At 46.8% G+C, this 71,008-nt stretch overlaps 5 protein-coding genes across 5 annotated transcripts; 3 read left to right on the forward strand and 2 right to left on the reverse strand.

The window, feature by feature from the left end:
* Positions 1-19,321: 19,321 nt before the first annotated feature.
* On the forward strand, positions 19,322-19,879 carry LOC100285797 (chaperonin). Its single transcript, NM_001372023.1, has one exon. The coding sequence runs from the start codon at positions 19,414-19,416 to the stop codon at positions 19,708-19,710; it is 297 nt and encodes a 98-aa protein (NP_001358952.1). The 5' UTR covers positions 19,322-19,413; the 3' UTR covers positions 19,711-19,879.
* A 523-nt stretch (positions 19,880-20,402) lies between these two features.
* Positions 20,403-21,554, forward strand: LOC103630477 (probable protein NAP1). Its single transcript, XM_008651524.3, has 2 exons — positions 20,403-20,697; positions 20,828-21,554. Exons 1-2 carry the CDS (start codon positions 20,618-20,620, stop codon positions 21,336-21,338), a joined length of 591 nt encoding a protein of 196 aa, XP_008649746.1. The 5' UTR covers positions 20,403-20,617; the 3' UTR covers positions 21,339-21,554.
* Positions 21,555-33,590: 12,036 nt separating this feature from the next.
* Positions 33,591-35,247, reverse strand: LOC103630478 (putative nuclease HARBI1). Its single transcript, XM_008651526.2, has 3 exons — positions 34,969-35,247; positions 34,374-34,861; positions 33,591-34,298 (listed from the first exon to the last, which is right to left on the reverse strand). The coding sequence occupies exons 1-3, from the start codon at positions 35,054-35,056 to the stop codon at positions 33,597-33,599; spliced, it is 1,278 nt and encodes a 425-aa protein (XP_008649748.1). The 5' UTR covers positions 35,057-35,247; the 3' UTR covers positions 33,591-33,596.
* A 133-nt stretch (positions 35,248-35,380) lies between these two features.
* On the forward strand, positions 35,381-37,902 carry LOC103630481 (TOM1-like protein 6). The gene is made up of 4 exons (XM_020539590.3): positions 35,381-35,685; positions 36,650-36,728; positions 36,850-36,948; positions 37,753-37,902. Exons 1-4 carry the CDS (start codon positions 35,546-35,548, stop codon positions 37,900-37,902), a joined length of 468 nt encoding a protein of 155 aa, XP_020395179.2. The 5' UTR covers positions 35,381-35,545.
* A 10,039-nt stretch (positions 37,903-47,941) lies between these two features.
* LOC100384690 (uncharacterized) lies at positions 47,942-52,441 on the reverse strand. Its single transcript, NM_001177167.2, has 9 exons — positions 52,291-52,441; positions 50,213-50,443; positions 49,934-50,104; positions 49,700-49,843; positions 49,427-49,606; positions 49,064-49,295; positions 48,868-48,981; positions 48,635-48,721; positions 47,942-48,539 (listed from the first exon to the last, which is right to left on the reverse strand). The coding sequence occupies exons 1-9, from the start codon at positions 52,399-52,401 to the stop codon at positions 48,496-48,498; spliced, it is 1,314 nt and encodes a 437-aa protein (NP_001170638.1). The 5' UTR covers positions 52,402-52,441; the 3' UTR covers positions 47,942-48,495.
* Between the last annotated feature and the right edge of the window lie 18,567 nt (positions 52,442-71,008).

Raw genomic sequence — 71,008 nt, forward strand, 5'->3', positions numbered from 1 at the left:
CCTGATTATCCCACTCACAAGGTGATAAGGGTGAAAACCCTTCATCATACACATTTTGAAAAGCATTTTCTTTTGAAAAGTCACACCTTTTCTCAAATCATTTGGAACATATATATCAGGGATTGATTGCGGCAAGCGGTTGGGTGGCCATAATAACTTGTCTCAAAATCATATCATGCATAAAATAACAGGCTGAGGGTTGTGGTTGAAAAATCATAGGTAATTTATGCATCAAAGGGATCCAGTGAGCTTGCCGTGCTTATTCGGCGAAGGGGGAAGGGGAGCTCGCGGAACTGGCTTCTAGCTCCACTGCCTGGCGTAGACTTGCAGATCTGGCCTCCACGAGACGACACGAATGCTCCGATAACTATGCAACATGAACAAGCAAACATACAAACCAGCAAGTATACCAACAAATATTTAGTATAATGGTCAGAATAGCGATATATGGATGGGTAGAGTCTTGAGTAGAATATGTGTCATGTGGTGTTGAGATACTACTAGTGGTGGAGCGGAGGTGCTCACTAGGAGGGTGGACTGAAGGCGAAGCCACACTACGCGTGTAGTCGGCAGAGCGGAGTAACTGAGTGGGTGAGAGTTTTCCTTGGCTGAGGGTGTGGAGTGTGTGTGGAGAGGGAGAGGGTAGCTGGGTGTATTTATAGCTGGGTGTATGTGGTGTAGCACAGTGAAGTTCACTGTTGGTGAGAATAGTGACGAATGAATCGTTTGACTTAGTATGAATAGGAGAGTTATAGGCAGAATATGGGACGAGAGTATTTTGGGAGTCTTCTGGAACATGAACCATGCTTAAGGGATGACATGGTTGGATAGGGAATAATTTGATAGGAATTTAGAAACAAGAATTATTGAAATCTGAGTTTGGAAGCCTGGTTCAAAGGAATCTCAAAGTTAAGCATGCTCAACTTGGAGAAACCTAGGATGGGTGACCAGATGGGAAGTTCCCTACTGGAAGGAAAATCACAGTCACCGGAGTCCGTATGACTGGAATATGGGTCTGGCCGGTCTTAAGTGGACTGGACAGCATGATGGATGAATAGTTGAAATTTGGGGCGATCAGATGATCGATGAATAGTAACGATGATTAGTAACGATGAATAGTGGCGATGGAAAAGTAATTATAGATATCATCGATGAATAGTAATGATAAATAGTAACAATGATGAATAGTGTATGTGAATAGTAACGATGAATAGTAATGGTGAATAGTGCCAGTGAATAGTCGTATGAACGAACGATGAACGATGAATAGGAACTATGAACGAACGTACGAACGATCGAATGATCGGACGAACGAACGATCGGAATTTCGGCAGCATAACGGCAGGAAAAAGATTATTTGGACGAACGATCGAATGATCGGACGAACGAACGATTGGAATTTTGGCAGCATAACGGCAGAACAAAGATTATCTGGAAGAACGATGAATAGGGACTATGAACGAACGATGAACGATGAATAGGGACTATGAACGAACGATGAACGATCGAATGATCGAATGAACGAACGATCGGAATTTCGGCAGCATAACGGTAGGAAAAAGATTATTTGGACAAACGAACGGACGAACGATCGAACGATCGGACGAACGGACGAACGAACCATGAACGATCGGACGAACGATCGAACGATCGGACGAACGGACGAACAAACTAAGAACAGGGGACGAACGATCGAACGATCCTTGTGCTAGTGTGTGCTTGTGTGGAACATGGAGTGGGTGTGTGGGGGGAAGAGAGTTGCCATGAAATGGCTTGGGGTGGGATGAGAGGAGGCCCTTGCCCCTCTATTTATAGCCATGGTGGGGGGATTAGGGGGAGGGATGAGAGGATTAGTGGGAGGATGAGAGGATTAGTGGGAGATTAGCATGTATTTGTCTTGTATAAGTGAGATTAGCTTGTAGAGCTCACCGTATGACACTGGAGGCATACGTATACGTATGAGCATGAGGAAAGTTATGAAGAAAATATTTGTAGGGACTTCAAAAATGATTCTGAAGGTATTTCTCAAGAGGAAAATACTTGGAGATATATTGGTGGAATATTTGGACTGTATTTCTGGAAAGAAATTGAGGGGGGTTACTGGGGAAATATCTGGGCAGTATTTCTGGAAAGAATTTGAGGGTGATCACTGGGGAAATATTGTAGGATATTTTGAGGAGGATTTTTGGAGAGAATATAGACCACTATACTTTATTTGTTGATATCAACTCGCAAACAAACATTTTGAAATGAAATTTGAAATTCATTTTGAATTTAGAGCGAGTTTGAGAAAATTGCAGGATTTGAATTTTTGGGATGCTACAAATCTACCCCACTTAAAAGGAATCTCGTCCTCGAGATTCGGCTTAGAAGGGTTATGGGTATAGCTTTACTTCAGCTACATATCTTCACTTTGCAACTCTTCGAGGAGATGGAACTTCAACAAGATCTGGCCTGGCAGAGCATCTGGTTGCTGATTGCAAACGCTGATTCTGGCTACTCAAAGATCATCTTCAGGCTTCTGGCTTTTGCTTGGCAGCTAGCTTATTGAGGAAGCATTGATGCCAACACGCAAACCTTTCTCTTGCGAACTCCCACATGGATTCCTTTCTTGATTGGTCTTTTGGTGCTTCATCAACAAAACTTGGGTGACCACTTCTCATCCAGAAACTTATATGCTTTGATGATCTGGTCCTTCACAAGCTTGCTACAGGCCTTCTTTTTCTCCATAGCAGGAACCTTACTGGAACACTACCCCACTTAAAAGGAATGAGGGTAGATCTCTTGAATCTTGGGGATTTGAACTCCTTGAAGTACCACATAACAAGGGTGTTACGGGTCCTTCTTCTGCTGTTGCTGCTTGAGCTGGCTGCGGAGGGATGACTGGCACATGGTTGATTCTGGGACAACCTTCTTCTTATCTTCTATTCACTATCTTCTTTTCTCTTCTCACTTCTCACTTTTCACTGCATCTTTCTTTCTCTTTGCTCTTCCCACTCGAGGATTCTATCAAAGAGTATTACTATCATACACTGGAGGAAACCAAAGACTATGAACCATGTGCAACAGTCTTCAACCCAAGAATCACCAAGCATTGTGATCTTAGGGGTGAGGGAGTGGAAAATGGAGTTGCTTGCGATTTGGCAGAGGGGATTTTATCAGGTGGGTGTGTGCTTTGCTTTGAGCTGGATGGGAGTTAAGGGAGCTGGTGGGGGGTTTTATAGGCGAGCGGGGGTGCTCGGGGGGTGTGGAGTGGTAGTGATGGAGCAGGTGACACGAGGCAGCAGGTGCGACAAGGGGAAGGGGGGACTGTTGCCGGTGACGATGGCGGTGGGTGCGCTGCAAAAGGGGGCGTGGGGCGGTAGTGCGCTGCAAAGGGGGCGTGGGGCGGTGGTAGTGCGCATGGATGTGGGCACGCGTGCGAGGGGCACGAGGTGAGTGGTGGGGTCAATGACCCTGATGTTTGTGGTCTCTGGTTCCAAGAATCTTTGCCTCTCTGTATGGTAATAACTCCTTCTATCCTCTTCTCATGTTTACTTTGACTCAGGGGCAGTGCTTTGATTCTCACGGTCGGTCCTTTTGACTGAGCGACTGGATAGGTTCCTCTGTAGCTTATTCCAGGCTTCAAGGGTAAGCTTCCCGGTATCTTCTTGGGTAAGGTGCTTTTCTCTTGAGATGGGTTAAGATGAGAATGGAAGCATAAGGTGAGGATTGGATCTAATTTGTGATCTATGTTTTTAGAGAAAACCTTTCTTAAAAAGAAAGAGAACACACAAGCTCAGCAATGATAAGCACAAACAAATCAAATGTTTTGAATAAGGGAAGAATAGAGTTTTTCCAAAGCATGGACTACTCAGATTCGGGGGCTAAGCATAACTACTATTGCTTGGCTCCTGAATTGAGAACTATGCTAAATTTAACTTATGAGCACTAACGTTAAAGCATCACATATGCACTCAAAAGGGAAGAAAACATCAAGCGAAATTCATTTTGAAATGCCCTAGGGGGCCACACCATTAGAATTTTGCAAAACACGAGTCTACACGATTACCTCTCATACATGCAGGGCTCTAACCAAAGTGAAGAAAAACTTCACTACCCAATGCATGCAGAGGACTGGGCATAACTAACTCCAGACCAGGCAACTTCTCTTCTGGCAAGGCTAGCACGCAACTTCAATCTGAGACATCTCCTGGATGGGTCAAGAGGGAGCTGATGTTGATGACTTCTTCTGGCGGCGACTGAGATGGTAGCATGGGGTCGAACTCTTCTTCAAGCGAAACTGGCTCTTGTAGCTCCTCTGAGGGCAGCGGTGCTGGCGGGTTGCTTGCAGCTTCTTCCTTGACCTCAAGGGACGGTGCTGGAATCTTCTTCATGGTGAGGGGCTCACACAACTCCGGCGGGGGATCTTGGGAGGATTCAGGGTGCTCTTGCTTATCCATAGCCTTAGGGGAGACTGGAATTCCTTCCAAGACTATGGCTCCTTTTGGTAGTTCCCAAGCCTTCTTTTCTCCTCTGGTAGAGACTGGGTGACCTTCAAGAATCTTGGGGTCTTCAGCTCTGATGGGTTGAACAGGGTTGGATGAAGCGGGCTCTTGGATCCGCAGGGCTCTACGTTGGTTATGGGTGACCAAGTAGGCCTCCATCAACTTCTGGACGTGCTCATCCTTGGCTTGCTTCAGGGCTTCCACAGCAATGACTTCACGACCTTCCAAGGCAGCTATATGGGCTTGAGCTGTGGTGAGATCCACATGGAGTTGACGGTTGCGCTTCTCTGCATCTTCTGCTCGGGCAATCATCTGACGGTGGTGCCGAGCCAAGAAATCATACTGTGTATCAAGGGTGAGCAGGTATGCAGTGAGGTACACGACTGAGGGGTCGTCCTCAATCAACTGCTGACCTTCCAATGCACGCATCCTGGCCATCCAAACTGGAGGGTTTCTCTGAAAGGGCGGAAAGAATCTGAGCGGGGTGTCGGCCACTTCTTCTTCATAGATCTTACACAGGGCCCTCAATGCCTTGCGAGCGACGACTTGGCAGGTGTCTCTGAATCTGTGCCCAGCAGCAGTGACACTTCATTCCACATGGCGCGGACTGGATCCAATGTATACAGTCACGACACACTTCTGTGTGCCATGCTCGACGAATTCACGACCATCATACTCTGGCTGGCTCCTGATTCCGAGGCGAACTGTACATGCTCTCAGCAACTTGGGGAAACCATCTTCATTCTGGCAAAAGTTGGTTTGGCAACGAACCTCCATCTGACTTCTGAGAGAAGGAAAGGGGAAAACATTTTTGAAATGAAGGGATAAGAGCAAGATTTTTTTTAAGAAAATAGTTTTGACTCAAAAACTTTTGGATCAAGCTAAGGGTTACGTCCTGCGGCCAACCTAACAGCTCTGATACCACCTGAAGCGTCCCCAATCCTCTGGGACTCAAATGTGATACAATTACTAGTCCCAGGAGGCTAGTAAACACATTTATACAACAGATGATTTCAGATCTTCTTAAACGAGACAAACCTATAAAGGTGGCGATCAACTTTAAGAGTTGGTCCACAACTCGGGACATATCATCAGAGTGGGGCTGAAGAAGCCCGATATACGCAGCGAAGCAAATCAGCGGTCCAACAGCCACATGCAAGGTTGGGAACAGTCGTAACTCTTACCCGATCTCCTTTTTCTGAAAAACAACAAATAAGCAAGGGTGAGTACAAACGTACTCAGCAGCCCACCTTCACCCGCGGAATGGGGAAATCAGATATAATGCATGGAATATGTAGAGCTCAGGATATTTGCAGAAACAACAATATTTTATGCAGGGTTGTTTTGAAAAACATTTTGTATTTTGCAAAGCGCATCCTCTCCAAAAGGAGTAGGAAGTTTTTCAATATTAGAACAAAATCCCCTGGACTAAACCATCCAGGTATCTCAGCAGTTTCCCACTCGTTTTTCCTTTTTCAAAAACAACTACTGGACTTCCCGTCCACCATAGCTCACGGCTCAACCGCCGAACCTTTTAAAAACCACTTTTCTCAAACGCCCTTTTTTTGGAAAACAAAACACTAGTTGCCATACCACACCAGACTCGTCCATTCTTGTGGACACAGACTATTCGAATAGGTTTGAACTCTGCGCAGAGGGGTACACTTTACCCACTAGTCCGGCTCTGCGATCTCATGATCAATGAGATCCGAATCCGAATCTCTTTCTTTCCTCGCACGTCCTAACCTTAACAGTTATACCGGAAGGAGTCAGGCCACCGCCATGTCCAAACCGGACAAAACATTCCCCCTCCTTATCCTCCCGGTGCTCCCCAGCCTTCATAACCCTGGGGTTGGACCGTACGAGTTCAGATTGAGTGACTGCCCACACAGTCTCGAGTGGTTGTACTATTAAAGAGTACAGGTAGTGAAGATGACAAACCGGTCCTTATATGAGGGGACAATCCTTCTGCTCACGCCTAAACCAGCTGAGCCAACACCTTAGGCCCTCCCCTAAACCAGGGAGTCCCTGATTATCCCACTCACAAGGTGATAAGGGTGAAAACCCTTCATCATACACATTTTGAAAAGCATTTTCTTTTGAAAACTCACACCTTTTCTCAAATCATTTGGAACATATATATCAGGGATTGATTGCGGCAAGCGGTTGGGTGGCCATAATAACTTGTCTCAAAATCATATCATGCATAAAATAACAGGCTGAGGGTTGTGGTTGAAAAATCATAGGTAATTTATGCATCAAAGGGATCCAGTGAGCTTGCCGTGCTTATTCGGCGAAGGGGGAAGGGGAGCTCGCGGAACTGGTTTCTAGCTCCACTGCCTGGCGTAGACTTGCAGATCTAGCCTCCACGAGACGACACGAATGCTCCGATAACTATGCAACATGAACAAGCAAACATACAAACCAGCAAGTATACCAACAAATATTTAGTATAATGGTCAGAATAGCGATATATGGATGGGTAGAGAATTGAGTAGAATCTGTGTCATGTGGTGTTGAGATACTACTAGTGGTGGAGCGGAGGTGCTTACCAGGAGGGTGGACAGAAGGCGAAGCGACACTACGCGTGTAGTCGGCAGAGCGGAGTAATTGAGTGGGTGAGAGTTTTCCTTGGCTGAGGGTGTGGAGTGTGTGTGGAGAGGGAGAGGGTAGCTGGGTGTATTTATAGCTGGGTGTATGTGGTGTAGCACAGTGAAGTTTACTGTTGGTGAGAATAGTGACGAATGAATCGTCTGACTTAGTATGAATAGGAGAGTTATAGGCAGAATATGGGACAAGAGTATTTTGGGAGTCTTCTGGAACATGAACCATGCTTAAGGGATGACATGGTTGGATAGGGAATAATTTGATAGGAATTTAGAAACAAGAATTATTGGAATCTGAGTTTGGAAGCCTGGTTCAAAGGAATCTCAAAGTTAAGCATGCTCAACTTGGAGAAACCTAGGATGGGTGACCAGATGCGAAGTTCCCTACTGGAAGGAAAATCACAGTCACCGGAGTCCGTATGACTGGAATATGGGTCTGGCTGGTCTTAAGTGGACTGGACAGCATGATGGATGAATAGTTGAAATTTGGGGCGATCAGATGATCGATGAATAGTAACGATGATTAGTAACGATGAATAGTGGCGATGGAAAAGTAATTATAGATATCATCGATGAATAGTAATGATAAATAGTAACGATGATGAATAGTGTATGTGAATAGTAACGATGAATAGTAAAGGTGAATAGTAATGGTGAATAGTGCCAGTGAATAGTCGTATGAACGAACGATGACGATGAATAGGAACTATGAACGAGCGTACGAACGATCGAATGATCGGACGAATGAACGATCGGAATTTCGGCAGCATAACGGCAGGAAAAAGATTATTTGGACGAATGATCGAATGATAGGACAGAACGAACGATCGGAATTTTGGCAGCATAACGGCAGGACAAAGATTATCTGGAAGAACGATGAATAGGGACTATGAACGAACGATGAACGATGAATAGGGACTATGAACGAACGATGAACGATCGAATGATCGAATGAACGAACGATCGGAATTTTGGCAGCATAACGGTAGGAAAAAGATTATTTGGACGAACGAACGGACGAACGATCGAACGATCGGACGAACGGACGAACGAACCATGAACGATCGGACGAACGATCGAACGATCGGACGAACGAACGAACAAACTAAGAACAGGGGACGAACGATCGAAGAACGATCGAACGATCCTTGTGCTAGTGTGTGCTTGTGTGGAACATGGAGTGGGTGTGTGGGGGGGAAGAGAGTTGCCATGAAATGGCTTGGGGTGGGATGAGAGGAGGCCCTTGCCCCTCTATTTATAGCCATGGTGGGGGGATTAGGGGGAGGGATGAGAGGATTAGTGGGAGGATGAGAGGATTAGTGGGAGATTAGCATGTATTTGTCTTGTATAAGTGAGATTAGCTTGTAGAGCTCACCGTATGACACTGGAGGCATACGTATACGTATGAGCATGAGGAAAGTTATGAAGAAAATATTTGTAGGGACTTCAAAAATGATTCTGAAGGTATTTCTCAAGAGGAAAATACTTGGAGATATATTGGTGGAATATTTGGACTGTATTTCTGGAAAGAAATTGAGGGGGGTTACTGGGGAAATATCTGGGCAGTATTTCTGGAAAGAATTTGAGGGTGATCACTGGGGAAATATTGTAGGATATTTTGAGGAGGATTTTTGGAGAGAATATAGACCACTATACTTTATTTGTTGATATCAACTCGCAAACAAACATTTTGAAATGAAATTTGAAATTCATTTTGAATTTAGAGCGAGTTTGAGAAAATTTCAGGATTTGAATTTTTGGGATGCTACACGTGCTCTCGTGTGTTCATCCACCAATCTCGTAACAAGCAAAATGCTTAGGCCCCTCCTTTTCTTAGGATTTAGGGCGGGTGCAATCCGCCACCCGGCCAGAGAGATTTCCTCTCCGACATTTGGCGCGCCAGGTAGGGGCGCTAGGCTTCAAGTTTTTGCTTGCTTTCTCGATCAGCATGATGGTGCGGACCATCGAGCACCGCGCTGAAACTTCGAAGGATTTCGCGATGGAGCAAGAGGTTGCATCCTCCGTGCCACGAGTGCCCGACCGCCCTGACTCAGGGACTGCTGCCGTACACGCTGTGCAGCAGCACACGCCAGCGCAGGCATCCCGGACTCCATCGAGGGCAGCGCCTACAGCGCTGTCTTGCGGCCAGGGAGTTGCTACTAGGGGTGGGCATTTTAAAACCGAAAACCGAACCCGAACCCGAACCGAACCCGAATAGACCGAATTATTGGTCTATTCGGGTTTTCGGGTTCGGGTTCGGTTCCTATATGTGCTATATTTCGGGTTATGGGTTCGGGTTCGGTTCCTAACCTATAAAACCCGAATAGACCTAATAACCCGAAATATAAAAAAGCTCTTAATATGTGATGGTATTATTATATGATTTATGAACTTATTAGCTAGAAATAATGATATCATCTAAACGATAGTATATATATCTTTGTATGCTAATTTTTATAGTCACTTGTTGTAGTAATAGTACTTTCAATTAATTATTCATTGTCTATATTTTAACAAAATATACTAGTCTCTCTACAATTCGGGTCGATTCGGTGGACCGAATAGACCGAACCAAAATTGTGAGTCTATTCGGGTTCGGTTCCTAAAATATTTTTAGAAATTTCGGTTCTCATTTTTCAGAACCCGAAATTTCACAAACCCGAATAGACCGAACCGAATTACCCTAATAGACCGAATGCCCAGCCCTAGTTGCTACGCCACCCTCTAGCTCCATGGCTTCACCGGGGGCCATGAAGCAGTGGCGTGACGACATTGACCGGTTGCTCGGCATGGCACATTTTACTTTGACCAGGTCGAGACCTCAGTCATCCCGGCGCCAACGTGAGGCGACGGCGTCTGTGCGCTCGCTCTCCGTAAGGGGTGCGCAGACTGACGACATCCGGGCAGAGCTCAACCGCAGGCGTACGGGAGAGGACGCCCGGATCTCTTTGGAAAGGGCGCGTGAGCACCGACAGAACATCGAGGGTCGCAACCTCGATCGAGATTTCGCTGCGGAAGCACCGCAGACACCGATGGGCGCCCGGTCCCAAATGGGTGTCCCTTTGGCCGGCGTGGGCTGCGCCGCCCTCGCAGACCATCTTCGCACGGCCTCGTGGCCGCCCAAGTTCCGGCCGCACCTGCCGGAAAAATACGATGGGACATCGAACCCATCGGAGTTCCTGCAGGTGTACGTCACCACCATCACGGCAGCAGGTGGAAACACTGTTGTGATGGCAACATATTTTCATGTCGCCCTATCTGGACCTGCCCGGACTTGGCTCATGAACCTCGCCCCAAGATCAATCTACACATGGGAAGAGCTCTGTGCACGATTCATTGTGAACTTCACCAGCGCTTACCAACAGCATGGTGTGGAGGCCCACCTTCATGTTGTAAGGCAGGAACCCGGGGAGACCCTCCGGACATTTATTTCCCGCTTCACCAAGGTACGAGGTACTATACCTCGTATTTCCGATGCCTCCATCATCACGGCCTTCCGACAGGGGGTACGTGATAATAAAATGTTGGAGAAGTTGGCCACACATGACGTGGAGACTGTCCCCACGCTCTTCACCCTGGCAGACAAGTGCGCCAGAGCCACCGAAGGCCGGGCATGGCACTCGGCCCCACAAACTGGGACCACCCAGACGGGTGGTTCGGGTGCCATCCCCCGGGACGGTAAAAAGAAAAAGAAGGGCCGCGGCTACGAGAGACCGCAGTCTACCGCGCTGGTCGTCGCAGCTGCGACCGGAGGCCGGGGCGACCGCAACAAACGCCCACGACCACAAAGGGGTAACAGCGGCTCATGCCCTGTACACCCCAACGGTCGCCACAGCGCCGTGGAGTGTCACGAGATCATTGATCTCGTGAAACGCGTCAGCGAGCGACGTGAGCAGTCTTCCAAGGATGGCTCCCCACCTCGCCGTGGTCCTGGCAAGGAAAAGGTCGACGACGGTGAGGTGGCTGCGGCTGAACAAGACCTCGGATATCAGTCACCCGAAGGGGACCTAAAGGACATCTTCACAAAAGACTCCCACTCCGATGGCGACGACTAGACGGACCGCCGGTGGGACCCCATGTCCCCCGGCCTACGGAGCTGAAGCCCGCCTTCCTCTGGAAACCCATCTGGATTCCCCACGGGTCCAGGCTTCTGACAGGTTCATCCAGGAATGACCACAGCCAAAGGCAGAGCCTCCTTCGTCAAACGCATATGGAAGCCCAGGGTCGGGACCTAATCTTACGGGAGTTCCAAACCAAATTAGGGCTCCGCAACACTCCCCCAGCTGGGAAGGACCCTTCAAGGTAGTGGGAATACCCCGACCTGAGGGCAACTGTCTAGCTATGATTGAAGGAGTGCCTCCCCCGGTGCCGAAATATCTCTGTAAGTTTTGTCTATAGGGCAAGTCTGGGGGGTCGGAGTTTTTCCCTTTTGTAACTAGGTAGCGCATACGTGTACGCCAACCCGGTGGGGCCTGTCCCCATAAACCCGGTCTGTTGGTCCACACCCATGCATGATTAGCTATAAAGGAAAACTACCCTCTCAGATGTGCCCCTATGATAGCAATATCCTACTGTTCCATGGTCTTACCCAGCAGTTCCGGATTGTGTTTTATCTAACCCACCCGACCAGCTCCCGTTCTATCAGGCATAATGACATCTGGATTGAACAGCCAGGCTTGCAGTTTAGGACCTCTATGCGAAAGCAGGAGGGCCCGACAACCTGGGGGCCGGCTCTGAAGAATGAGTGCTCGTTCCATGGGGTGGTCCGGAGCCTGTGCGGCCGGTTAGCCTGGTTCCGTACCCAAAATCCTGCACACTCCACCACTCCGTGACGAGTGCCCTAGTACTTGGAGCTATAAGTTCTGTGGGTCCGACAACCTGGGGTCCGGAACTAGAGAATAGACGCTTGACTCCTGGGGTGGTCCGGAACCGTGTAGCCGCTCAGCCTGGTCCCGTACCGTGGGCCTGCATGTTCCACCACTCTGTGACAGGCGTCCTAGTACCTAGAACCACCATCCAGGGGGTCCAGACGCACAACTTGGTTCCCCCAGCCAAAACACTGCAAATCCCGAGCATGTATCAAAGGATGAATAATGCCAGATAACAGGGCCTACTGGTGTATCGCTAACGCTTTTTAGCTAAAAGCTGTGTACAGATCCAGGTCTCGGCGAAGCTGCATCCCGAAGGCCGTTGACAACTATTTCATATACGCTGGTGCCCAACCTCGACACATCGAGCCTACACCCCAGGCGGGGGGGGGCAGGTACCAAGGGAAGTCAACAACAGGAACGAGCGATGCACAGATAAGTGTTAAACACTGCTTTATAAATAATACTCATAAGTACCTTACAAAAACAGGAAAAAGCCTGGGGGGCGGTTCTAAAGAACAGATGCCCGTTCCATGGGGTGGTCCGGAGCCTGTGTGGCCGGTTAGCCTGGTTCCGTACCCGAAATCCTACACACTCCATCACTCCGTGACGGGTACCCTAGTATTTGGAACTATAAGTCCTGTGCGTCCGACAGCTTGGGGTCCGGAACTAGAGAAACGATGCTTGTCTCCTGGGGTAGTCCGGAGCCATGTAGCCGCTCAGTCTGGTCCCGTACTGTGGGCCTGCACACTCCACCACCCTACGGCAGGTGTCCTAGTACCTAGAACCACCATCCAGGGGGTCCGGACGCACAACTTGGCTTCCCAGACAAAGATCCTGTATACATATGTTATTACATTTTGCTTCCGAGCAAGCATATGTTATTACATTCCCTTACAAGCGGGGCCCTAGCTCCATTTTTGCAGGAATGAACTGCGCTGCACCAGCAGGAGTTGCGCTGGAAGTTGGCTCCGAGCAACCTCACCAGTGGCGGCAGCCACCTCTGCACCAGCAGCGACAACGACCACCACTCCGAGTGGTTTGCCAGCAGCAGCGTCCACCTCAGGGTGTGCGCCGTTGCAAGGAGGTCCTCGCCCCCGTCCTCCTACGGGGGGTGACAACGAGGCCATTAAAGTCAAAGAGTCGGGGACGTGGCGACAGGTGGCTTTGATGGTCTCGCCAGCGGAGGCAACCACCTCTGCAACGGGTAGCCTCACCAGCAGCGGCGACCACCTCAGCACCGACGACATCGACCACCTTTGCACCGGTCGGCGGCGGCTGCCTCAGCACGCACAAAGGGGGCCTCGCTCCCGTCCTCTCACAGGAGCGAGGACAAGACCATCCAAGAACGCGGCGCCACCACCCACGGCGTATGACGTCTTGTACAACCCCCAGTGCGACTGGCGGGCAGGAGAAGCCGTGGATGTGGCAGACCCACGCACGGCGCGACCGTCGCCCGTGCGGTGGATGGACAGCCACGCCCCGGCCGGAGCGGCAGGAGGCAGCGCCGGAGGCGGCGCCAAAGCCATCCAGCCCAAAGGGCCAGACACGCTGTAGCTGATGGCCTGCAGCCAGTCGGCCCCGCGTAGCTGAGGTTCGCCTCCTCCGCAAGGCTGGTGAACACCCTCCTCCTCCGAATGCTGGAGGAAGAAACGGGTCACTAGTCCGCGCGGAGGGTGGACCCCCGACTTGGCTCGCCCTCCACTCCAGCGAGGATGATCAACATCCTTGAAGCTGAAGCTGGGGGGGAGCCGTAGCCTGGCTTGCTTCTCCCCACCGCGAGGCTGGTGGTCATCCTTCTGGATGGCCACTGGCGGGGGACTGCAGCCGGGCTGCATGATGAAAATCCTTGAAGCCGAGCAATGGCGGAAGAGCGTCAACCCCACGGGGTTGCACCCCCCTAACAGCAGTAAGAGGAAAACAAGACCACCGGCACCACCACGAGCGCAAGCTCTCCGACGGTGAGATCGCGGGAAGGGACGGTCCTGACACGGATCTCTCCAGAAGACACAGGCGCACCCCATCTGGGGGCCCAGAAGGCGGAAGGGCGCGAAGGATGCAAGAGGGCCAAGGCATGGCTACTACCCGAGGGGTCGGCCCCTTTTTAAAGGGGAGGTTTCCCCTTTGCGCCTCGAAGCATCACAAGTAAAGTCTCCCTCGGTGCGCACCAAGGATCCCGCCCTATGACACGGGGGCCAGGCCCCACGCGTCATATAGGCTGGTCGGAAGCACGAAGAAGGCAAACCACCACACAAGGAGCGTGCAACCGCCCCGTAGTTATACGCCCCTTCATCTTCGGGGTAACTAGCGGTCAGGAAGGCGAACCGCCGCACAAGGAGCATGCAACCGCCCCGCGGTTAAGCGCTCCCTCGTCTCCGCCGAAATCAGTGGTCGAAAGGGGGAACCATCACACAGGAGGCATGCAACCACCCCACGGTTATGCACCCCCTCAGCTTCGCTGCAACTGGCGGTCCAACGTGGGGGCCCAGACCCACATGTCATACAGCCGGCACACCGGTTATCGGGTGTGGAAAAATCGCACCGCCACTTGCGTCAATACCACGTCTTCTCGGGACCGTCACAGCAGAACTGAAAAGATGAGTTTTTAGAGCCAGTGCAATGACTCGAGGAATCCCGCATGGCTCAGCAGTGGCATTAAGTGCGAAGGTCACGGGCCAGTCAACCGTGGGAATAGGCGCGGCAGTCGGCATGACCATAAGAGGGCCGACAGTAATTACGTCAACAGGCATGTAGGAGCGCTAATCAGACTCAGGCCCCGCCTACAGGTTCACATCCTCCCCTGAGGCGGGCCCGGGGGCCACTGTCGGTACCCTGGATCAGGGGTACCCTCTTCTACAGCATAAAGGCGCCACTCCCATGCAACACCTCAAGGCCACACGGAGAATGGCACCCAACCCCACCACATGGGCAGGTCCAAGGGCGCCACGTGGCAAGGAAAGGAAGTGCATTCCATGTATTCAGCGTTGGGTCCGGACCTCCACAGAAGGACACCGGACCCCTATGCGTACAAGTCCGGAGCCCCCAAGAAGGCACGCCGGGCCCCTTGGGAGGATCCCAGTCCCCCTCCGAGTGAGGTCCGAGCCTTGGCAAGGTCCCGGGACAAGAAGGACCCTGACATGAGTAAGGGTTCGGTGTTGGCACGTGTCCAGACCATCCCCTGCGCTCCCCACTATTACCGCACGGCTTGTGGCCCGTGAAGCTAACGGGTCGAGCCTGACGTAAGGCCCACGAAGCCGTGCATTCTCTGCATTTATTGCGGAGAGGACGCGCCGCCTGCCACCACGCTAACGGGCGACGTGCCCTCCTAGCATTTAATGTGTCCTGTCCAATCCGCTGGCAGACGACGTCAAGGTCACCCAACAGGCGGCGCATCAGACCAGTCTGTAGGCAAACAGTACGCCTGTGCTGAGCGGCACACCGTACTCATCGTCCCTTCTACAAGAAGCTTCCCTTACACGCCGAGAATATGGAGATCTCGGGTGTCAGGGCACCAGAGGACCACCTCAGCAGCAAAAATTGGAGGTTCCAAGAGCTACCTTTGTTGTGTCCCTAGGCCCACATGTCGGGGCTCAGTACCTTTGTGCATGCCCCCCCCCTTCAGCTATAAAAGGGGAGGCATGCGGCGTTACTGGAGATCGAACCCTAGGCTCTCTTAGACACTCACAAGTTCATACAAGCTCTCAAGCAATACATCACACAGTGGAGTAGGGTATTACGCTCCGACGACCCAAACCACTCTAAACCCTCGCGTGCTCTCGTGTGTTCATCCACCAATCTCGTAACAAGCAAAACGCTTAGGCCTCTCCTTTTCTTAGGATTTAGGGCGGGTGCAATCCGCCACCCGGCCGGAGAGATTTCCTCTCCGACAACAGCCAACCCCTAGATCTGTCGACCTTAACTGGGACAATATCTCTGACCAGCAGTTTGATCTATCAAGCCTTGACGCGCCGTTCTCCGAGGAGGAAATTAAAAAGAAGTATTGATCTTTTACCAGGAGATAAGGCTCCGGGGCCGGACGGCTTCACTGGTGTCTTCTTTAAATCTTGTTGAACCATTATAAGGCATGATATCATGGCTACAGTGAATGCTTTCTATAATAATCGATGCCTCAACCTCCAACTAATCAATTCAGCAAACATCATTCTAATCCCCAAAAAGGAAGGTGCGGAGGCAGCTGGGGACTTCAGACCTATAAGCCTCATCCATTCTTTCATTAAGATTATCACCAAAACCCTGGCTCTTCGTCTGGCACCGAGAATGAATGAGTTAGTTTCACCTTGCCAAAGTGCCTTCATTCAAAAAAGGAGCATTCATGAAAACTTCCTTGCAGTTAGAAGCACTGTTAGACGCTTCCAGCGTATCAATTCGCCCACGCTATTCCTCAAGCTAGACATTGAAAAAGCATTTGACTCCGTCCGTTGGGATTACTTGATTGCCTTACTCTGCAATTTGGGATTCCCTGTGAGGTGGACTGATTGGATCGCTTCTATCCTCTCCACCTCAACATCAAGAGTGCTCGTTAACGGGGTCCCTAACCCTCCTATTCATCATGAGAGAGGTCTCAGGCAAGGCAATCCTCTCTCCCCTCTTCTATTTGTCTTGGCGATCGACCCATTGCAAAAAAATTTAAAGATCGTTGCGGACAATGGAGCATTGAACAAGTTGGGGAACAGTTCGCCCAGCATTAGGCTCTCGCTATATGCTGATGATGCAGCTTTGTTTGTTAAGCCGAAAAAAGAGGATATTGAGACAATTGTCAGGTTGCTCACCTTATTTGGCGAGGCATCTGGTCTGATGACCAATTTTCAGAAGTCCATGATCGTCCCAATCCATTGCCAGGGGCTACCCCTTGATGACATTCTTAGTTGCTTTCCAGCCAAAAGAGCAACCTTCCTGATCCGGTACCTGGGCCTCCCTCTCACCCCAACTAGACTCAGGAAGGGGCACTTCCAGTTTTTGGTGGACAAAGTATTGAACAGACTGAGTAGCTGGAATGGGAGAAACTTCTCAGTGGCAGGGCGCTTAACTCTAGTGAAAACAGTGCTTACCTCACAACCAATTTATTTATTAACTGCCCTTAATGCTCCCAAGGCAACGATTAGTCTACTAGACTCCAAAAGAAGACAATTCCCTTGGGCTGGTTCTGAATGACTGACGGGCGGAAAGTGCAAAGTCAATTGGAAACGTGTGGCGAGGCCAAAATCCCTTGGGGGCTTGGGAGTTCTTGATTTGGGAGCTTTTGTGCATGCCTTGCGCGCGCGATGGCTCTGGCATAATTGCACCTCATCACAGAAAATCTGGGACAATTTAGAGATTCCTTGCTCTGATGCTGATAGACTGCTTTTTGCGGCATCAACGAATATTGAGATTGGTGATGGTTCTAAAATCTCTTTCTAGGGCAACGCTTGGGTGAGGGGGCAAAGGCCAAAGGACTTAGCGCCTCGTCTCTTTTCTATATCAAGAAATAAGAGGAAATATTTGGCGGAGGCGGTCACAAACAATGCCTGGATCATGGATCTTGCGCTGTTCGATAGACCGATTACTTCCCACCACATTCATGAGTTCTGCATTCTATGGTCTGAAGTCCAAAAGATCCAGCTTCACCCAGAACGTGATGATGCCATCACCTAGAATTTCACTGCGTATCGCCGCTACACAGTCAAATCGACATATTAGGCCCAATTTTTGGGCTCTATTCGCACAAACTATGACCTCATCATCTAGAAGAATTGGGCGCCTCCAAAATGCAAGTTCTTCAGCTGGTTAGCAATTCAAAATCGCATTTGGACAGCAGATCGTTTAGCCGCCAGGAATTGGCCCCATGAACCGACTTGCGTCTTGTGTCGTGCTGCCCTAGAATTGGGGCTTCACCTTTTTGTGGAATGTCGTTTCACCAAAAGAATTTGGGAGGAAGTTGTTGTTTGGGTAGCTGTTGAGGGTCTGAAACCGTCTAGCTGGGGTGACCCCCCTCGCTGTGGCATTGGTGGGAAAAATTAGCTTTTTTGCCAGGATGCAATAGGAAAGGCATCGGATCACTATTGATCCTTGTAAACTGGAAGATTTGACGAGAAAGAAATGCGAGAATCTTTGATCGCAGATTCTCGAGCTGCCAACAAATCATTGCCAAAATCAAGAGTGAGGCGGCAGCCTGGAATTTGGCAGGGGCCAAGCACCTAGCTACCCCTTTAACAGCTATTTACTGGGGTCTGTTTTTATTTTCTGTTAAGGTTGGACCTTTGTCTAGTGCTTCGGTCACTGTATTGACTTAAACCTCTTGTTATTCTTCTTATCAATATATGTTGGCAGACCTCCTACCTTTTAAAAAAGGGACTGTATCATAGGAAATTTCAGGAGAAGATTTCATAGTACGATTTAGAACTGAGAACTGCATTCAGCGACCATCAATCATAGAATCTCTTCTAAGAAGACATCTGGGCATCATCCATCTAGCAGAGCAGCATATTGGTATGGACCTTACTGAAGGCATACGTGAAGTGCTGGTCCATTTCCCAATCTTCAAATGTTTGAGACTCCAGTGGGGACACAAGGAGGGGGATCTGCCGTTGAGATGACATGCAACTGATATATTGAGAATGTAGTAAAGGATGCTTCTCGCATTGGAGTTGCTTTTGATGCAATCCAAAATTGCTTCAGGAGCTCACAACCTATTGGTTGTGGATGTTTAGCTGAATCATTTACAGATAAAAGAGAAATGAAATCACTTGTTCGTCTTTTTGGTGGCTATGGAATAGATAAAATGGATAAGATGCTAAGGGAGCATACGTCTGCGCTTTTAAACTGTATCGATTCAGCATTGAGGTCAAATCGTGATGCCTTAGAGGGCCTAGCTGGAACTGTAAATTCCGGCGATAGGATTGAAAGGGATGTGAACCTGAAGCAAATTATTGACCTCGAAACACTGGCTGACCTCTGTATTCAAGCAGGGCAGGCAATGACTTTCCTGTTGGTTGAGGCTGTTGGAGCAGTCCTTGAAGAGAAAGGAGTTATTTGAGTTTGTAACACTCTCGTCGCGCGGCTTCGCCACTATATTACTCCACAGCTGCGCATCGCCAATTTGATATTATGCAGCACTCATCCGCGCCATATTGGGACTGTTATTTTTCCGAGCTCTGTTACCGTGTGTTTTCTTGCGGTTGATGAAGTTTGTGTACCCCTTCGTACTAATCTACCCTCCACGCAGCCGTCTACCTTAAGGTGACCACGCCGCCGTCTGCCACCAGGTGCCAGCGCCGCTGTCTGCCAACAGCTGCCCGCGCCGCCGTCTGCCAGCAGGAGCCCGCGACCCCGTCTGCCACCAGGAGCCCAGTTGCAACTCCACGAGGCGAGCCGCGAGTGGAACTGTGGAAGCGTCGAGCTTTTTTCTTCTTTGTCTTGCTGCGCAAGAAGAAGGGAAACGAGAGGAGGGCGGCGATGGCCAAGAGGCTGCTCCCGTCGCTGAACCGGGTGCTGGTGGAGAAGCTGGTGCAGCCCAAGAAGACCGCCGGCGGCATCCTCCTCCCGGAAACATCCAAGCAGCTGAATGCTGCTAAAGTGGTGGCTGTTGGCCCTGGTGAGCGCGACAAGGCAGGCAATCTGATCCCAGTTGCTCTGAAGGAAGGCGACACTGTTCTTCTGCCCGAGTATGGTGGATCTGAAGTCAAGCTTGCGGCTGATAAAGAGTACCTCCTCTTCAGAGAGGATGACATTTTGGGCACACTTGTGGACTGATTCAGATCGCGAGCAAGCGGGTGGTGAGATGCGTAGGATTTGAAGCTGGGAACAAACTCCAGAAAGAACTGTGCCCTGTCGTGATGTCATAAATTTGTGGTGAAACATCATATCATGAGGATAAAATTTGTTGCTTTTTTTGTGATGCAATTGAGAAAACTTTCGAATTTGAACTGGTTCAAAAAAAATACAGTTGCAACTGCACGTCAAAATGTTCAGCATTCACTACGAAACGAAAAGGTAAGAGACACACACAAAAAAACAAAGTCAGCAGCAACCAGATCCGAGCAGGAATGCCTTGAGGAGGTCGCCCGTGGTGCGGACGACGTGGCGGAGGTCAGCGCCGAGGAGCAGCAACGGGACGGCAGCCGGCAGGAGATACTCCATGACCGCGTCGTGCGCGGGCGCCCCGGGGGTGACGAGGCCGACGGCCGTGGCAGCGAGGCCGGCTATGATGCTGACCAGAGAAGAGTAGACAGAGAGGCGGCGCCGTGGAATGGAAGCACCGGAAGGGAGGGACAAACTTGACTTTTACCATAGCTCATGGACGGTAACAGAGCTTGGAAGAATAACAGTCCCAATATAGCGTGGATGTGTGCTGCATAATACCAAATTGGCGATGCGTAGCTGCGGAGTAATATAGTGGCGAAGCCGCACGACGAGAGTGTTACAAACTCAAATAACTCAAGAGAAAGTGCCTCTCATATATTCTCTGCTCAAAGGATTAGCCTTGCAGTTGCCAGACGAGGTACCTGATAAAAATGAGATAATTAGATTGAGAAAGGTTGCAAGCAGTGTTGGTGTTGGCGACAAACATGATGCTGAGTGGGTACACTCTATTCTGACAGACGCTGGTGCAGCTAATGATAATTCTTGGATCCTACTTCCATACCTTTGTGCTGCATTCATGGTGTCCAACATTTGGAACGGTGCTGTTTATGATGTCAATATAGGTGGACTCAGTAACAATTTGCACTGCCTAGCAAGGTATGGACTGACTCTATGTTTGATGTCAAAAATCGTTAGTCGTGGGTATGGTATTAAAAAAAAGGATACTATTGGGAATAGGGTACACGTGACCGAATCCGAATCGGATCCACCTCTTGTATTTGTGCAGGTGTGTAAGTGCTGTGATTGAGGGAAGCGAATACACTCGGGTCGAAAGGGAGCAGCGAATAAATTCTCTTTCAAATGTGCATACAGATGAGCTGCAAGAGGCCGAGTTACCGAGCCGTGTCTCAGCAGAAGCAAATATCAAATCTTCTATGCAGATCTACGTCAAACTGTCTGCAGGGGTCGTCCTGGATTCATGGAACGACACAAGCAGGTACCTGGTGCACTGCATTTTTCGGATTCGGGTTTGGCAAAGGTTTCCGACAACACCCAGGTCCCACACCTTCGAGCCAGGCTACTACAGCTCGTCGGGGTCCCAGCACGACGATGGCTACGACGCGGATAGGAGGGCCGGACGGCTGCTGCGGAGCATGAGGCGCTCTGGACCGCTCGACTTCGGTGCGAGCAGAAAGGCGAAGAAGTTCGTCGAGGGCTCCAGCTCCGGGAGCAGCCATGGAGCTGGCTCGCTGCAGAGGTTCGCAGTGTCGAGATCTGGCCCTCTATCGTACAAATAGGGCCGCATGTAATGTAAACTCTAGAGCGGTAGATCTTCCTATGCGTGCTGGTTGTACTCGTACGTAGCTAGCAGCAGCAGCAGCTAGTTGTGCTGTAAGTAAAACCCATTAATTACTTTGTGTTGACTGTCGTTAGACAAGTGATTTGAATTAGCTGTTGCTCGTTTGGTTTGTGTATCAACAATACTATTATTCGTTGATTTTTCTTGATAGCAAAGTAAAGCAAACCAACCTTCTCTTGAAAGAAAGAAAGAAAGAGAAAGATTAGACGGAGGCCCGATTAAGCATAAATGAATTGGGTCTGAGTGTAGATAGACCAAAATTCCAGATTAGCACACGGAGGTCCATTTGACCTCTTACGCTTAAAGATATAATCTATTCTTGATGAGCCACAAACTGCCCTCCTATGGTTAAGACGGAAGATGGATAAACTCTAAGATAAGTATAATATATAATTTCATATCGCTTGTACTAGTTTGTTGCTAGTCCTGCGTGGATCTAGGTGCTTGCGAAATGTGTGAAGCTAGCTGTGCTTGTCGTGTATATAGTGTGTATGTATATGGTTATTAGTTCCAAGCAGGCAGAGCGTGAGTGCACATGCATGGGGATGAATGCAGTGGGTGCACTACATTTGTATTGCTTGAGAGAGACTGAATCCCATAGCTGGGAGTAGTTGTACTTGGTTCCCTGCAGCTGCTGAGTTCTTTGTTGTTGCTGCTGTTAATCAGCCTCCATTTGTGCTCACTCAAGAAAAGTGTAGCAGCAACAACAACATGCGCTTGTATATTTTGAGGACCCGATGTTTATTAATTGATATGGGTTCCTGTTGTTTTTCTTTCTGCATAAATTTCAACTTTTTATCTGTTGATTTTTGCTTTTGATTCCTTATTTAAACTTTGCAGACAGAAAATATTGGTCATATGGAGACAGCCCTGCACAGCGGTCTAAATCTGCATGTGCCAGTATGAGCTATATATATGTTGCATTTCTCCATGTTTGGGCTCAGCATGTAATAGAACTGAAGTAAGGATGTTGCAAGACTTGTATGACATGCTTAAATTTCTAGATAAAATATAGTGTATACTGAGTCTATTACATGCTTAAAATTTTGAAATAAAAATATATGTATCGAGAATTGTATGGAATACTTAAATTTCTAGAGAATTGACATGTTCTATGCTTAAATTTATGAAGAAATGACATGTTTTATGCTTAAATTTCTAGAGATGGCCTGGCCGAAAGAAACCCCTTGAGGCCTTGACCCCCTCCCTCCTTCCATCGATTTTCCTCGCCGTGTCACCGTCGCTGTATTATTTTGATCGCGACCTGATGCTCCCAGCTAGGGGTGGATATCGAGCCAGCTCGGCTCGGCTCGACCGAGCTCGAGCTGGCTCGTTAAGGGAACGAGCTGGCTCGGCTCGACTCGTTAAGCAACCGAGCCAGAGAACCAGCTCGGCTCGGCTCGTTTGCAAGCTCGAGCTGGCTCGTTTAGCTCGCGAGCCACAACAAAAAATAGTATACATGTGTATATACAACAATATAATCAATTGCTAGTTAATTTCATACTAAATTAACACTAGAAAAGACTAACAATACTCATAATTTTATACATCACATCATTTAAACCTTAAATTAACATAGTTCATCACTTATTAATTCATCCAATACATATATAAGCTTTGTTTTGCAGATAAATGCTAGCTCATTCGAGCTAACGAGCTGGCTCGAGCTCGTGTCGAGCTGGCTCGTTAACGAACCGAGCTAAGATGTTAGCTCAGCTCGTGACAAAATTGAAACGAGCCGAGTCGAGCCGAGCCGAGCTGACCACGAGTCGAGCGAGCTCACGAGCCACAAGTATTTTGTCCAGCCCTACTCCCAGCCAAGGAGGCGCGCGACTCCATGGCAACTTTGCAAGCAAGCAGACAAAGTCAACGTTGCCTCGTGGATGCCTGTGCCCTGCCCCTGCCCTCCACAGGAAGCAACGAAACATGAGGGGTTTTTGTTTGATTTGATTATTAGCCAGCCAATCATTCTCAAGCAGGCGGCTACACCCCCACACGGTTAGAGAATGTGATGCAGGTGACGGGTGTACGGTAGCGCGTAGCTTCTGCTATCTGTTCTGTGCGGCGTTCTGGATTAGCGACAGTAGTCGGTAACCAGCTAGGTGTAATAGATCATAATTTAAATATTTCTTTGTAAAAAATTAAAATCATTAATAAATTTTAGTTAAAAATAAATAGAAATATAACTCGATCATAATTCGATCTGATGTTTAGATTTTATAATATACAATTTAGAGCTTATTATCACTCTTAATAAATAGGAAAATCTAGCATATCAAGTTTGTTTGTAAACTATGCTGATATATACTTTTTCCGTTTTTTTTAAAATACCCCTTTTTTATAACTTTTTCCCATCCACACCGAGTACATGACAAGAAACAAGCGCAAATCCCTGAAGCAAACGGCGACGCAAGTACTCACGGCCAGCCGTCAACGGATAAACCCATGGACCACCCAAAACCGCTCGCTATAAACCCAAACCGGCAAAACATCACCTCATCATTAGGGATGAAAACGGTTTCGGAATTTTTCGGAATTCCGGAAATCGATTTCGAATTTTTTCGATCGGATTCACCGGTAACGGTATTTTTCGAAAACGGAATCGGTTTTCGGAATTTTCTATCGGAATCGGTATCGGAATCGGCGTGGTGTTTTACCGACCGTTTCCTTCGGTTACCGATTTTTGTCGGAAATTACCGGATTTGTGTCTCGGAATTTTCCGGAATTGTGTCTCGGAATTTTTCGGAATTGTGTCTCGGAACTTTTCGGAATTTTCCAGCATATGATTTTTCGCATCGCCTGTACATCGCTAGATAAGGATTACTTATTTTTGTATTTTTTGGACGCCTTAAGATTTTTTTTGGGATAGATGGTGTTGGAAGGCAGTTGAGATTAACGATTTGGTCTTTTCCACACACTAGGTTTTATGGTTTTCTTGTGAGGTTGTGAAAAACTCTATATGTGAAGAAAAAAATATTTCATAAGTAAGCATGTCATGTCAGCTAGATCGAGTGGATATTGTGAATTGTGAACTTTGAGTCTGTGAACTTGTGATCTTTATGAACTTGTTATACTGTGAACTTGTTATATTGTGAACTTATGATATTTGTAAACTTTTTATATTATAAATTTGTGATCCTTGTGAACTTGTTATATTGTGAACTTGTTATATCATGAATTGTGAATTTGTGGTATTTGTGATCTTTTGTCAACTTTGTTGTATTGTGAAGTTTGATATGTTTACCGATCGTATTTTAGATTTCGACCGTTACCGGTGTATTTTCCGCACCAAACTTTCGTTTCAGATGTTTCCAAAATACCGATATCGTTTCCGTTTCCGGAGTTACCGTTTTCGATTTTGTTTCCGATAAAAAATATGAAAACGATAATGGTTTTAGTGTTTACCGATCGTTTCCGACCGTTTTCATCCCTACTCATCATCATATGCAGTCCTCTTACCTCTTACTATACAACTAGCTGGATGCTCGTGCGTTGCAACGGAAACATATCGTCAGTATAGGGAACATGGTTCCTACCAATCTGGTATCAAAGGTCTCGACGATCATGAGCTCTGCCGCTGCCCCCAGACAGCAGCCGCCGCCAGCATCAGGCAGCCCCCAGCAACGTCCACTGCGCTGGTCGCAGCCCCTGCTTCGTCGGGAGCCATGATGCTTCACCGATAATCCCCCAAATACCCGAAATACACACAAGTTTGGAATATTATACTATAGAAAAGCCAAAGTGACCAACAATTAGGAACACAGGGAGTAGATAATAACGTAAATAACAAAAATCACCTCCCATGGTGCAGGATAGATACAGTAGTTTTACATGTTATAGCAGTAAGAAAAATCTTTTTAAGAAATAAATGGAAACCAAAATAAAATTAACAATAGCATAATATTATGTGAACTGTGAGCACTTTAATGCTTAACACATGTATAAATTAGTGAATAGTGAACATATCACATGTATTACGTTTTCCATATAAGATCATGTTCAAAATATCGAGTATCTGAAGGCTGGAGGGAGTATAAAATTAGTTTAGAAGTCTCACATTATGTGCATCTCTAAACATCGACTTTTGCATTTTCCATGTTGGAATCTGTTCGTGCATGGCTTCTGCCTGTCAACGGTAGGTGCTTCTAGCCGCGTGGTACAATTTTCAGTCTGATAGTTTCACCACGAACACAAACTCGAGATGACAGCAACACAACATATGACGTTCAAACTCAGAGGAATCACAAACCCCAGCCAAAAAGCAGAAAACATGATTAACAGCCGTCGATCGCCATCCCTTCAACACAACACCCCTGTCATCTCAGGACGTGGACTTGCACCACTTGGCATTGGGCGTCGCCGTGGCGCTCTTCTTCCCCTTGGGCGGCGTCCGGCGCTCCATGCCGCTCTCCGAGTCGTCGACCTACGTCGGCGCCCATGCCGCCGCCGAACCAGAACACGCTCCACTTGAAGAACCCGCCACCGCCGCGCCGACGCCTCTCGGAGCCCAGCCTGTCCACCTGGGCCTGCAGCGCGTTGCACTGCACCTGCACCATAGAGCACACGTATGTTTCAGCGTCAGTCGGAGCACCACCGAAGTTGGTGTACATGTGCGGGCTCGAGAACTCAAGACAAGCCGACTGACGGACCTGGAGCCTGGCGACGTCGTCGTGGAGGCGGCGCACCTCCTGGTGCTGCGCGAGGACCTCGCACTTGGAGGGGCAGCGGCCGGGGAGCTCCAGCGCCGGGTTGGGGCTGGGGCTGCGCTGGCCGCTGAAGGAGGCGCTCAGCTCCGCGAGGCGGTTGAGCTTGCCGTGCTCCGAGAAGAGCACCTGCACCACGGCGCGCACCGGCATGCGCTCGTTCTGCACAGCGTGCGCCGCGGCCTCCACCGTGAGCTTGCGCGCGTCGATCAGCTGCGCTAGCGACTTGCGCTCCTCCTTCGCAGTGCTTGGGTGCGCCTGCCGGAGATGGAGCCATGCCGAGTAATGGATCAATGGACATTCAGACATTTCCACAAGCACGTTACAACACTTTATTTTGGAATCTTTTTAACGCGATCTTAATTCTAGCAAAACGCGAATCGTCAGCGCGTGCCGCACGAAGCATCGATCCTGATTCCTGGATCTTTACGTTACGTGGCTTTTCATGGGTGGCTAGTGTATCTTCGACTTGACATGCGAATCTGTCAGCTTCGTCAGCATTATGTTCCCAATCTATGATAGAGTCTTAGCGGCGGAACAGAACAAAACGCAACACAGAGCAGGCTGTAGGCCCATGGAATCCAAGAACAGATCCTGTCACTGTTCTGGCCTTCACCCAGCTAGGCCCCAGCAGACCGCAAAGGCACACCCAGGGCATCTAGGATTTCTGTTGGCACCTGCAAGATCCCTGAGCAGGTTGCAGGCGCTGTTGTAGCTTGCTTGGGGAATTCCGTCCGCACATTTCCACCAGCCACATCTGGGACGGATATTAGCGGGTACTCCTACTGTACCATCAGGCACATCTAGTTTCCTGTGGGAATAAAAAACCACAGGTGTACAGTAACCCAGCTGGTGGTTGGTCGTAGCAGCTAGCAGGAGTGCAGGATAAAATAAAGGAAAATGTGGCCGAGTAGTTCGGCGCACAGGGCACCAAACCAAAGCCCAAAGGGACAAAAGCAGTGGAGCGCCTATTCCCATGTGTTTTAACAGGTCCCTCCCTCTGTTGGTTAACTGGTGGAGCTCACGTGACACTGGCATCTCTCTCTCTCCTGACGTCTGTCGTTCACTAAACAGAGTGTCAATGCTGCAGAGCGTGAGGTTTCAGCGATTAGCGGTGGTTTTGGACACTGCCGTGACACCAGTAGACAAGACGTTTCGGCCTTTTTTCGACACAAGAATCGCCTATGCGATGCAACATGCCGATGCTGCTAGCTAGCGATGGTTCCAGCGACAGAAGGGAGTGAGGTTTTTTTTATCCTGTGCATTGGCAAACCGGGCAAGCAAGCATGTTCGTTTGGCTTTAATCTATACCGTTTTTCACTACATCTACAGTTTTGTTTTTATAGATTATAGCACCAGTACAAAGAGCTAATTTTAATCCAAAACGAACAAGCAAACCAAACGATGTCATTCTCAGTTCACTCACAGGCGGAACAAACAAACCCATCGAATAAAATTCACTGCAAGTGTGTGGTCTGTTCCCGTGCCTCTAGAACATAGTAGAATAAAATAAGCATGGTTGTGCGTTGCTGGCTTTGATATGATTCTGCTCTGAATCTGATGACTGTGCACTACGCCTAGGACCTCTTAAGGCCAGTTTGGTTTCGAGGGACTACAGATTACTCTCTTTATTTTAGTCTCGTTTAGTTCATAAATTATCAAACGACGAGATTAAAACATGAACTAAAATGTTTGTCTCTAGTTTTTCAAGAAATGGCAAAAAGAGACTAAACAATATTAATTTCATTTGTTGCCTCTTATTTATTTTAGTTACACTAATTGTGAAAAATGTTAAATAGTATCTTGGTCCTCTTATGATTCATTTAATGTGTTCTATATACTTTTAGTCCTCAGAACTAAACAGATTAAAGCCTAAACTTTAGTCTCCTACCTAAATTTTAGGTTAAAATAGGATGAGGCAGGGACGACACCGTTCACTCGATTTTTTTGGATCACGCCACCACCAAAATTTTCTATGGTGTTTAGCTCGCCTCGTCTCCACTCAACTCTTAGCCAAACACTATAATATTATGGCCGCACGCTTTTATTCCTCGTTGTACATCCAACCAAAAACACTATAAAGTAACCAAACAACTTAAGGTTGCAGATTTCACCTAAAAAACTAATGATTGCATGATAATTGGATTTACGAGCAGGCAGAAGATGCCTCGAACAATAATAGAAATGGACACTACTACAGTGCTAGCATTGCGTTGTGTGGTCCGCTGCAAATCACAGGACAGTCAAACACACACCCACATGGACATGCGTCGCAAGTTTTCAGGCGCTCGAGAATCAGAGCCGCCCTAGTATATGTATATGCATGCATGCCTGGTTCGGTTGTTCCTATCGCTTTTTTCACTTTATTACTACTGATTGCTGCTATCTGAATAGCACAGATTCAAACCCGACTTGCTGGGCTGGGAATTGGGATTGTCTGCAACCCAAGGCACCCTCACTACCCATCATCGGTTCAAGAACACAGACTTCGCCGCCCCTGCCTTTTCCCCCTGCACGAAAAGGCGTCTCCGAGCGAACCCCAAACCAACGGTCTCTCCTAGCTTTTGACCAGTGCGACTGCGAGAAATGGCGGTTGCCGATTGCAACGCAACAAATAAGCACTCTTACTGTCTTACCTAACAATATGGGTGGTACTCGTCAGTTCGAAGGGTTTCTGAAAACTGAATTTAGTATTTAGTGCTGCTAGTTCAGCATAAACTGTGGTGCTTATTTGTTGGAGTAAGCCTATCCGGATTGCATTGCATTTTTGGCGAACTATAAGTTCTGAATGGGGCAACTATTTTATTTATGTACAGATGCTGCTAAAAGATGGGTATCCCATAGTTTGTTTGCGCTTTCACAAGTATGAATTAAGCTCATATGGCCATATATATGATTTCCTAACAGGACTAAGCACAAAACTGATTGTGCTTCTACCTTTATGATGTTGAGTAGGCTAAGGAATGATTATGTCATCCATGTAAAAGCTAGAGCAGGATCACCACTGGAGGTGTAATTACCAACCCATTGTGTCCTTACTCCTTAGTACAATGTAATATTGCATTATTGCGGGGTTGGCAGTTCTGATTTCTGAAGTTCAGTTATGCTTTGTGAACTACATTTTTCATCATTTTTTTCCTAATCAGGATAGCTACTATACTGTGGAATCTTGTGAGTGTGTCGGTGTGCACTGAATAAGAATGATAATTTTGAGTTGTGTGTTGTGTCAGTGTCCTATTAATTCTTGGGCCTTCATTCATTTATGCTTGATTCAGGAAGCATGTCTGGGATAACTACTGCTTGACACATCACAATGAGAAGTTGATAGAGGACAATTCAACGCTTTCTTCTTATGACGTTCGGAATAACTCTAAGGTAGTTCTTCCTTTTAATAAATACATATAGTTTATTATTTATATTTTTACACAAAATATGCATGTTCATTTCTGGAAGACCAAATAAGGTGGCTCCTGAAAACAAGAGCAACCGCTTAGAAGCATCAACCAGTGTTGTTCGCCCTTTAATAGTTAGATCTGTTTCTGTAATGTTTTATCCTTTGTTCTATGTGTTTTTGGCTGGGTGGCCTTGTGGCATTTTAGTCCCCCGCTTCCAATAGTTTGCTGTGAACTTTTGGTACTTATAACAAGGCTCCTCCCAATATTTCTAAAGTAAGTTTTACATCTCTGTCTCTGTTCTGTTTATCTAGGTCTGTTTCTCGCCGCACGTCATGTCCAGAGTACATCGAAAACACTCAAGAAGAAAACACCGCTTCTTCCATGGTCTTAGCAGGAAAGCTAACCCCACCCTGTGGTTTGTTAGCTATATAGGAGCAAAGCTGGTGCCAAGCCGCAAATGCATCGTGACTATCATCCTTGTCAGTAGTATGGTCATTTCAGAAACGTGATCGAGCTGGCTTGGGCTGTGTGAGTTTAACTGGAAGTATGCATGGATTATTCATTATTCATGGAAGCTATGACAGGGCGGAGCGCGGGCGCACCTTGAGGTAGGTGTCGACGGCGCGGTACAGCGCGTCGTCGGCGGGGCGCGCGTGGGCGGGCACGGCGCGCGCGAGCTCCTCGAACTCGGCGGGGCGTAGGCCGGCCTCCAGCGCGGCCTCGGCCAGGTACACGTCCACGAGCCTGGCCACGCGGGCGGCCTTGCTGCCGCCGCCGCCGTCCTTGAGGAACCCGCGCACGAGGCGCAGCACGAGGGGCACGTCCAGAGCAGCGCCGGCGCGTGCTCGCCGCCGTGGCCGAACGCCGGTATCACCACGGCGCCCAGCGTCGCCTGGTCCAGCCGCCTCGCCACGCGCGCCTCCAGGTCCCGCAGCAGCGTCGTATCCGCGCCCACCATGCTCCCCGCGCGGAGCAGCTTCAGCAGGAAGTCGCACGTGATGCCGTCGTCGGCGACGGCCGCGGCGCAGCAGCCGCTGCCGCCCGCCGGTGGATCCGGAGGGAGCGCGGCCACGAGGGACTTAGGAGGAGCCGCTTCTTCAGCCACGTGGTCGTGGGGCTCTCCGGCGGCAGGAAGCGCCCCGACACGGACGACGATGTGGGAGGCGCCACGTCCGGGACGGATTTCGCGGCTGATGCGTCGTTTAGGTAGTGGAGGACGACGGGGCGTTCGGGAGTCCGTTGCGGGAGCGAGGTCGTCGACGCGCGCGGGCGTGCGGGAGCGGGGGTTGCTAGCGTGCGGGCGTTCCGGGAGCGGCGGTTTGACGGGCGTGCGGGAGCAGAGGTTTGGCTGGCGCGCGGGGTGCGGGAGCGGGGGCAGTCTACACTGCCCCCTTAATAGTTAGTAGAGATTCCTTCGTTTCCAACGACCCAACGGAGCCTTTCTCGCTGCCACTGCCACGCGGGTCCCGGTCCCGCACGTCATCCACGCGCGTCGCCGACTCAGGAGTCGATAACGCCCTCGCTTTCTCTGCTTTCCTTCCTCCGGTTCCATTCCAAGTCCACCTGCCCCTCCCTCCCTATCTAGGCCTTCTTTGGATCATAGGAACTTTATAAGAATTTTAGAGGATTTAGTTCCTAAGGAAAAAATCCTAGAAGACTCCTTTGGCTGATACAAAAAGAGAGGAAAATTCCCCTAGGATTTAATCCCATCACAAGGATTCCATAGGAAAAATAAAAAGAGCTTCAACCTCATGGAAAATTTCCTGGCGCCAAAAGCGAACGCTCTCGCGCTTCCTTGGCTCTCCCGCGACTTGTCTGCTTCCTCCACCACGTAACATAAAAAAACACGGACCGATCATCAGAGAAAAAAAAGACTGGACCGACTCTCTCCGTCTCTCGTCCCTGTTGCCGCACTTCGTCCCCATCGTTGGTCCCAGCAGCGAGGACCTCCTCAATGAGTACACACGCGCCCAGAGATATACAAGCTCGTTTGTGGTGTTCTTCCCCAATAGCAAGGTAAGTTTCCTTTTTCTTCATTTACCAAACCCTATAAATCACATTTTATTTGGATTTTGGAAGTTTTCTTTGTACTGGTACTGGAGTTTGAATGGACCTAGAGATTTGGGAGCAATCTATTTTCGTTTTTCTTGAAGTAGATCGGGATATTTGGGAATAACTTGTACGGGGGACTCTCGTCCATCCGCTACAGATTGGGAGATTTGGGAAGGAGCCGCACTCGTCACCTGAACGCACACACGGACGGCCTGCAGGTACAGGTAGCGGATCTGCAGCACCTGCTACTCGTCCAGTCACCCGTCCGGCTCCAGCAGCACTCTTCTGCCGCCAGGAGGATTGCACACACCAAACATATGTGTGAGATGTAGAACTGCCCATTTGTGTTTGGCCAAAACAATTTTAAGACGTTTAATCCTACAACTTCCAGAGAAGAAAAATCCCCACTTTTCAGTATGGAGCTACCTTCATGATCGGTGGTCACATATTTGTCACTTAATATTCACTTGATCTTATAGTAAAATAGATTAGATATTTCTAGTTCCTATTTGATGTTGTATATATCATTGTATTAGGGAACGTGTCTTATCTAATGGAGGAGGCCGTAACCCTCAGTCGCTTGTTGATGTTGACGGGGACCATGGGTCTGCAACAGCTACTCAAGAAATAGGTAGTGCTCCAATTCCTGTCACAATTTGAATATTAGTTACACAGTGCAGCAGTAACTAAAACTGAATATATGTTTAAATATATGTTGTGACTTTAGGTGCCCCAAAGAGAGCCAAGTGGATCCATGAGAGGAAGTTGTTCCTTATTCAGCTACTAAAGGATCACGATGTGCCGGGTTTTAGAACACAAAATGCTTGGAGTAAGGAGGCATGGAACAACATTGTTCGTCGCTTGAATGAAAAATTTGGTACATCGTATACTATTGGCCAAGTCAAACAGAAGGAGCAAGATTTGAAGAAAGATTATCGCAGTGTTAAAGAATTGGTGGAGCAAAGTGGTTTTGGATGGAATGGTGAGAGAATGATGGTGGAAGCACCAGATAGTGTTTGGGCATCTTTTGCTGCTCGCAAGAATAACGAGTCAGCCCTCCATTGGAGAGACAAGTCATTCCCATACTATGATGATTTATCAAAGTTGTATGATGGTGAGAATTTTATGTGCTTTTATGAGTTGTTTCTAATTGCTTGCAAATACATCCGAGTCATATGTGTTTTCCTAAATATGATTCTGCAGGTCGTTATGCTGAAGGAAGAACTCGTCAAGGTATGGATCATTATGCAAACAAGACGAAGAAAGCATCGGCTCCTGGAGGACAAGCAACAACTGTAGCAGAAACATATCAGTCACCATCTCCTACTTTAAATGGTGTAGATGAATTGGGATTGCAATTTTCTTTTGATGAAGAAATTGAGGGAAATTTGGGCTTATCACAATACCCATCTGCTCAGGTTCATGAAAAGGAAGTCCCACCTAGTTCCACACAAATAACTTCAGAGCTTCCTGATTCTCGACGTGGAAAGAAGAAAAAAAACAAATCTGCTAGCCCTCCTGATGGATTTCATGAAAGATACCTAAAACTAAAGAAAGAAGAAATAGATCGATTTGCTGCCATTGAAGAGAAGAAATTGGAAGATCCTTACAGCATCAACAAGTGTATTACTGTGCTTGAAGATTTGGATGGTCTGCAAGTGGGAGATCTATTGATGGCATCTGATATATTCAAGACTAAGGATAACAGGGAAGTATTCTTATCATTTAAAAATGACGCATTAAGATTAGCTTGGATTACAAGGGAGATTGGTAAGATAGCAGATCACCAGAATTAGAAATAGAAAGCAAGTAAGGCATCTAATCTTTTGGTATAATTTAGAGCCTCTAATCTTTTGGCAAGCAGAGGTTCTAATCTTTTGGTAAGTAGAACATGCTTTTTACTAAGCTGACCTGGGTAGTATGTGTTTGTTATGTATTTTGGTAAGGAGGTAACCTTATCTCAAGTTCTGGACTCCAATCATGTCTAAGAAGATAAATCGATATGGAAATATATTATCATATAATGATTGTGTAGTTTACATTATGTTAAGCTCTTCGCGCTGAATATTGTGCCCACATCTGTTCTGCTATATGATCTCGCATTTGATTTCCAGCATCTCTAGAGTAATTAAATGCTTGTATGTCACTATGATAATTGTTATCTCCACTTGGCACATCAACGATTTGGCGTGGATCAATCTCCATGATATCATTGTTTGACCATGACATGTCACCATTATGTAGACGTATGAAATTATGTAGAACACAACAGGCAACAGATATGTCAATTTGCTTTTGAACTGGGTAGCGAGACGCAGTTCTTAAAATAGGAAATCTCATTTTCAGAATACCAATAGTTCTCTCAATATGATTGCGTAGTTGTGCATGGCGAAGGTTGAATAGTTCCTTGTAATCTCGTGGCCTTTGACGAGCTCTCCCCTGTTCTTGTATATGGTACCTAGTGCCACGATATGGTGCAAGAAATTGTGGTGTATTTGCATAACCAGCATCTACGAGATAAAATTTACCATGAGGTATATGAAATCCATGGGTAAGTGCATCTTGTAGAACCCTTGCATCTGATGCTGATCCCTCCCAGCCAGCATGCACATGTACAAATTTCAGATCAAAGTCACAAGCGACCATAACATTTTGTGAGATGGTCTGCTTCCTATTCCTGTATGGCTCTTGTTGTTGTAATGGAATGGTCATTGGAACATGTGTACCATCTATAGCACCAATACAGTCCTACAAAAACGAAAAATATATTTAATTATCATAGAATAAATTATCAATAATATGTTATGTATTTTGTACTCATACCTGGAAAAAGGGGTAAAATTGGGGTCTGCTTAAGATTGGATGGGGTTGCAAGGAAGGTGGACATATGTAGACACATGTGAGCTGTGTGATTGCATCAAGAACCGCTGCAAAGTGTCGACTAATTGTTTCTCCACTATGTTGAAAAAATTCTTGTAAGGTTTCATTACTTGCATTTTTTGCCATTGCATATAAGAAAATAGCAACTTGCTCTTCCACTGCAATTGCTCTTGTATCAGCAAGGAGATTTTTTTCACGCAATTTATTGACCAAGGCTTGAAAAATTCCAACCTCCATTCGGAAATGTCTTTTGCATAAACTCTCATGTCCTGTTAATATCTCTGTAACTCGTCGAGCCCCTGTCATTTCTGATGTATGCATAGGCCTCTTCTCAGATGAGTGTGATGATTCTACTTGTAAGGTAGGAAGAACAAAAAAGACAAACTCATCCTCACTTTGTGATCTACGATAGTTCGTTGGATTCATGGGTACTGAAGATAAAGGAAATCCCAAAATGGATAATTAATACAAAGGTGGAAATATAAAATTTTGATTAGAAATACATTAGCGTAGTCACATAAGACAGTAACGAACCAACCTTTGTGCAACCGAATGCAAGATATATAGACAATCAAGTAGCCTGTAGAAGGATTTGCTTGCTGTTGTGGAAATGAAGTTGTTGGCATGAGAGAGTGAGAGGCAGCAAGCTGATGAGCGCATATATATATATATATACACCTGTATGCAGTAACGCAACGGCTAGGGAGCCTCGTGAGCACGCAGCAACAACGGCTAGTTTCAAACTTAAAAAAAATGATATTTCAAACTTCTTACTTCCTTTACTTTTTCCTACGCTGTAGCCAAATAAGCCTTCTATCATCTTCCTCTGGTTTTGAATCCTATAGGATTAGAAAATACATCCATTCTATTTCCTGAGTTTTTCCTATTCCCGTGGTTCTGAAATCCTGTGTTCCAAAGGAGCCCCTATCCTGTACTCTCTCTCAGTCTCTCTCTCTCCCCCCGTTCTCCGTTCCACATCGCGTGCGCATTGAGACGACGAGTTTCTAGAGCGCCGTACCGCGCACGGCTCCCGAGCCCCACCGCAAAGCGCCGGAATCGTGAGCGCGTCCGGCCTCGCCTGCTCCGCGGCGAGAGGCGGCCGAGGAGGACGGGCGATGTACCCGGTGGTGACGGGCACGCCGCCGGCGCGGCTGCCGGCGGCGTCGCGGGTGGACAAGGCCACGAGCCACCTGCTGCAGGGCCCCGACTGGGCCGTCAACCTCGAAATCTGCGACACCCTCAACGCCGACCGCTGGTACGAGCGATCGTTGCCCTCTCTCTCTCTCTCTCTCTCTCTCTCTCTCTCTCTCGCTTGCTATATTTGTGTGTGTGTGTGTGTGGTGGGATTTCGAAACATGTTTGGGGTTCTTCCTGCACGGGCTGTAACGGCGGCGCGGCTTTGCAAATTCCGTTGCCTCGCGTCGCGGCTCGCACTGCTCATGGGAACTCCTCTGGTTGGGGTATTGGTTTGGGGCCGTTGACCTGATCGCTTCTGGGGCCGATTTGAGGGTTGTTGCTGGCTACAGACTAGTAGTTAACGTGATTTCTGGGAAGTAACCGGCCTGTGGCTCTCGGCTGCTTTCTTTTCTGTTGCTCTATGTTGTTCGGAGGGGGCATTATGCACCAAGCAGAGGACTTTGCATGCCAACTTTTACCATAGGGTGGCAAGTAGTATAGATGTTGAAAAATCTTAAGCTGGAGCTTCAGCTCAGGTGGAGTCCTGTCTGCGTCCGCTGATACTTATCTACGGAACTTACCTCAAACTGTGGAGCAGCTTAGCTACATGGGGTCTCGTCGTGATGCAATACTGTTTTAGTGGCAAGTTCAAGTGCTTGCTTTCTTTCACAGCAAATGGGAAAGATGAAGCCTAGAGGTAGTTTTGCCATTCTCTGTAATGGCAACAACCCGAATCTCGCTATAGTTGTTTTTCAGGGTAACAGGTGCATTTTGGAATTCATAGAGGGACTTGGGGGTATGGGTATTGGTCACTTTCCATTTTATAACGAGTCATTTATTTACAATCATATATTCTGTGGGATTTGCATTTTTTCATGATTTATCTTTTATTATAGGTTTTAAATAGAAGCCTACAAAATCCGAACTGTAAGCTAGACTATTCTGTTTAGACATCACCATCAGGAGACATAAGCAGAATATCTTAAATAATTGCATTTCTGATTTTCCTGGCTCGGAACTTATGTATTATGACTCTGAATCAGGCAAACGAAGGATATAGTAAAAGCTGTGAAGAAGCGATTGCAGCATAAGGATCCAAAAGTTAAATTCTTTACTTTGACGGTGCGGACTATAATCAATCTCATGATCAATGATGTTTCTGTAATATTTGGTGTGGGATTACAAGTATTTTATGCACATGAAATATTTTTAACTGTTCATACCTCCTGTTGAATTTCTGCAGTTATTGGAGACAATGATGAAGAACTGTGGTGAATATGTTCATTTTGAAGTTGTTGATCAGCATATTTTACAAGAGATTGTTAAAATTGTCCAGAAGAGGGTATTTTCATCATCCTCTCCTATTATCACTGTTATTATGTTGCTAAGAGAAACAAGAATAGTTGGATGTTGAAGGATCTGTCAGTTTTAAAGTTTCACCAAAATTAGCTAAACTATTTCCAGTGTTATGCATAAATGTTTTTCATATATATTTTGAACTCCATGAGGTATAACCATTGAAAAAAAAATCATTGTGTAGCAAGCTTTAACTATGTTTGGTCAGGTCAGTTTGTTTTGGGGTGGTTTGTACCATCCTGTTTATTGTTTTAATAGTTCTGCAAATTTCATTTCAGCTTGGAACCACATGCTTGGATTTTATCTTGTACTCCAAATAATCATTAGTTTTCAACTTGCCTTCAAATGTTAACCATTGCCTGCTTATGTGTTTGCTAATAATAGAATAATGAACGGAAGAGCTGCTAATATCCTTTTGTAGTTTGGTTGATCAGTCTTTACAACACGAGAATTATCTGGCCATTTCAAGTCATCTTTTCCTTGATTTTTTATGGGTTCAGTATGGGTATTTACTTTTCACCACCAACTTATTCATGTTAATTTGTGTTTTAGGCAAAACCATTATTCTTCTTCCAAGTAACCTTCTGAGTTCTGGCTGTTAGTGTGTGAAGTACTTGAGGTTGCAGTTTGTGTTTCTACAGATCATAATATTTGATGTTAAGCCTCTTGTGCTTTGTGGATCTGTCTTAGCCTTGTGCTTATTATTCGTTTACATTTTCATTTCTCTTAAGAATGTAGAAACATGATGCTATATTTCTGCTTATATGTTTTTTCTCTAAAATCATTTCAGCATGATATGCAAGTGAGGGATAAGGCTTTGTTACTTCTGGATTCATGGCAAGAGGCATTTGGTGGACCTGGTGGCAAATATCCACAGTACTACTGGTCATACATTGAACTAAAGGTATGCATCTGTCAAGGACCTCCCGACCTAGGATAGCTGGCTCCTGACTACGGAGTTCGTAGCCACGGTCCGTCGTCGCCGGTGAGGTTTTTCCCCTCAACCGTCGGCTTGTTTAGAGAGAGAGATTAGGAAATAATAATCTTGCTTGCTTTATTCCCTGCTGCCATGTGGCTTATAAATAGCCCTATGGCTAACCAACTTCTCCTATAAACTCTCAACTAACTCCTATTTTCTTGGACTTATCTGCTACCAACTAACTCTCCACAATTCTCTCATCTCAATCTTATTCTCTAGCCTTATCTTTATTTCTAAATCTATCCACTGGTTGTGGCCTCCTCCTGTGCGCGTTCAGCGCGCTCTGCAGCGCGGCGTGCGTCACGGCGGCGCCTATATGTGCGCCCGCACATGACATCTCTCCCCCCTCGAGACCCAGCTCGTCCTCGAGCTGAAAGTCTGGGTACTTGCTGCGGAATTCGTCGAGGTCTTCCCAGGAAGCAGACTCGGCCGGTTCGCCCCTCCAGTGGACGAGAACTTGACGCACGCCTCGCGCCAAGCGTGCCTGAGTAACCTGCATCGGCTCAGGGACCACGGCGCCGTTGTGGATGATTGGTAAGGCAGGCGGGGACGCTGGTGGAACGCCGACAAACTTCTTGAGGACACCCACGTGGAACACATCATGGAGGCGCGCCCCTGGCGGCAAGGCCAGGCGAACGGCGACGTCGTTGATGAGCTCAACGACGCGGTAGGGCCCCACAAAGCGAGGCTTGAGCTTGCCCGTGGTGGTCCTGGGCATTGAAGAAGCTGCCCGCTGCCGAAGACGAAGGAGGGCCCAATCCCCTGGCTGGTAGGAGACTTGACGGTGGTGCCGATCGTAGTAAAGCTTCTGGGTCGCCTGGGCCTGCTCTAGGCGGTACCAGACCTCCTCCAGGAAGGCCTCCCGAGCCTCCATGTCCCGGGCGACGGCTGCCACCCTCGTCTCCCCCGGCTCATAAGAGCGGATGGAAGGTGGCTCTCGGCCATACACCACCCGAAACGGTGTGTCCCGAAGCGAAGTCTGTACGCGGTGTTGTAGGTGTACTCAGCCCACGGCAACCAGCGCAGCCATTGGCGGGGGCGATCTCCAGTGAAGCAGCGCAGGTACATCACTATGACTCGGTTGGCGGCTTCCGTCTGGCCGTTCGACTGGGGATGAAAAGCGGACGTCATGTGAAGCTTAGTACCCATAAGCCTCATGAGCTCCTGCCAGAACGTCGAGGTGAACACGGGGTCGCGGTCGGAGACGACGGACTGCGGAACGCCGTGGAGGCGCACAATGTCGGTGAAGAATGCCTGTGCCACCGTCTCTGCCGTGTACGGGTGCGCGAGTGGAATGAAGTGGCAGTACTTGCTGAAGCGGTCAACGACGGACAGGATCACCGTCTTCCCATTCACGCGGGGTAGCGCCTCCACAAAGTCCAGCGCGATGTCAGCCCAGACCGCCGAGGGCACGGGTAGAGGCAAGAGCAACCCTGCTAGATGGAGATGCTCGGACTTGTACCGCTGACAAGTGGAGCACGCCCGCACAAATTCCTGCACCAAACGTCGCATGTTGGGGAAATGGAAATCACGGCGGAGCCAGTGCAGTGTACGGTGGACGCCCTCATGCCCGTCGCCGTGGACGGCCTCCAAAATTTCTTGCAGTAGTGGAGAGGCGGGGGGAATGTATAGGCACCTCTCGTAGGCGACCATGTCGTCGACGACCGACCAGGGCGCGGTGCGGGTGCCTCGGCGGACCTCGTCGTGGATGGCCACCAGTGCCGGATCGGTAGCTTGGGCGTGACGCAGGCGGCCGATGAAGTCAAAGCGCGACGCAGAAATGGCCAACACGACGCCCTCCTCAGTGTCGCGGCGGGAGAGGGCGTCGGCCACCGTGTTCGTGGAGCTTGACCGGTACTCGACGGAGAAGTCGAACCCCAGCAACTTGCCGACCCAATGGTGCTGCGGAATCGTGGCGAGGCGCTGGTCGAGCAAGTATTTGAGACTATAGTGGTCTGTCTTGATGGTGAAACGCCGCCCCCAAAGGTATGGCCGCCAGTGGCGAACGGCCTGTACCAGGCCGATGAGCTCATGCTCATAAGCTGCGAGGGAGCGGTGACGTGGAGCCACCGGCCGACTGAAGAAAGCAATAGGGTGGCCCTCCTGGACGAGCACCGCGCCGAAGCCGTACGTCGAAGCGTCGCACTCTACGACGAACTGCTTGGTGAAGTCAGGGAGCGACAGTACGGGTGCGGATGTCACGACCTCCTTGAGAGTACTGAAGGCCCCCGCTGCGTCGTCGTTCCATCGGAACCCCTCCTTTTTTAGGAGAGCAGTGAGGGGGGCTGCGATGATGCCGTAGTTGTGGACGAATTTCCTATAGTAGCCTGCGAGCCCGAGGAATCCACGCACCGCCCTGGCCGAGCGTGGTTGCGGCCAATCACGGATGGCCTGCACCTTGGTCGGATCCATGGCCACGCCCGACGCCGAGATGGTGTGGCCGAGGTAGGCGATGGTGTCGACGCCAAAAGCGCACTTGGAACGCTTAACGAAGAGACGGTGCTGTCGGAGCACCGAGAGGACGACGCGGAGGTGGCGCAGGTGGTCCGCCTAGGATGAGCTGTAGATCAGAATGTCGTCAAAGAAGACAAGCACAAACCGGCGGAGGTAAGCGCGCAACACGTCGTTCATGAGAGCTTGGAAGGTGGCTGGCGCGTTGCAGAGTCCGAACGGCATGACCAAAAATTCGAAGAAGGCGTCATGCGTCCGGAATGCTGTTTTGTCGATGTCGGCCGGCCTCATGCGGACTTGGTGGTATCCGGATCGGAGGTCGAGCTTGGTGAAGAAGCTGGCGCCATGGAGCTCGTCCAGCAGCTCGTCGACGACCGGGATGGGGAACGCATCCTTGATGGTTATGGCGTTCAGCGCGCGGTAGTCGACGCAGAATCGCCACGAGCCGTCTGGTTTCTTGACCAAGAGCACCGGAGACGAAAACACGGAGCTGCTGCGCCGAATGAGCCCTTGGTCTAGCATAGCTGTGCACTGACGCTCCAGTTCGTCCTTGTGCAGGGCGGGGTAGCGATACGGGCGTACTGCCACTGGCGGTGCCCCCGGCACCAGGGTGATGCTGTGGTCCCGACTGCGTGGGGGAGGTAGGCCGCGAGGCTCGCTGAAAACGTCGTCGAAGTCCGCCAAGAGCTTGTCGAGGAGCGTACTGGTGGCGGTGGTTGTGCTGACAGCAGCCGGTCGGCAGGCTGCGAGCCCCTGCCAGCAGAACGCCCTGCCCTGGAAGGTGAAGGAGATCGCGTGGTTGCTAAAATCCCACATGATCGGTCCCAGCGCTGCCAGCCATCGGGTGCCCAGGACCACGTCGTAGCCCGCCAAAGGCATGACGTATAGGTCAGCAGGGAAGCAGTGGCCGCCGATGTCCAGTGGTGCGTTGCGGATGACGCCCACACACGCGACGCGCTCCCCATTCGCGACCATTGCCGTGAGGCGTGGCCGGTGTTCGAGGGGCAGGCCCGTGCGTGCAGCCGCGGCTTCCGATATGAAGTTGTGGGTGCTGCCCGAATCCAGCATGGCGACGAGGGAGGTGGCCCCCAGCGTGACCTGCAGCTGCATCGTGTCAGTGAGCGCCACGCCCGCAAGAGCTTGGAGGGAGAATACCGGGGTCTCCTCAGTCCCGGCATCCTCGACAGCCTCATCTTCCTCCTCCTCAAGGCCCTCCAGTAAGAACAGCCGCTTACAGATGCGATTGTGGCCCCTTGTGAATTTGTCGTCACAATTGTAGCAGAGGCCAAGGCGGCGGCGCTCTTCTTGTTCTGCCTGCGAGAGGCGCTTGATGGTGCGGCCTTCGACGGTAATGGTCCCCGGCGCAGTCGGTTTGGCTCCTGGCGGCGCGGGTAGGGCCAGCCGGGCGGCAGGGGCCGGCAGTAGAGGACGCCCAGGAGCGCGCGTGGCCGGGGCGACGAATTGCTCGCGCAACTCGAATTGGCGCGCCAGACTCATGGCGGCAGCCAACGTCTGAGGATTCTGGATCCTGACGTCGATGCTGAGTGGCGGCTGGAGTCCGCCGACGAAGAGCTGTACCCGCTGCGCCTCCTGGAGTGGTCCCGCGCGAGGAAGCAGGGCCTGGAACCGGTCCTGGTACTCGGCAACCGTACCGGTGCGCCTACACTCCGCTAGTTCGGCCAACGGCGCGGAACACAGGGGCGGCCCGTACCGAAGGTGCAGCAGCTCCGTGAAGCGGCGCCAGGAAGGCGTGCCCTCGTCCTCCTGGACCATAAGGTACCACATCTGTGCGCCCTCCTCAAGGTTGTAGGAGGCCATCCATACCTTCTCCTCCTCCATGATGCGCTGCTGATGGAAATACGATTTGCACCGACTGGTGAAAATCAGTGGATCAGATTTCCCATCATAGCGGGGGAAATCCATCTTTTGAAAGCGCGGCGGTCGATCATTGTGGTGCTGCCCATCATTGGTCCCATGGCCGCCCGACGAGGTCTTTCCCCTCTGGAGCTCGGCGACAGAGGATTGGAGGGCGGCGACCGTTGATGTCAGGGTCTCGATTATCTTGGCCAAATCAGAGGTGGTTGGCTCGGCCATGGTAGAGGTGGTGTCGGCGTAAGGCAGCAAGGTTGGTGGGCTTGGCTGGGATTTCGGCTGGGTGGAAGAAGAAGTCGAGGAACGACTGGATCGCGATACCAGGTTGTCAAGGACCTCCCGACCTAGGATAGCTGGCCCCTGACTACGGAGTTCGTAGCCACGGTCCGTCGTCGCCGGTGAGGTTTTTCCCCTCAACCGTCGGCTTGTTTAGAGAGAGAGATTAGGAAATAATAATCTTGCTTGCTTTATTCCCTGCTGCCATGTGGCTTATAAATAGCCCTATGGCTAACCAACTTCTCCTATAAACTCTCAACTAACTCCTATTTTCTTGGACTTATCTGCTACCAACTAACTCTCCACAATTCTCTCATCTCAATCTTATTCTCTAGCCTTATCTTTATTTCTAAATCTATCCACTGGTTGTGGCCTCCTCCTGTGCGCGTTCAGCGCGCTCTGCAGCGCGGCGTGCGTCACGGCGGCGCCTATATGTGCGCCCGCACATGACAGCATCCAATCCCAATTTGGTCTCATGTGCAGATAGTTTCTATGTCGTGGAGATGGATTATTCTTCTACTAAATTAATTTGGAGTTAAAGCATGCCTTAGAAAAAATATTCAAAGCTACAAGTGCACTAGTGATAGATAATTCCCATACTTTAAGGCATTATTATTTTACTAACAACTATTGTAGTTTTGGAAAAACGTTTTACAGAGGGCAGGAGTAATGTTCCCACAACGTCCTGTAGATGCTCCTCCAATATTTACTCCTCCTGCAACACATCAGGCATATGGTTCACCTAGATATCCTTCTGGAAGTCTAAATGAGAGAATCACATCTGATGCTGGAACGTTGAGGTAAAACTCTTTTGTACCATTGGTTTATTTGACTGTTCCAAGTGTGGACTTTCTCTTCTATTACTACTTTATGGATATAACCTTTTGTTTTCTATTTTGCTGTTCAGCTTTGAGGGCTTGAATAATATTAGAAATGCAACGGAACTGCTGTATGATATGGTGAATGCTTTGAACCCTGCTGACCGCATGACAGTTAAAGATGAAATTATTGCAGATCTTGTAAATCAATGTCGTTCAAATCAACAAAAGCTCATGCAGTTTGTCAGTTCCACAGGGTACGCCTATCACACACAGATTATATAGAGCTACATTACCTTGTTGATTTGCTCCTAATGTATTGCATAACCTAATTTATGAATAAGCATGGTTTAAATTGGTGCAATTATTGATGTCTACTCTACCCTACTGCTACATGGTGGTGTGACATGCAGTGCATCATAAAAATAATATATGGATTTTTGTGTTCTTGTCGTCAGGGATGAAGACCTGCTAAAGCAAGGACTAGAATTAAATGATCGCTTACAGAGTGTCCTCACAAGACATGATGCTATTGCTTCTGGTTCTCCATTACCAGTTGAGACACCGATTAGAGAACCACAGAGAGAGGATCCAAATCCTGAGCCATCTACACCAATTACACATGATAATAAGGCTCAAGTTGAAGAGGATGAAGATGATGAGTTTGCTCAAATAGCACGAAGGTACCTAGTGGCATGCAAAGGCTCCAGACAGTCTATACTTACTGTGGTTGTTTGTTACGGCATTACCTTATTAGCTATTGATCATTTTTTATATATTTGCAGAAAAAACAAATCTGTGATATGCGGTGATGAGGCATCATCGAGTGCTGGTGATCAACCCCTGGTACCTGTTTTTTTTTTTCTCGAACAGCGCAGGAGAACTGCGCGTCATTTCATTTAAGGAAGAAAGGAGGTACAAAGGTCAAGAGTGACCCGAAACACAAACACCAACACACACACGCCTTCCCTTAAATACAACCGTCGCGCCACATCAATGAAGAAGGCGACCACAACCTACAGAGCTAATTAAGCTCCAGTAGGCACCGACCCAAAAACAAGTTCCTGGAGCTTGGAAGCTCCAGCCAAACACCAAAGCCCCCCCTCCACATTAACAGCTTTTAGCACTTCCACAACACATGGTCTTGAATTGTCAAAGACACACCTGTTGCGGTGCTTCCAAATCTCCCAAGCCACTAACGTAATTAGAGAATTGAGGCCTCTACGAAGCCCCTTAGGAACAGCAGCAACAGTTCTCTTCCACCAACCTGAGAATCGAGACACTGAGGGCTGAGGAGCCAACTGCAGCAGCCCCAACTGTTGAAGGATCAGGGCCCAAATTTGGCGAGCAAACACACATCCAACCAACAAGTGATGCACCGTCTCAGTCATCTGGTCACAAAATGGACAAGACACTGGATGGGGCAGATTTCTGCGCTCAAGACGATCAGCGGTCCAAACCCGATTATGGTGCACCAACCATAAGAAGAATTTACAACGCGACGGGGCCCAGGTTTTCCAGATTCTCTTCCAAGGGCCAAACTTGGTAGAGCCCACGAAGAAGGCCTCATACGCAGACTTGCTGCTATAACAGCCATCTTGTGTCAACTTCCATCTGAAATGATCAGGAACATCAGCTTGCAGTACGACCTCCTCAACAAAATCCCAGACCTGGAGGTACTCAATTAAAACCTGAACAGTAAGAGCACCCTTGATATCACGAACCCAACTCCGCCCAAACAAAGCCTGAGCCACAGTCTTTCGCTTAGCAATTCGCATAGGGTCAGTTCTGAAAAGATTGGGTGCCATCTCAGCCATGGTAAGCCCATCCAACCAACGGTCAGTCCAGAAAATAATTTTCTCACCATTCCCAACCACGGCATTCACAGCCATATCGAAGAGGGCCCGAGCTTTATAGGGAATAGAAATTGAGAGTCCAGCCCACGGCCTCTCCACATCAGTCTTCTGAGCCCAAAGCCATCTAATTCTCAAGGCCCAACCTAGAAGCTCAAGATTATGGATTCCAAGGCCGCCATACTGAAGAGGTCTCTGGACCTTATCCCAAGCTACCAAGCAGTTTCCTCCATTAGCTTGTTGATGTCCCTTCCACAAGAACCCCCGCCGCTTTTTATCAACAGCCTTGATGAACCATTTCGGGAGATCCAAAGCTATGAGCCAATAAATAGGAACAGCAGTGAGAACCACTTTCACAAGCACAAGACGCCCAGCCCTATTCAACAAAGAAGCTTTCCACCCAGGAAGGTAATCTGCCACCTTATCCACAAAGGCCAGCAACACCTCTTTAGAAGGCTTACAGGTTGTGAGAGGAAGTCCCAAATAAGTGCAAGGAAAAACTTTAACCGAACAAGAGAGAGTTTCCACAGAAAGAGCCAGCTCATCATCGGAACAATGAATAGGGGAGACCGAGCTCTTAACCAGGTTGGTCCGGAGGCCTGAGGCGTGACCAAATAAATCAAGAATGCGTCTGACCGAAACCAGATCCAGAATGTGAGGCCTCAAGAAAACTACAACATCATCAGCATAGAAGGAAACATGATGCCTGACCTGCTGAACAGCAATAGGTTGAAGCAAACCCAACGAAGTGGCATAGTTGATTAAAGAATTCAGAGTATCCATGACTAGGATAAAGAGCATTGGAGAAAGAGGATCTCCCTGCCTGAGACCGCGACGATGAATAATGATGTCCCCAGGCTCTCCATTGACTAAAATCTGAGTGGAAGAAGTAGACAGTAATAAACAAAGGAGATCCCGCCAACGCTGACCAAATCCCATTTTCCTTAAAACTTCCAAAAGGAACGACCAAGAAACAGAGTCAAAAGCCTTGGAGATGTCCAACTTAAGAAGGATATGTGGTTCTTTCTTCTTATGCAGCAACTTCACAATTTGTTGGACAAGCATAAAGTTATCATGAATCCTCCTCCCCCTCACAAAGGCACTCTGGTTCACAGAAACCAGTGAGGGAAGCAAAGGGGCCAGCCGAGTAGCCATGAGCTTAGCTACCAATTTGGCAAAACTATGAATCAAACTTATAGGCCGGAAATCCTTAACTTCAACAGCATCCATCTTCTTAGGCAGTAAGGAGATATAAGCCGTGTTAAGCAGGCGGAATTTGAAAACATGGCCACGCTGGATGACATCCAAAGACCTCAACACATCACCTTTAATAATATTCCAACAGGATTTATAAAATCGACCTGTGAAACCATCCGGCCCCGGGGCCTTATCCGGAGGCAAATCTTTTACCACAGTCCACACCTCCTCCTCAAGAAACGGAGCATCTAAAGCAGATAAATCATGATTGTGGATGGCCAACTCATCCAAGTCAAGAGTGTAGCTCCTCTCCTCAGCCCTACCCAAAATGTTCTCATAGAAATCAGAAACAGCCTTCTGTTTATCTTCTTGGGAGGTGACCACCTGATCACCAACGTGCAGCTTAGGAATGAAGTTCTTCTTTTTTCTGTATCTAGCCTGCTGATGAAAAAAGGAGGTGTTGGCATCACCCTCCTGAATATACAAAATCCGAGACCGCAGTCGGGCGCTTTCTGAAGTTTCTTCGGTTGAGAGCAATGCAATAGTACCTCTCGGCGCAACTTCTGTTAGTGGAACCAGGACGAAGGAGCAGGATATGATTGACCTTCTCAGCCTCACCTTGTACAGTCCTGAATCATCTGCAGACTCTTCAACTCAGAACCAAAATGGGAGTCAGCCGAGTGTCACATCAAATGGACCAGAAACACTGCCAAGCTATCAGCCTGCTGTGGCGAACGGGGCAAATTACCCTGCCAACACCCAGGTTTATCCAACAAATCAGGGATATGTTCCATACAATAACTATGTGGCACCATGGGCCCAAACGGGACCGGTTGCACAGCCTGGGGCATATTCGACTCAACCCCAACAATATGTGTCGAGCAATCCAGCACCCCCATGGGCTATGCCTGCAAGTGCCAATTCAGCTAATCCTTTCCAGCCTGTGACATACCAAACGCCAAACACTCCTGCTGCTTCTGTTGCCCCTTCAGCTGCCTATCCAACTATGTCAACACCGTATGCTGCTCCATCAGCGCAACATGTTCCATCTCCAGCACCAACACCGGTGCAAAGTTACAACTTCTCTATTCCTCAAACATACACTGGTTCGAACGTGGCTACAAATGCTCGGGTGAAAGGGAATCAGCGGCCAAAAGAATCTCCAGTGGCAGCAGCCAGACCATATTACATGCCGGACAACTTGTTTGGAGACCTGATCGACGTGAAGAGTTTTGGCGCCGGAAGCAAGATCAGCAGGTCTACCAGCATGCCGAGTCCAAAGGGTGGTGGCCAGCCTATGATCGGTAGAAACAAATAGGCCTCTGCTGTTTAAGATAGGGATGAGCATATATTTAGCTGGTAGCCACTGTCGTTTGGTTTGATGTAAATTTGCTGTCTTTTTTCACGTGTCAATTTGCGGATTTGTTACTTTGGTCAATTTCGGAGTTGCTGCATGTTTAACTTTACTAGAGAATTGTAGAGAAGTCATTGCTCCAGATGATCAGTGACATCATTATCGTGACGGTTTGATGACGGAAACCATTGCCTGCTTCGTGTTCAACATTCTCAAGTGACCTGATGATGATCATGCATATTAATTTAATACGTGAACATTTTATTTTGGATTGTACGTTAAACCTTTCCTTTCTTGCCAAACCACTGGTACACCAAACAGTACTGTATATGTAATTTTTATATCCACATCTCCGCATCTATTGAACAGTGATAATTGTTTGTTTACAGAGAGCAGGAATATATGGAGCATCTGAAAAGAAGTTGATATTGGTAACAAACGAACAGTTGCTATTCAGACTAGTTAGATCAGGAGGAACAGATTGGATGAAGCTAGAGTTTACAAGAATCGTATTGCTCCATGGACCATGGGTCTGATCACGAGACAACGAGGTGCTGTCTCACAACTCGTCCCTTATTTATGGGCAAGCAGGAATACCATGCCACCGGATGACATGGCATCGTCTTAGATTAAGAGACAACGAGGTGCTGTCTCACTAATCTTAATATTATTCATGGGCAAAAAACCCATGGCCACGGACCAGGGTTTGCACATCATCTTCGCCCTGCCTGCCTCACAGCTTCGAGAGCGCAATGTCCATCACCTCAATGAAGAAGTCTGCAACACGAGGCAGCTCGTCATTTCCCCGGAAAAATCAGTGTCACTGGTTAAGGAGTTCAACGAGGAATGCTTCAGCAGATAGCAGGTCTTACCGGAATCCTCTTTGGTGAAGCACAACGGCGGTGTTATCCTAAAAACGTTCCCGTAGAAACCACCCTTACCAACCAACACTCCCATATCTGTTGAAGTAAGAGAGCACTTAGATCAGAGAGAGAGAGAGAGAGAGAGAGAGAGAGAGAGAGAGAGAGAGAGAGAGAGAGAGAGAGAGAGAGTTCTACATCTAGCTTCGACCCTGGAAGAGGTTGTCAAAGCACAACACGCATACCTTTCATATGGTTCATGACACGTGAGATCTCAGCTTTGGCTGGGGTTTTCTTCTCACGGTCTGTCACCAGCTCAACTCCAAGAAGGAAGCCTTTGCCCCTAACGTCACCGATGACTGCAGAGCAAGACAGGTAAAATGTAAGCGGCGAGTAACAATGACATGATTCGTTGCTTCTTTTTTTCATTTCCCTACTTACTCTCATGCTTGTCTTTCAGATTGTTAAGCTGTTCCTTTAGATAGGAGCCCACAACAAACGCATTCTCCTGGAGCTTCTCCTTCTCCAGCACTTTGAGCACCGCATGCCCGCCTGCAGTGCTGACAGGGTTACCATCAAAGGTACTCCTATTGAAGTAGCTTTTGCGGGTCAACACCTGAGCGATCTCTGGCGTCGTTACGACAGCTCCTATGGGTATGCCATTCCCGATACCCTGGAAATCAATGAGAACATGTGAGTCGCCGACTCGATGCACCACCGGATGTGCGTTCTGATGATCTTACCATGACGTCATGTCATGGCAATACAAGAGCCTGCACGTCATGAACGGGTTTCAAGCTTTACCTTGGCCATGGTGACTATGTCCGGGATGACACCATGCCCTTCGAATCCCCAGAAGTGGCTCCCAGTTCGCGCGACTCCTGCCTGAACTTCGTCAGCGATGCAGAGCCCACCGGCTTTCCTTACCATACTGTATGCCACGGGCAAGTATCCTGGTGCCAGTTCCACTATTCCACCAACCCCCTTCGGAAAAGAACATGCCATGTTCAGGGGAGAAAATTGGTTTTCGTTTAAGAGTGATGGAGATGCCTAACCGACGCTTTGATATTGGAATACCTGTATGGCTTCCGAAATGAACCCACCAACTCTCCCTGTAGTTCCAAATTCGATGATTTCCTGAACATCTCTGGCGTATTTCTCCCCGTCAGAACCAAAAGCACCTCTGAAGGGGTCTGGATTAAGCGCATGGTGTACTCCCATCTGGATACATTACATATTAGCAATCATCATGATGTTCCTAGGTAAATTTTTGGCATCTTATTGCGGTACAGAAAACAAAGGGGCACCTACCTGAACAACCTTGAATTTCCAATTGGATTGAGCAGTAGCACCCATTGTTCCAGCAGCATTCCCATGGTATCCATTCCTAAGAGAGATAATGTCATTGCAACCAGTGTAAAGCCGTGCAATCATCAGTGCAAGCTCATTTGCCTCCGTGCCTGAATTTGTGAAGAAAACAACCTGAAAAGAAGACAGCAGTTTCCATGATGCTCAATCGTCCAGAATAGTGCCCATTTCTGAAGTAACTTCTGATAAAGAAACATTTGATTTTTTCCCCTTAGAGAATACCTTCAGATCACCAGGCATTTTGGAAGCCAATGCCTCGGCAAAATCTGCAATTGCATGATTGAGATATAGAACTGTGGAGTGCTGGATCCGCTTTGCCTGGTTTACTATGGCTTCAACCACATCTGGATGGCAGTGCCCACAGCAAACTGTAGCAATGCCACCGAAAGCATCCAGGTAACGACGGCCATCCTCATCAAATAGGTACTGCATCTTTCCTTCGACTATGTCCAACTGCAACAAATATCACATTAATAAATGATCAGCTGAATGCAATATTGCTGTGGCACTGACGATGACTTTAGAGCAACTCCAAAAGAATATGCAAAAAAATTCCCCAAAAACTGATTATGGAGGGCATACTAAAACTGATTACGGGTGGAATAAAATGTTTACTCCAGCAGTTTCCCCAAAATAAAAACTAAAACGAAACTGGACCAACTTTTAATGCATGTAGCTAGCCCACATGCATGTCGTTGGTTTTTTTAAATTTGCATGCCACTGCCCTGTGTTCTCTCACACCAGCAGGACACGTCCGCCACGCCACCAGCTAGCGTGCGCACGTACGCAGTCGATTGGGGGAACTTTTTTGTCGCGCATGTGGGTCGCGAAAAAATACGAGCAAGGAAGGGGATTCTGTTGGAGTATGGAAATCAGCGTTTCTTCTATAAAAATGGTTTATGGAAGCCTTTGCTTGTTTTCTTGGAGATGCTCTTAGCTTGTGTTGCTTGGTTGGAAAACTAAAGCTTGTGTTGCTTGGTTGGAAAACTAATACTACTTGATCGGGGTTCACCATATACTACAGGAGGCACTCAGACGATCTCATATATTAAGTAATTACAGAATGATAACATGCACTGGTTACTTTGCTGTTTGCTTCATTTCAGAGATGCAAATGAATCTCAAAATGCTAGCGTTTTTTTCCTCTTCCTTTGTGCCAACTTCTATCAAATTATATAAGTATATATGCTTCAACATTATTTTTTAATGGGACGGGAGTCAGTAAGTTAGGTACACGGTAAGTACTGTCTCCAGAAATCCAATCTTGACCTTGTTTATGTACTTTGGCAATGCGTAAAAAAAATTAAATGTTGTGTTGTCAGTAACCATGTATATTCTGACAAACAAAGAAAAAGTGGCGCAGCTACATATATTTGAGATCTAAGAGGGCACAAAAAAATAGTTGCGGAAATTAGAGAGTTGTTATATTTCAGGTGCCCACCTGAAATATAGTATGTTTTCAGACAACAACCTTCACTGTTAGTTCATGAGCATGTAAAGCTGAGCATCTTAATACAGGAAAAAAATAAGCAAAAAGATGGATACAGTATCTTTTGAAGAGAAGATAGAAATCAGGCATCTGACCATTAGTAAAAAAGTGGAAATTAATCGGTACAACCTAGATTTTCTACAAGTTTGCAGGCAAAACTGGGCAGCCACGTCATTGCAATTTGCAACAACCCAGGAAAAGCCTGTCACTTATTCATTTGTCAACCCATCCGGCATGTTCATTTGGCAAAAGGATCTACTATTCACTGAAAAAAAAACAATACTCCTGCTGTCGACACTCGACAGCTTGTGGTACTGGTATTACAAGTTTCTTTTATTGATTCACTTAAGACTCCTGTTCGAGTCATACTGCCTGCAATACAGAATTTGCGGCTGTTGAGTGCTGACATTTTATTGGGTTCTGACACAGATCTTGGTTGCATACTTTTGTATATTTATCTCAGATCTCATTTTACTTCAGATAAGAACAGAGCACATGCAGTATCAGCAATCCTATCAAACCTCTCGGAAAACGACAAAGATCACTGCTGCTCTGTGCCAAAGGACTACCAAGAAGACCGCATTTCTCAAAACAGTAAACAAAAAATGTTTTAGTTACGAAAAATGCTAGTAGTTCGATTCTTCGTATTTTAACTGATCACCAGGGCGACAATTGGTGCAGTTTTTACCGAAAAAATATTGAAATCCGAAGGTAATTTACAGTTTTTTTTGTTTTTCTTTTTGGTCGTAGCAGTATAGTCCTTCCCACAGAACTGAAGACTGGAGTGGCGATGGGGGAGCGGCACACGTACTGGGCGATCGTAGAAATGAAAGAGGGATGGGCTGAGGAACTGAGCGCGCTTCCGGAAGATCTCGGCGCGCGGCCCGTTGTACGGCGGCGGCGTGTAGTCGAAGGCCGGCATCTTGGGGAAGGCGCCATTCGCTGGCGCGGGCGCGGCGACGGCGGCCGCGGCGAGCGCGGCCTGGAGGAGCCTCCGGGAGGAGGCGAGGCGCTGCATGTGCTGCGCTGTGGTTTTCTCCCTGCGCGGTTGGTTGGTTGGGGGGGGGGGGGGGGGGGGGGGGGGGGGGGGGGTGGCGGCGGCGGCTACAGAAGCGGCGGGCGGGTGTGTGAGTCGCTGGTTGATGTTGGAGGAGGGCCATGGCGACGCCTATAAATAGATGGCTAGTTGGTGAGATGGTTTGCGCTGCGAGACTGCCAGGTGGGACATAGGAGGACGAAACGTATCGGACGGCGTACGCCCGGTACTGTTGGAATTGTGTATACGACCGTAGAAAATATTGTTTTATATTGTAAAGTAGATTTTGAAATATGGGATAAGATAGAAGATCAGAGATAACGTAAGTGCGGTACCGTTGAAATATCCAGCTTGTTCGCTGTGGCTTGCTGCGGCTGCAATCCGGCTGCGGCTGCGGCTTCTACAGTATTTTTCTCTCTATGGATTGCAGCTGCAGCAGTCCAAACAGCTGCAACAGTGTCGGCTTGTAGCCAGCCGAACACGCCCATCAATTGTAAAAGCTAACTTCAAGAGGTTAGCCAAAAATGTTAGCCAAATATACTAATTTAGTTATTTTCTAAAATAGATTTTACAAAAGAGTAGGTTAATTTCCAACAAACTCTGTAAAACCAACAAAACGAATAGCGAGTGAAGCCGTCTGTCCAAAAACAGAGAGGAGGTAAAGGAATAGAGAGCTATTAAATTTAAAAAGTCATTTGCATAGTCTATTGAACAAGTTTTTATTTAAATAATAGCCAAATTTATCTTCACAAAACGATATGGCTAGTTTCTAGGAGTGGCTCTAAGGTCTTGATTCTCACCTCCTAAGCTTTAGAAATTAAATTTTAGTATCTCTAATTTCTAAACTATTAAACAGAATGACTAATGGAAACCTAAACTTTAGTCTTTTAACCACTAAGAGAGTGAGTAAAGGTGTATGAGGGGGGTGTTTGCCATGGTTCTAGATCAAAACTCTGGAGTGCACATTCTATGGAGTTTTGAGAGCTGTACAAATCTCTAGAGTGTCGCTTTTGCTATGCTATAATCCTTAAAAAGCAACCTAAACATGGAGTTTGAAGGACCGCCACTGTCACTGGTTATAAGAAAGAAATCTAAATTCTGGAGCAGAGGTGCTCCACCTAAAGCTTTGGAGCCATGCAACGATATGGGGATATATCAAGTTGTAAGGTAAGTTATCTCCACCTAAGGATATCGCCGGAACCATGAACCAAGGAGAACGAAATAATGTACAATGATCCATGGTAAGCGTCCATGGGTGAATGATTAAAGTGACAATTGGTTAAGCCAAAAGTTCCAAATTGAGTCATTGTCCTTGATACCAATTGAAGAAACACTTGACACCTAAGAGTAGGGTGAATTAGGCAATCTAATTTCTCTTTTGCGAAAGGGCCTATATATGAGTTAGTTAGGTGGTCTGAGTATCGTTGCTTAGGTCCTGAGTTCAACTTCCAATGGGAGCAAATTTTAGGCTAAGTTTAAAAAAATCCCCTCGACTATCTCACGCCAAAGCACATGTCTAAGGTCAGATTCCCATTGTGGTAGTTCCCACATGGGCTAGTCGCTCTGTATGGGGGCAACGGTTTAGGATTTTTCTTGACCTGAAAGGTCTATATTTTTCTAAAGGGCCTCTAGCTGAGTTAGTTAGTTGGTCCAAGTAGCACTCCTAAGGTCCTAAGTTTTTGACTCCCTATGGGAGTAAATTTAAAATTGTGGTTAAAATTCCCCTTGTTTATCCCATGCCAAAGCATAAGTCTAAGGTATGATCCTGGTCGCAGTCATTCTTATATGGGCTACAGTGTCGTTGTGTATGGGTGGGGTAGAAGTTCGAGGTTTTCTCGATTTGTGTGATAATGTCTTCTTAATACAACACTCATGAACTGTCTTACCCCTGCAAGTTGAGTTTTTAAATTTCTCTCTTAGTCTATGGCATCTATTTTTATCCTAGTCAAAACCTATGCAATAAAACGAGGCTTTCTTTGCATCTAAGGTTTTGACTAAGTGTTGTTATCTCGATCGCAAAAGAGTTATACAATCTAAGCTCCAAACCTATCTAGTTGTCAATAACTAAGCTAGGAAGGTAAAGCACATAACCAAGGTAACAAAATATAAATGCTAAAGCTTAAATGCGATAAACATACAAACTCTCATTGACACGCTAGTCTTTTATTAAAGTATCAAGAAACATGCAAGCTTTCTCCTAATCCTTATTAGAGCCCTAGTCAAGTGAATGCCCATGTGAGGGCCAACCACTCGATCAGGTAACTCCGTAGATAGCCATGAGCCTTCTATATGTGCAAGTGGTGCTTCGGTTGTGGCCTCCCCCAAATACTCCTAGCTGTCTCGACTATCGAGTTTTTAGCCAAAACACAACAATCCTCGTTCCCTCCAGTACATGATGTCGACCGCACCACAAAAAAAGTTAGTGTGATCTTGCAAGATTACAAGCTCTACTAGTACAACCTACGATGACACACGCAAACATCAAGTGATAAAATGGTGTGTGCAAGCTCCAAACCTATCTAATTGGTCTAAGTAACCTAATCACTTCACAAAACATCTATGCTAATCACTGAGTGATATTTGAGCACTTGGGTGTTTATAGTTATAGGAATAGAGTCTCAACTCTAGCAATGTTTATTAGCTCCCACACATCTCAAATGGTTGGTTGGGTGGGTTTATATAGCTCCCAAGTCCAAGGCTAGTCATTGAAAATCACACCATAATTGTGTACTCACTCAATGTAGAGTATTCGCACGTCACACTGAAATATTGTGTACTTCCAAGTCCAAGTCTAAGGCTAGCCATTGAAAACCACACATTTTTGTAGTCATCGGACATGTATAGTGCATACACATCAACCAGATGTTGGAACTACCTGTTATCGACCGTTTTAGTATGGGCATCTGGTGATTTTACCAGCGTTACACTCGATACATTCGTTGCATTATAGCCTTCCATGGGTTGTTGTGCAATCTCTATGAGTATCCTATCTTACATGGTATCCGGTGGCAGACTAGACACGTTTGGTACCTTGTGGATAACCCCCAAAACGTTATAGACTTCTCTAAATGTTCTATATTGTGCCCCATTTGGTGTGATGCTTAGTTAACCCTTGCTTGCAGGTGTACTCTTTCTCACTAGCCCTTCCTGAAAGGGAAATAGAGTCAAACCTTTTCCAATAAGAATTTTGGTGGTTGAATTGCCCAACACAAATTATTGGACTAACTAGTTTGCTCTAGATTATGAGTTTTACATGTGCCAAAGGTTCACAACAAACCAATACAAGTCAAAAGAAAGGGTTCAAACAAAAGGAGCAAAAGACAACCGAAGTGTGCCCTAGTCTGGCGCACCGGACTGTCCGGTGCACCACCGGACAGTGTCCGGTGCACCAGGGAGTCCAACTCCGAACTTGCCACCTTCGGGAATTCTAGGAGCCTCTCCGCTATAATTCGCCAGACTGTCTGGTGTAGCACCGGACTGTCCGGTGTGCCAGCGGAGCAACGGCTACTTCGCGCCAACAGTCGTCTGCAGAGGAATTAAATGCGCTATAGTGCGCGCCTGCGCGCGCAGAAGTCAGAGCAGGTGCCAGAAGGCGCACCAGACAATCTACAGGACCTGTCCGGTGGCCCCACAAGTCAGAGCTCCAACAGTCGAACCCTAACGGCCGGGTGACGTGGCTAGTGCACCGGACAGTGTCCGGTGGCGCACCGGACTGTCCGGTGCGCCCGTCGACAGCAGCCTCCACCAACGACTACTTTGGTGGTTGGGGCTATAAATACCCCCAACCACCCACCATTCATTGTATCCAAGTTTTCAGCCTTCACACCTCATACAAGAGCTATAGCATTCAATACAAGACACAAACAAAGAGATCAAATCCTCTCCCAAGTCCGGAATCACTCCAAACAAATTAATGACTAGAGAGAGAGACATTTGTGTTCATTTGAGCTCTTACGCTTGGATTGCTTTTCTTCTTCCTTCTTTCTTGTGCTCAACTCACTTGTAATCAAAACAAGAGACACCAAGTTGTGGTGGTCTTTGTAGTGGACTTAGTGTCCCATTTGATTGGAGAGAAAGGCTCACTCGGTCTAAGTGACCGTTTGGGAGAGGGAAAGGGTTGAAAGAGACCCGGTCTTTGTGACCACCTCAACGGAGAGTAGGTTTGCAAGAACCGAACCTCGGTAAAACAAATCACCGCGTCATCCACTCTTATTTGCTTGTGATTTGCTTTCGCCCTCTCTTTTGGACTCGCTTAAGTTTCTAACGCTAACCCCAGCTTGTAGTTGTGCTTAAGTTTATAATTTTCAGATTCCACCTATTCACCCCCCTCTAGGAAACTTTCACTTCAGTACAGTGCAACTCATATCCTATGTTTTATCCGGTGCATCACAAGACACGTCTGGTGCTGCTGAGAAGCCTGTTTTTAAGTCACCTAATGTCTTTTTTGAGGTGTTTGATCATCCTGAACAACACTATTACCTTCGTCTAAGTCCACGTTGCATCCTTTCAAATATAACCAAAGATACTGCAAATAATATTAGTAGAAATGGTTATGTTGATAAACAAGCATTAAAACTTAATTGTCAAATAGGCCCTAGTCTATTTTCCTTACAATGGCTAATTGTGGCTTAAGTTTATAATTTTCAGATTCCGCCTATTCACCCCCCCTTTAGGCGACTTTCAATTGGTATCAGAGCCCGGTGCTTTATTAGAGCCTAACCGCTCGAAGTGATGTCGGGAGATCACACCAAGAAGGAGATGGTGACCGGCGACAAGCCCGTTACAAGCCACGGGAAGGCTCCATCGGGAGAGTCCCGCAATAAGGGGAAAGAGAAGGAATCCCCTTCACACAAGTCGCATTGGAGTGGCGAAAAGAAAAAGAAGATGAGGAAGGTGGTCTACTACGAGATCGACTCTTCATCGCCATCCACCTCCGGCTCCGACGCGCCGTCCATAACTTCTAAGCGCCATGAGCGCAAGAAGTTTAGTAAGATTCCCCTACACTACCATCGCATTTCTAAACGTACTCCATTACTTTCCATTCCACTAGGCAAACCACCGGTTTTTGATGGTGAAGATTATAACATGTGGAGTGACAAAATGAGGCATCACCTAACCTCACTCCACACTAGTATTTGGAACGTTGTTGAGTTTGGTGTACCGGTACCATCCGTAGGGGATGAGGACTATGATTCGGATGAAGTTTCCCAAATCTGGCACTTCAACTCACAAGCCACCACAATACTCCTCGCCTCTCTAAGTCGAGAGGAGTATAACAAGGTGCAAGGATTGAAGAGCGCCAAGGAGTTTTGGGACATCCTCAAAATGGCGCACGAAGGAGATGAGGTGACCAAGATCACCAAAAGGGAGACGATCGAGGGGGAGCTCGGTCGATTCATGCTTCACCAAGGGAAGGAGCCACAAGCAATGTACAACTGGCTCAAGACCTTGGTGAACCAAGTGCGCAACCTCGGGAGCACCAAATGGGATGACCATGAGATGATCAAGGTTATTCTAAGATCACTAGTTTTTCTTAATCCTACTCAAGTACAATTAATTCGTGGTGATCCTAGATACAAACTCATGTCTCCCGAGGAAGTGATAGGTAAATTTGTGAGCTTTGAACTAATGATCAAAGGCTCCAAAAAGATCATCGAGCAAGGCACATCCTCCTCCATACCCGAAGCACAACCCGTTGCATTCAAAGCAACGGAGGAGAAGAAAGAAGACTCTACACCGAGTAGAGTCCCCATCGACACCTCCAAGCTCGACAATGAGGAGATGACGCTCATCATCAAGAGCTTTCGTCAAATCCTCAAACAAAGGATGGGGAAGGATTACAAGCCCCGTTCCAAGAAGGTGTGCTACAAGTGTGGTAAGCCAGGTCATTTCATTGCTAAATGTCCATTATCTAGTGATAGTGACAGGGGCGACGACAAGAAGGGAAAGAGGAGAGAAAAGAAGAGGTACTACAAGAAGAAGGGCGGCGATGCCCATGTTTGTCGGGAGTGGGACTCCGACGAGAGCTCCACCGACTCCTCCTCCGACGAGGACGCCGCCAACATCGCCGTCAACAAAGGGCTCCTCTTCCCAACGTCGGCCACAAGTGCCTCATGGCAAAGGACGACAAAAGGAAGAAGGTAAAATCGAAGTCCTCAACTAAGTATGCAACATCTAGCGATGAGGCTAATTCTAGTGATAATGAGGATGACTTGTTTACTCTTTTTGTCAAATTAAATGAATTGATTAGCGCTATTCATGATAAGGATGAACTCTTGGATAGCCAAGAGGACTTCCTAATTAAAGAAAACAAAAGGCATGTTAAGGTGAAAATTGCTTATGCTCTAAAAGTAGAAAAATGTGAAAAATTAACTAGTGAGCTAAGCACTTGCCATGATATTATTTCCAACCTTAGAAATGAGAACGCCAATTTAATTGCTAAGGTTGGGAAGCTTGATGTTTGTGATGATTCAATTGTTAGTCTTAGAAATGATAATGCCAATTTAATTGCTAAGATTGATCAATTGAATACCTCTCTTGCTAGCCTTAGGAATGAGAATGAAAAATTGATGGCTAAGGCTAAGGAACTAGATGTTTGCAATGCTTCTATTTCCAATCTTAGAGATGAGAATGATATTTTGCATGCTAAGATTATTGAATTTAATACTTGCAAACCCTCTACATCTTCTGTTGAGCATGTTACTATTTGCACTAGATGTAGAGATATCAATGTTGATGCTATTCATGATCACCTAGCTTTAATTAAACAACAAAATGATCACATAGCTCAACTTAGTGCCAAAATTAATGAGCATGACTTAAAAAATGAGAAATTTAAATTTGCTAGAAGCATGCTCTATAGTGGGAGACGCCCTGGTATTAAGGATGGCATTGGCTTCCAACAGGGAGATAATGTCAAGCTTAATGCCCCGCCTAAAAGATTGTCTAATTTTGTCAAGGGCAAGGCTCCCATGGTTCAGGATAACGAGGGTTATATTTTATACCCTGTCGGTTATCCCGAACACAAAATTAGGAGAATTCACTCTAGAAAGTCTCACTCTGGCCCTAATCATGCTTTTATGTATAAGAGTGAGGCATCTAGTTCTAGGCAATCAACCCATGCTAAAATTGCCTAAGAAGAAAACTCCTAAAGCATCAAATGATCATAATATTTCATTTAAAACTTTTGATGCATCTTATGTGCTAACTAACAAATCCGGCAAGGTAGTCACCAAGTATGTTGGGGGCAAATACAAGGGATCAAAGACTTGTGTTTGGGTACCCAAAGTTCTTGTATCTAATGTCAAAGGACCCAAAACTGTTTGGATACCTAAAATCAAGAACTAAATTTGTTTTGTAGGTTTATGCATCCGGGGGCTCAAGTTGGATCATCGACAGCGGATGCACAAACCATATGACTGGGGAGAAAAAGATGTTCTCCTCCTACGAGAAAAACCAAGATCCCCAACAAGCTATCACATTCGGGGATGGAAATCAAGGTTTGGTCAAAGGATTGAGTAAAATTGCTATATCACCTGACCATTCCATTTCCAATGTTTTTCTTGTAGATTCTTTAGATTACAACTTGCTTTCTGTTTCTCAATTATACAAAATGGGTTACAACTGTCTTTTTACAGATACATGTGTTACTGTCTTTAGAAGAAGTGATGATTCAGTAGCATTTAAGGGAGTGTTAGAGGGTCAGCTATACTTAGTTGATTTGAATAGAGCTAAACTCGACACTTGCTTAATTGCTAAGACTAACATGGGTTGGCTTTGGCATCGCCGACTAGCCCATGTTGGGATGAAGAATCTTCACAAGCTTCTAAAGGGAGAGCACATTTTGGGGCTAACAAATGTGCATTTTGAGAAAGACATGATTTGTAGCGCATGCCAAGCAGGGAAGCAAGTTGGTGTTCATCATCCACACAAGAACATCATGATAACTGACAGGCCACTCGAGCTCCTCCACATGGACCTATTCGACCCGATAGCTTACATAAGCATCGGCGGGAGTAAGTACTGTCTAGTTATTGTGGATGATTATTCTCGCTTCACTTGGGTATTCTTTCTACAGGAAAAATCTCAAACCCAAGAAACTTTGAAAGGATTCTTGAGACGGGCTCAAAATGAGTTCGGCTTGAGGATCAAGAAAATTAGAAGCGACAATGGGATGGAGTTCAAGAACTCACAAATAGAAGGCTTTCTTGAGGAGGAAGGTATCAAGCATGAGTTCTCTTCTCCCTACACGCCACAACAAAATGGTGTAGTGGAGAGGAATAATAGAACTCTATTGGACATGCCAAGGACCATGCTTGATGAATACAAGACTTCGAATCGGTTTTGGGCCGAGGCGGTCAACACCGCTTGCTACGCCATCAACCGGCTGTATCTACACCGAATCCTCAAGAAAACATCATACGAACTCCTCACCTGTAGAAAGCCAAATGTTTCATATTTTAGAGTCTTTGGTAGCAAATGCTTTATTCTTGTTAAAAGAGGTAGAAAATCTAAATTTGCTCCTGAGGCTGTAGAAGGCTTTTTACTAGGATATGATTCAAACACAAGGGCATATAGAGTCTTTAACAAGTCCACTGGACTAGTTGAAGTTTCTTGTGACATTGTGTTTGATGAGACTAATGGCTCTCAAGTAGAGCAAGTTGATCTTGATGAATTAGATGATGAAGAGGCTCCATGCGTCGCGCTAAGGAACATGTCCATTGGGGATGTGTGTCCTAAGGAATCCGAAGAGCCCATTCAAGCACAAGATCAACCATCCTCCTCCATGCAAGCATCTCCACCAACTCAAGATGAGGATGAGGCTCAAGATGATGAAGAAGAAGATCAAGAAGATGAGCCACCTCAAGAAGACGGCAACGATCAAGGGGGAGATACAAATGATTAAGACAAGGAGGATGAACAAGTTCCAAGGCCGCCACACACAAGAGTCCACCAAGCAATTCAATGAGATCACCCCGTGAACACCATCCTAGGAGATATTCATAAGGGGGTAACTACTCGATCTCGTATTGCTCATTTTTGTGAACATTACTCCTTTATCTCCTCTATTAAGCCATACAGGGTAGAGGATGCACTAAGAGATTTGGATTGGGTGCTGGCAATGCAAGAGGAGCTCAACAACTTCACGAGGAATGAGGTATGGCATTTAGTTCCACGTCCTAACCAAAATGTTGTAGGTACCAAGTGGGTATTCCGCAACAAGCAAGATGAGCATGGTGTGGTCATAAGGAACAAAGCACGACTTGTGGCCAAAGGGTATTCACAAGTCAAAGGTTTGGATTTTGGAGAAACTTATGCACCCGTAGCTAGGCTTGAGTCCATTCGTATATTATTAGCCTATGCTACTTACCATGGCTTTAAACTTTACCAAATGGACGTGAAGAGTGCCTTCCTCAATGGACCAATCAAGGAAGAGGTCTATGTTGAGCAACCTCTTGGCTTTGAGGACAGTGAGTATCCTAACCACGTGTATAAACTCTCTAAGGCGCTTTATGGGCTCAAGCAATCCCCAAGAGCATGGTATGAATGCCTAAGAGATTTTCTTATTGATAATGGCTTCAAAGTCGGAAAGGCCAATCCTACTTTATTCACTAAAACCATGGAGAATGATTTGTTTGTGTGCCAAATTTATGTCGATGATATTATATTTGGGTCTACTAACAAATCTATTTGTGAAGAATTTAGTAGGATCATGATTCAAAAATTCGAGATGTCTATGATGGGGGAGTTGAAGTATTTTCTAGGATTTCAAGTGAAGCAACTCCAAGAGGGCACCTTCATCAGCCAAACGAAGTACATTCAAGATATTCTTACCAAGTTTGGAATGAAGGATGCCAAGCCCATCAAGACACCCATGGGAACCAATGGGCATCTCGACCTCGACACGGGAGGTAAATCCGTAGATCAAAAGGTATACCGGTCGATGATAGGTTCTTTACTCTATCTATGTGCATCTCGACCGGATATTATGCTTTCCGTATGCATGTGTGCAAGATTCCAAGCCGATCCTAAGGAAGTTCACCTTAGGGCCGTAAAACGAATCATGAGATATTTAGTTTTTACTCCTAAGTTTGGTCTTTGGTACCCCAGGGGATCCACATTTGATTTAATTGGTTATTCTGATGCTGATTGGGTAGGGTGTAAACATGATAGGAAGAGCACATCAGGGACTTGTCAGTTCTTGGGAAGATCTCTGGTGTCTTGGGCTTCAAAGAAGCAAAATTCGGTCGCTCTTTCTACCGCCGAAGCCGAGTACATTGCCGCAGGCCATTGTTGCACGCAATTGCTTTGGATGAGGCAAACCCTTAGGGACTATGGCTACAAATTTAGCAAAATCCCTCTTCTATGTGACAATGAGAGTGCAACCCGCATGGCGGAAAATCCCGTTGAGCACAGCCGCACTAAGCACATAGTCATTCGGTATCACTTTTTGAGAGATCACCAACAAAAGGGGGATATCGAGATTTCTTATGTGAGCACCAAAGAACAATTAGCCGATATCTTTACCAAACCACTAGATGAGCAAACTTTTACCAAACTTAGGCATGAGCTAAACATTCTTGATTCCAGGAATTTTTGATTGACTCTTTGCACACATTGCTCATTTATATACCGTTGATCATATCTCTTTTATGTCTATGACTAATGTGCTTTCAAGTATATTATTATGCTTAGTCATAGGTATTGAAAGGGAAATGAAGTATTCGGCAAAGAAGGCGCTTCCACTCAACTCCAATTGTATTTGCCGATACTCCACATTGTTCTCCACTTTGGTATAATCTTCACTTTTATTTATGTGTTTGCCAAAGGAGGAGAAAGTTTGAACAACGACTTATATTTCATTCACAAGTATCCGTTTTTGGCGATTCATGCCAAAGGGGAGAAAGTATGAGCCCAAAGCAAATGGACCGCACCACCACCAAATTTAAATGAAGTTTTCAATTTGATATCTTATTGTGTTCAAAAGGGGGAGAAAGTAGTATCTTCAAAAATTGCAAAACCCTCTTGAACACTAAGAGGAGAATTTTATTTAGGGGGAGTTTTGTCTTAGTCAAAGGAAAAGCATTTGAGATAGGAGGAGAAAATTTCAAATCTTGAAAATGCTTTCTTCAATCTTATTCATGTACCTTTGACTATTTGCAAAAGGTTTTTGAAAAGAATTTTACAAAGAATTTGCAAAACAAAACCCGTGGTGCAAATGTGGTCCAAAATTTTTAAACAAGAAGAAAAATTATCCATGCACATCTATTGAGATAAGTATATTGGTTTCAACTCCAAGCAACCTTTGCACTTACATTATGCAAACTAGTTCAATTCTGCAATTTTATATTTGCTTTGGTTGTGTTGGCATCAATCACCAAAAAAGGGAGATTGAAAGGGAAATAGGGTCAAACCTTTTCCAATAAGAATTTTGGTGGTTGAATTGCCCAACATAAATTATTGGACTAACTAGTTTGCTCTAGATTATGAGTTTTACAGGTGCCAAAGGTTCACAACAAACCAATACAAGTCAAAAGAAAGGGTTCAAACAAATGGAGCAAAAGACAACCGAAGTGTGCCCTAGTCTGGCGCACCGGACTGTCCGGTGCACCACCGGACAGTGTCCGGTGTACCAGGGAGTCCAACTCCGAACTTACCACCTTCGGGAATTCTGGGAGCCTCTCCGCTATAATTCACCGGAGTGTCTGGTGTAGCACCGGACTGTCCGGTGTGCCAGCGGAGCAACGACTACTTCGCGCCAACGGTCGTCTGCAGAGGAATTAAATGCACTACAGTGCGCGCCTGCGCGCGCAGAAGTCAGAGCAGGCGCCAGAAGGCGCACCAGACAATCTACAGGACCTGTCCGGTGCACCACCGGACTGTCCGATGGCCCCACAAGTCAGAGCTCCAACGGTCGAACCCTAACGACCGGATGACGTGGCTAGCGCACCGGACAGTGTCCAGTGGTGCACCGGACTGTCCGGTGCGCCCGTCGATAGCAGCCTCCACCAACGGCTACTTTGGTGGTTGGGGCTATAAATACCCCCAACCACCCACCATTCATTGTATCCAAGTTTTCAGCCTTCACACCTCATACAAGAGCTATAACATTCAATACAAGACACAAACAAAGAGATCAAATCCTCTCCCAAGTCCGGAATCACTCCAAATAAATTAGTGACTAGAGAGAGAGACATTTGTGTTCATTTGAGCTCTTGCGCTTGGATTGCTTTTCTTCTTCCTTCTTTCTTGTGCTCAACTCACTTGTAATCAAAACAAGAGACACCAAGTTGTGGTGGTCCTTGTAGTGGACTTAGTGTCCCATTTGATTGGAGAGAAAGGCTCACTCGGTCTAAGTGACCGTTTGAGAGAGGGAAAGGGTTGAAAGAGACCCGGTCTTTGTGACCACCTCAACGGGGAGTAGGTTTGCAAGAACCAAACCTCGGTAAAACAAATCACCACGTCATCCACTCTTATTTGCTTGTGATTTGCTTTCGCCCTCTCTTTTGGACTCGCTTAAGTTTCTAACGCTAACCCCAGCTTGTAGTTGTGCTTAAATTTATAATTTTCAGATTCCGCCTATTCACCCCCCCTCTAGGCGACTTTCACTTCCTTCAGTACAGTGCAACTCATATCCTATGTTTTATCCGGTGCATCACAAGACACGTCTGGTGCTGCTGAGAAGCCTGTTTTTAAGTCACCTAATGTCTTTTTTGAGGTGTTTGATCATCCTGAACAACACTATTACCTTTGTCTAAGTCCACGTTGCATCCTTTCAAATATAACCAAAGATACTACAAATAATATTAGTAGAAATGGTTATGTTGATAAACAAGCATTAAAACTTAATTGTCAAATAGGGCCCAGTCTATTTTCCTTGCAATGGCTAATTGTGGTGAGGAGCATTGGAGGGTTGTTCATTGAGTTTTTAGAAATTTGCGAGGTACTTCTAATGTCTATTTATAATTTGAGAAATCTAGAGATCGACTTGTTGGTTGTGTTAATTCTGATTATGCTGATGATTTAGAAAAGAAGAGGTCTCTCATGACTAATATTTTCATCATTTGTGGCTTTGTTTTTAGCTGGAAAGCAAGTTTGCAGGCTACTGTTGCTCTGCCTATTATAGAAACTAAATATATGGTCATTTCTTAAGTCGGTAAAGAATCTATTTCGTTGAGAGTTTTATATTGTAAACTTTGTGGGTAAGGTGAGATGTTACATGAAAGAATAAAGCACATTGATGTTAAATATCATTTTATTTGAGATGTCATTGATAAAAGTGATGTTAAGATATGCAAGATAAGTACTCATGATAATCCTACTGGTATATTGACAAAGCATGTTTCTAGAGCTAAGTTTGAGCTATAATACTTTATTTTGCTATAAGATAGAACTTGTCTTAAAGTGGAGTTTGCTAGAATACGATCTGAATTCTAACGTGAGTCTTGCGGTGATGACTGAAGGACCTTTGGTTTGGGTATCAATTAGCGATTCATCATGCATACATCTTGTAAGCCACAAAGCAAATTAGACGATTTATTGTATTCCCTGCGTTCTGTGAACTCTTCTTGTGTTATGGAGATCGTCAGTTGACGTCCGTAGTTTTTTTCTTGCAAGAATTTTCTACATAAAATTTTATGCCTCATGTTTAATTTAGATTTGCACTATTTGCTAACGTCATATTCCATATTTGCAGAAATTGTGCATATGGGCAAACACGTTCGTTGTAAGGAAGAGCAGTTCCAATACATACCCAGTACCTACTCTTTTTTTCTTCTCCAAGGGCTTATTTAAGAGCAACTGGATTAGATGAGATTGAAGGGGCTAAAATCCCCTTGCTATTCAAATTTAAATAAAATTTAAATAGTAAGAGAATTTTAGCCCATTTAATCCCCTGCTTCCAAACAAACTCTAAAGCTTGTTTGGATATTTTAGTATTTACTCCAAGCTAGCTACTTGCATTGAGATAGATTGGGATGTAAATTAGACATATGTATTGGGTTGAATATTAAAGTTTCCAAACAAGGGCTAAGTATGTGTTGACGCCTTTTTGGAGCGTCAAACACTCAACAAGAACCGTGGCGGTGCCCTCTGCACAGGGGCGGACGGTCCGCACGCAGGGGCCGGACGGTCCGCGGCCTGGTGCGAGGCGCGACGATGCTCTCTGCATAGGGGCGGACGGTCCGTGCGCAGGGCCGAACGGTCCGCGGCCTGTTGCAAGGCTAGGGCTCCTACCTGACGGCCGGACGGTCCGTGCCCTAGGGCCGGACGGTCCGCACGTGCGCAGGGTGGCTGAAGATCGCCGACGGCGCCTGGATCTCGCTCCCGGGAGGGACCCCGTCGGGGAGGAGAGATCCTAGGAGTTGTCATCTAGGCTCGGGCCGGCCGACCTAGACTCCTCTAATCGGCGTAGAGTCGAAGAGAGGCGAAGAATTTGGGGATCAAGAAGCTAAACTAGAACTAGACTAGAACTACTCCTAATTTTACTGGAAATAAATGCGAATAGAAGTTGTATTGATTCGATTGATGATTACAAATCGACCGTATACCTCTCTATTTATAGAGGAGGGGGGCTGGACCCTTTACACAACTGGATTCCGAGCTAATCCCGCGAATCTAGCTAACAAACATAGCACAAAACTCGGAACCCTAATCTACTCTGCGCACGCGCGGACCGTCCGGCCCACAGGCGCGGACTGTCCGGACCGCGGACTGTCCGGCCTCAGGGCCGGACCGTCCGCGTGCTCATTTTGGTGCCAAACATATGCCCCCTGCCTTTTGGTGGAGCTAGGCAAACCAAAAGCACCTTAATCCGATGTGATCACATCGGTTTTCTTAAGCATCTTGTCACATACTAGGATGGTACTGCTTGAGGAAACGTCCATTCAAAGCTTTGGGTAAATCCTTGCCTTGCAATGTTTGTAGTAAATAGGCGTTACCAGATATTACCTGTTTTACTTTATAAGGACCTTCCCAGCTTGGCGACCATTTTCCAAACTTCCGGTCTTTATTCCTTAGAGGCAGGATGGTCTTCCACACCAGGTCCCCTACTTGAAATGACTTTGCTTTGACCTTCTTGTTGTAGGCCCTGGCTACCATGATCTTGTCCTTTTCTATTGCTCCCAAAGCTATCACCCTCTTGTCGGTCACCTCATCAATATTATCCATCATTGAATTGTAATAATCAGTGATGGTTAGATCATTTTGTCTGGCGAACCTGACAGCATTCAAACTTATTTCCACAGGCAACACTGCTTCCTGCCCATAGACAAGCTCAAAAGGAGACACTTTAGTAGCACTATGTTTAGATATCCTGTGAGCCCATAAAGCTTCGGACAAAATCTTATGCCAATGCTTAGGATTATCCAATATCTTCTTTTTTATCAAGTTAATCAATGTCATATTACTAGATTCGGCCTGTCCATTGGCCTGAGCATAATATGGAGATGAATTAAGCAGTTTAATTCTATATAATTCAGCAAACTCACGTACCTCCTTTGACATAAAAGAAGTCCCTTGATCTGTAGTCAAAGTCTAGGAAATGCCGAATCTATGAATAATATGTTCAGTTATGAACTCAATTACCTCCTTGTGTGTCATGTTCTTCAGAGCAACGACTTCAGTCCATTTGGTGAAATAGTCAGTGGCAACTAACACGAACCGATGCCCCTTTGATGATGAAGGATGAATTTCTCCAACAAAGTCTAATCCCTATCCTCTGAACGACCAAGGCTTGATGATAGGATGTAATTCGGCTGCAGGGACCAACTGTAGGTCGCCGAATTTTTGACACACTTGGAAACCCTTGTAGTACTTGAAACAATCAGCTATCATGTTAGGCCAATAAAAACCAGACCTTCGCAAGAGCCATTTCATCTTTGGAGCCAATTCGTGGGTACCACAAATTCCTTCATGTACTTCAGCCATGGCCAATATAGCATCATCTGGGCCCAAGCACTTAAGCAGGACGTCGTTGACTGTTCGGCGGTAGAGTTCATCACTCATCAAGACATACTTGAAAGATGTACGCCGAATGTTCTTACTGTCTTGATATTGGGATTTCGTAAATAATTAAGTATAGGCGTCCTCCAATCACTTGCATCGGCTTCATTATCAGCCGATTCAATTAAGAGAACATTTCTGGTAACCCCGGACGGTCCGGCGTCTCGACGCGGACGGTCCGCAACCTGGGGAATTGGCCCTACACCGGTTATCAGATTTTCAGTGTCGTGGAATCTCCCTCGCTTTATCCGATAACCTGATGCATCTTGTGCCAGATTGTTAGCTCTATGATTCTCAACTCTCGAAATATGCCGAATACTGAATTCGTCAAAAGAATGGATTATGCTCCAACATTTTTCAAGGTAACTATTCAGAGTACCATCAAAGCATCAATATTCTTCTAACACTTGTTGGACGACCAGCTGAGAATCACCAAATGCCTTCACATGTTTTACTCCCATACAATTTAAAAGTTCCAAGCCAAATAAGAGGGCCTCATATTCGGCTTGATTATTAGTGCAATAAGTTTTCAATCGGCTAGAGAAGTCGAAGGAGACATTACTTGGTGAAACAAGTACGATGCCAATTCCTTGCCCTTCATTGCAATCCGATCCATCAAAATATAAAGTCCAAGAAGTAATAGTAAGATATGACATGTCTAGTTTATGAATATCATTAATCCGATGTTCTACAATGAAATCCGCTACGACTTGGCCTTTCATAGATTTCAATGGTTCATAGGCCAAGTCATATTCTATGAGTGCATAAGCCCGCTTACCAATTCTACCACTCCTAATTGGGTTATGCAACATGTATTTGATCACATCGGCTTGACCAGAAACAGTGCAATGACTAGACAGTAAATAACATCTACATGTGGTGCATGCATAAAACAAGCATAAGCATAATTTCTCAATAAAAGTGTACCTTGTTCCAGCATCTACCAACCTTTGGCTTAGATATGTCACCACATGCTCCTTCCCCTCAGTTTCTTGTGTCAGAACAGCCCCAATGACCTTATCTTCAGCTGCAATGTATAATCGGAATGGTACTCCTGCTCGTGGCGCTTTTAATACGGGAGCCGAAGATAAGTATTTTTTGATGAGATCAAATGCTTCTTGCTGTTCTGCCCCCCAAGCGAATTCAGCATCATTCTTAAGCCGAAGAATAGGGGTGAACGCATCAATCTTCCCGGCTAGGTTAGAAATAAACCTTCGTAAATAATTCACCTTGCCGAGAAACTTCTGTACCTCGACCTTACAGGTCGGAGGTCCCACATTCCAAATAGACTTGATTCGGTCAGGGTCTATCTCTATACCATGTTCATGGATGACAAATCCTAAAAACTTACCAGCCGACACTCCAAAAGCACATTTACGTGGGTTCATTTTCAAACCATACCGACACATTTTATCAAAGGCTTTGTGCAAATCAGCTATATGAGAACTAAACTCAGCCGATTTAACTACTATATCATCAATGTAAACTTACATAGTGTTTCCTAACAATTCATGGAAGATCAAATTCATAGCCCTCTGATAAGTAGCGCCAGCATTTTTCAGACCAAATGTCATGACAACCCACTCAAATAAACCAATGAAGCCTGTACATATAAAGGCCGTTTTAGACGCATCTTCTTCGGCCATGAAAATCTGATTATATCTGGTATTACCATCAAGGAAGCTAATAATTCTATTTTCCTGATGCATTATTGATTAATGTGTCGGCTATGGGCATGGGATATTCATCTTTAAGAGTTGCTCTATTTAAATTGCGAAAATCAATGCATACTCTAAGCTTACCTGACTCCTTCTCCACCGGCACAATATTGGAGACCCACTCTGCGTATCTGCAAGTTCTGATAAAATCAGCTTCTAGCAGCCGGTGGATTTCGTCCTTGATGCGTGGGAGAAGATCTGGACGAAATGTTCTAGCTCTCTGCTTGAAAGGTCTGAAACCAGATTTAATAGGCAGTCGATGCTCTACGATCTCTCGGCTTAATCCAGGCATCTCAGTGTAATTCCAAGCAAAGCAATCTGAATATTCCTTCAATAGACCGATCATCTCTTCTCTAGGATCGGTCTCCAGGGTCTTGTTTATAAAAGTCGGCCTTGGAGTTTTACCATCTCCTATCTTAATCTCCTCCAAAGGATCGGCCGATGTAAACCCCTGTCCTAGTTTATCAAGATCTCTGAATTCCTCTATCATGTTCCCCACAGAGGAATTAGATGATCTTTGTGTGACGGCGGACTTTTCGGTCTCGGGGATCGGATCATCCGTAATACTGTCTTTTCGCTGCGATAGATGTTCGGTCTTAAAGTCCGAACCTTTTTGTGAAAGACCAGACCACCCGGCCTTGGAAGCCGAACTGTCCGTGAGCAAAGACTCATGAACTTTGTGTGTATTCATTATTTAAACTTTATTTAGGATTTAGCCGATTCTCCATCGGTTCTAGCATTACAGGAATGAAACCTTTCTTATCTATACTTAT

Source organism: Zea mays, chromosome 6 (assembly GCF_902167145.1).
Source record: "Zea mays cultivar B73 chromosome 6, Zm-B73-REFERENCE-NAM-5.0, whole genome shotgun sequence".
NCBI lineage: Eukaryota > Viridiplantae > Streptophyta > Magnoliopsida > Poales > Poaceae > Zea > Zea mays.

Bases quoted from the DNA above. Each gene is read 5' to 3' on its own strand.
- LOC100285797 (NM_001372023.1), top strand. From the start codon at position 19,414: ATGGCCAAGAGGCTGCTCCCGTCGCTGAACCGGGTGCTGGTGGAGAAG.
- LOC103630477 (XM_008651524.3), top strand. From the start codon at position 20,618: ATGGTGTCCAACATTTGGAACGGTGCTGTTTATGATGTCAATATAGGT. The intron at 20,698-20,827 runs GTATGGACTGAC...GTATTTGTGCAG, and splicing joins AATTTGCACTGCCTAGCAAG to GTGTGTAAGTGCTGTGATTG.
- LOC103630478 (XM_008651526.2), bottom strand. From the start codon at position 35,056: ATGCCAACAACTTCATTTCCACAACAGCAAGCAAATCCTTCTACAGGC. The intron at 34,862-34,968 runs GTTGGTTCGTTA...CTTTATCTTCAG, and splicing joins TTGCATTCGGTTGCACAAAG to TACCCATGAATCCAACGAAC. The intron at 34,299-34,373 runs GTATGAGTACAA...TCGTTTTTGTAG, and splicing joins AATTTTACCCCTTTTTCCAG to GACTGTATTGGTGCTATAGA.
- LOC103630481 (XM_020539590.3), top strand. From the start codon at position 35,546: ATGTACCCGGTGGTGACGGGCACGCCGCCGGCGCGGCTGCCGGCGGCG. The intron at 35,686-36,649 runs GTACGAGCGATC...ACTCTGAATCAG, and splicing joins ACCCTCAACGCCGACCGCTG to GCAAACGAAGGATATAGTAA. The intron at 36,949-37,752 runs GTATTTTCATCA...AAATCATTTCAG, and splicing joins TTAAAATTGTCCAGAAGAGG to CATGATATGCAAGTGAGGGA.
- LOC100384690 (NM_001177167.2), bottom strand. From the start codon at position 52,401: ATGCCGGCCTTCGACTACACGCCGCCGCCGTACAACGGGCCGCGCGCC. The intron at 50,105-50,212 runs GTATTCTCTAAG...TCTTCTTTTCAG, and splicing joins AAATGCCTGGTGATCTGAAG to GTTGTTTTCTTCACAAATTC. The intron at 48,540-48,634 runs GTAAGACCTGCT...CTCGTGTTGCAG, and splicing joins CTTCACCAAAGAGGATTCCG to ACTTCTTCATTGAGGTGATG.